The 72,089-nt window shown below is 45.8% G+C and overlaps 1 protein-coding gene across 1 annotated transcript; it reads right to left on the reverse strand.

Moving 5' to 3' along the window:
- Positions 1–27,668: 27,668 nt before the first annotated feature.
- Positions 27,669–30,157, reverse strand: INAFM2 (InaF motif containing 2). The gene has a single exon (XM_086936607.1). It carries the CDS (start codon positions 29,806–29,808, stop codon positions 28,144–28,146), a length of 1,665 nt encoding a protein of 554 aa, XP_086792733.1. The 5' UTR covers positions 29,809–30,157; the 3' UTR covers positions 27,669–28,143.
- Between the last annotated feature and the right edge of the window lie 41,932 nt (positions 30,158–72,089).

Genomic DNA, 72,089 nt, shown 5'->3' on the forward strand with positions numbered 1-72,089 from the left:
ATTTGCATATGGCCATGTCTGAACTGGGGTGGCGTGGAGTGCAAAAAAACGATGGAGTTAGGCCCAGAACTCTGTACTGGGGTTAATGTATGGCATTGTTCTGCATTCTGTCCATCACCTGTGGTTTTTGCATTTGTCGACCCGAGTGGGATGGGTATGCTCAGACGTGAGTCCCATGCACTCCACACCACTGGATTCAAGCAAGCCAGGCTGAAGACGGCTGGAATGCCAGAAACTGGTCCTCGGAAGCTTGTTTCCGGTCCAGGGAAGGCATGGCTTGGCAGTTCGGGCTGGACTGTTCCCATGAGGCACAGGGTCAGACTGATTTGCATATGGCCATGTCTGAACTGGGGTGGTGTGGAGTGCAAAAGAACGATGGATTTAGGCCCAGATCTCTGTACTGGGGTGAATTTATGGCATTGTTCTGCATTCTGTCCATCACCTGTGGTTTTTGCAAACATCCTTTAAGCCATGGGTATTAATCAGATTGAGCAATGCTCGGTAGACTTTGGGTTTCTGGCCTTGATAGACCCAAGACCCTTCCGGTCCCCAAGTACTAGGCAGGTTTAAGTTCAGGTCCCCACATAAGATTACTGGGAGTGGCCAGTGGGCAAGTTCTTCGCTTAGATAATTTATTACCCCTGGATCATCTAAATTGCTGGCATAGACAGAACAGATAGTGAATACAAATTGGGGGAATAAAGAACAGCTTGTCAAAACCCATATCCCCAGCGTGTCAGTTTTAACTTGATTCACTGTTAACACCAGTATTCCGACTCCCTTTACCTTAGCCACATGAGAGGTTGCCCCATGGCCTTGAATCCAAGGGAATTCAACAGGGATTTCTGGCTGCCTTCAATGTTAGTCTCTTGGAGGCAGATAATATCTGCCTCCATCAAACTTAGAACCTGTGCACTTTTCTGTCTCTTAGCAGAGTCATTAAGACCACATATATTTAGTGAAAAGAACCTAAGTTTATTTGGTGGATTCAATGACTGGTTCTAGCAATGGCCAGTATATGATTACAGCAACATGAATCTGTCCCCCCGGTCCCGCCCCCAGTCCCCATACCCCCAGTCCCCACCACTCCATCCCTCTCACATTTTGTAGATAGAGAGTTAAAGTTTAAGTAAAATCCAGTTCAACCTATTAGCCTTTAGACCTACATAATTTAAAACAGACCCGAGAACCCCATCACCCACCCACCCCAAAGTAAGACAGTCAGGAAAACCCTGAATGATGGTGAGCTTATGTGAGGTCTCGACCCCCACCCCACCTTGTGTTTCATTATTTTCTTTACGAGACGACCTAGAAAATAAATAAAAATGGGAGAAGAGAAACGGACAAGTTCACGTGTGTTTAGAAAAGAAAAGCAGAGAAGAAAAAGCTAAAAGATGTCATTCAAATATCCTCTGCTATGACACAACAGCTTGGACTTAGGGTTAGAAAAGTCAGGAGAAGCTTTGTCTAGAATTTAACGTTCATGGATTTAAGTTTTCTTTCTCGTTGTTAGTTCTTTCAAGTATTCTCCTGCTTTGATCTCGGATAGGAAAACTCTGGTTGATCCACCATATATTACTTTTAGTCTGGCCAGGTTCTTCAAATATACTTGGGCACCTTGTTGTTGAAAGGGAGTTATCAGATGGCGGAGCCGCCACCTCCGCTCAACTCCTGCATGACTGAAGTCTGGTTTGGCAAAGAACTTTATACCATCAGCTTCCATCTGGGAGTTGGGCCTGGCCTGGTCATAAACTATTTGCCTCAGGATGAAATTCCCAAAGAAGACTTGACATGCTCTAGGCTTCTCATTTCTAAGGCTACTACCGTCCCGCCTTGACTTCAAGTTGAAAGGAAAGTGATGGGCTCTTTGGATCTCCGGATCCCAATTCCAGTTAGACTGTGAGGGAAAGACTGCCCGGAGTAATTTCATTATGAACCCTCTAGGGTCTTCCCCCTCAGCGCCCTCCGGGATCCCTAGCAGTCTGAAGTTGTTCCTCCGCATCCGGTTCTCCTGCTCCTCCATCTTGATCATCAAGTTGGTAAGGCAAGCCTCATGTGTGACACGTTGCTCTTTTATTTGCACAACTTCTGTTTCCAGAGTCTCTGTTCTTGCTTACACCATAGAAACCTTGTCACCAATATTGGTACAGATTTTGTTAAGGTTTCAGATGCCACCCTGAAGTTTTTTAGAGGCCCCCTTCGCAGCCAGACTATCAGTTTGAGCTTCCTCCTGGAATTGTTTGATAGACTCGAGAATTGACAACAAAGAGGGCTCGTGGGTGCTTGCGTTAGTTAACTGTGGGGTTGCCCCATGTTGTTGACTAGAACCCCCAAAGATAAAGTCCCCTGTAGATCTGGATGAGCTCCCTTTAGTTGGCTGCGCCTTTTGCTGCAAGTTTATCTCCTAATAGTGCCAGCTGCTGTATCGCTCTGAATCCCTTCAGACTTGCTGCTTTCTGATAGGCTTGAAGCCCATTTGCCTTGCCTGATTGAGAGCAATCTGAGACTGAAAGTAAGTTTTTGTTTGCTGGGTCTGCTAAGTCTGAGATCTGTGGGTTTTTTTAGCTATATAACACATTCTGCATGTCGTTCACTGCCAGCTTTTTAACCTTGCTGGAGATGTCTTTTATCATTTCAAGGACATTAGGAGTAGAGGTGGTAGAGGAAGCAGGGGGAGCGATATCATTGGCATCATTGACAACAGTGGAATCTGAGGTAGCTTGTTCACCAACAGTAGAGGTAGAGGCAGAGTGTAGCACATCGCTATTCCTGATAGTCTCTCCGTTATGGTCGCTCGTAGGTGGTAGTGCTTGTTGTGACGAGGGATGCATGAGCTCTTGAGCAGGCGCTATGTCAGGCGGGTTATTACTATCAGTTAAAGCGGAAATAGGAATAGAAGTAAGGGTCAAAATAGGTGTATGGGGGGTTTTAAGCACAGGAAAGTGTCTAGCGATAGAGGGCGAGTGTCCTACAGCACCTGCAGATAGATTTTATTTTGAATGATTTGCCCCTCCGGGCTTGCCTGTTTTTTTAGACCCCCTCCTTCCCTATTACCTTTAGTTGGGAGTTCTTGTTTTTCAGAATCTTTCGCCAGCTTGTCGCTTTCACCCGGCTCTTCGTGGGTCGTGTAGTTTCTTTTTGCTTTAATGTTTTTCTGGCCCCGCGTGGTCATTCCACCGCCCCTACAGCTTTCGCCGTCTTGCTTATCCCAGGGCTTACCACTACTGTTGCCAGTAGCTCTTAACAACCGCAGACCCTTTTGGAACGCAAGAGTAAAGGCAGAAGTAGTCCTCTTCCCAACTACAGAAGAGCCAGCACAATCAACATAGCAACGTACACGCACAGATATTAAAACCCAGACCCGGGACCTATTTGCTCCAAGTCCGCTCCGAGCATAGACCAGAGCTCGGGGCGCCCGGGGTTCCAAATAGGCGGGGAGCGGAGAGGGCAGTGCAATCATCCGCTAAGCAAAGCCAGCACGGGCAGCAAGCAGTTTGTTGAATCTGGCTAGGTAAATTAATCTGTTAATCCGGGCTGTTAATCATGGCAGTTGTTGGCATCCAAGCTCAGTAATTGGCATCCTAGCTCAGTAATTGAATAGCTCCGGGGCATCAAACAATGCAGCAAGCAGTCTATTGGGGCCCGGCTACAATCAATTCAGGTCCGCTCCGGGACATTAATCAGGCAGTTTTTTCCGAAGTCCTGCTCAATAGGTGGATGACCCCTGGACCATTAATCCTGGCCGCTGCCGCCGGTCAACAAGCAGTCCGTCGGTGTCCACTGGAGACCAGCCACAGAGGAGCCAGCACAACCAGCACAATCAGCCCAAATCCACTTGGGCGTAGGCCAAAAGCCTGGAATGCCCGGGGCTCCAAATGAATGGCGAACAGAAAAGGCAGCACGATCACCCTCAAGGGAAGAACCAGTCCGTGAAGCAAGCAGTCTGCTTGAGCCCGGATTGATGAGGGGATAGTTCCGGGCCGTTAATCCAGGCCGTTCTCCGGGCAGCAAGCAGTGTTCAGTTTTTAGGAGTTCGGCACGATAGATGGATGACTCCGGGCCGTTAATCAGCAAGCCGTTTGTCGCACACCTGCGGGGTAGGTCAGCCTTGCATCTTCCTCGCATTGCAAGTGGTGTGGCGGTCGAGAGAGGGAAAAACTCACACCAGCGCCATCTGCTGTCTTGACCACCCTAGGCTCCCGCCTCATCATGGAGTTAAAAATGGCTCCTCCATTCCTGGCAGAAGGGGAGGGTGGAATGGTCTGTTTCAACACTAGCTGCTCATAGGTTTTTGTCAAAATAGGGAAATCAGCAACAGGTTTTCTTGGCCAAGGCAAGACAAGTGTAGATTTACAAAATTCAGTGTAGGAGTCTGAGAGGATGGCGTGCCTAACTAATAAATAGTGACCGTTCCAGACGAGGAATGATATTACATTCGAGAATAGTGGTGCAAAAATGTGCATCTTGATGCAGGACATACATTGAGGAAGGAGGCTGTGATGGGAGAAGGGCTGTGGGAGGAAATATGGTCTAGCGGAGGACCTACCCCTAGTGCCCCTCTTGTCCAGCCATGATGACTTTGAGATGGTAAAAAGCACAATTTGATATAAGAGCTGGACAGTAAGGAGTAGGGAGCAGAATGCTGGGACTAGCACCAGATGGGGTAGCTGGTGCCAGCCTTCCACTGCAAGCAGCCAGGTTTGATCAGTGCTCAGTTTCAGCCGGTTGGGGGCACCTAGTCTCTTTTTTGGGGAACTACACCTTTTTTCCTCATTAGACATTTCCTGAGAGCAAGAGAGGAAAAACAAACGGGAAAGGAGGAGGAAGAGAAAGACAGAAAAACCGTCCCCAAGGGTGAAAGAAGGAACTTCCAAGAGTGTAATAAAAGGGCAGGCAGTGTCGGATAGAGGATTAAAAAGGCCTGAGATGGATTCAAGACTACGCCGCCTTGGTATTCGGTGGACAGATATTCAATAGTGTCAGACTGGCTTCTGAGTAGAGCTTAGGGCACCAGAACTCATTATTTTACAAATTAAGCACTGGTGATGCATAAGTACACTTCTCTGTCAGGCAACCATATCATTCAGGTGGATGACCATAGGTGTTTGGTCAGAGCCTCTCTGACAAATCAGTTGATGTCTCTGTGTTCCAATAACTAGCAATTCAAGTACAGACTCTTATGCTCTCATTAGGACAGGCTGGTTGTATGTCGCAACAACTTCCTCTACCCTGCCTACCTTTACAACGCAGTCTCTACAACCACTGCGTTTTAACCACGAATTGCTTTACCACATATTCCTTTACCACAAATTTTCATGGTAAAGGCATGCATGGTAAAAACCTATGCGTGGCTAAGGTTGCCATACCCCTACCTCTCCCCCTGAGCCCTAAATTCACCCCAACCTCCTAAAAGCTAACCAAACCCCCCTACCCCCTAAAAACGACCCCAATCCTGCACCCCCTAAAAACTACCACGAACCTCTCCCACCCACTTAAAACTACCCCGATCCCCCCACTCCCTAAAAACTACTCTGAATCCCCAGCCCCCTAAAAACTACTCTGAACATCCCACCCCCTAAAAACTACCCGACCCCACCACCCCCTAAAAACTACCCTGAACCCCTACCCTCTAAAAACTACACCGAGCCCCCATCCCTAAAATCTAACTTGAACACCTCCAAGCCCTAAAAACTACCCAGAATCCCCACCCCCTAAAAACTACTCAAAACCCCTCTTACCTGTCCTGTTTGCTTTCCAACGCTCCTCTCTCTCTGTCCATCCCGAACACTAGACCAAGCTTGCCTTAACTATGCACATGCGTGGTTAAGGCAAAGTCGTTGTTCGGGCAAGTCAATATTCGGCTTGCGGGCTTTCCGAACTCGTGGCTCTGGCCTCGTTGTTCCGGATATTTCCCAGATATGCTACAGGAGGAATGGAAAATAGAATTATCCTAATAATTACTCATTTCTCTGGGGATTCCCAGGATTCTACCAATAATCTCTGGTAATTGCGTACTCTTGAAATTAACATTACCCACAGTATCATTACCTCAAAGTGAGTGGAATTCAGCAACCCTGCTGCAGGGCCCTCATGATGACACATTAAGGTGGTGCAGATAATTCTGCTTCCTGTGCATCACCAGATTGCGCTGGGATTGGAATTATAATTTATAGGAAGATTACCGAGCCTGGAATTTACCCTGTAGATAACGTATAGAAATATCACACAGTACTCGCTTGGCACTGGAATGAGCCTGTTTTCATCTGGTACTAGGATTCTACACAATCCTATGTTGTGCGATTTTGGTAACTCTGGCTTTGCTGGAGTTGTTGATGCTGTTCCTACATATTTTAGCCTCTTTGCAGAGCTTACAAGGGGCTCGAGCTTCCTGCAAAAAGGCCAGATTGGTGCTGAACTCACAACATTTCTCAGTGCAAAACAGCTTTTGCATGTGAAAACTGGTTATTGTTGCCATTTGTGGCACAAACTTTTCCTGGGTCCATCTCTCTGGAATGCGATGCCATATGCATTGCGTACGGAGATGAGCCACGTGAAATTTAGAAAGGCCTTAAAAACCTGGCTATTTAACATCTAATATTGCTTGGCACTAGAACGCACTTCTGAATTATCAAGCGCCGGAAAACCCTTTGGTGGGTAGCTGATTTGCGCTATATAAATTAAATAAATAAAATAATAATAAATAAGTACTGCAAATGTTGCAAGGGCCAACGTGGAGGATCCAGTATGAAACTAACATTTTTACTTACAGGTGGATTTTTCTGGATCCCCTGCGCAGCACAGATTCACCTAGACCCAGCTTCCCAAAGGGGTTTGGGATCCTTAGTAATTATGGGAAGTAGGGGAAGCCTCACCCAGTAGGCTGCACACCCACCGCACATATCCCTCATTACCTGCTGAGTCCGAAATATTCCTGCCTGGGAATTACAACCCAGTATAGAACCCAGAGCAGATATGAGAGAATTGGGGCAGTAGTAAAAATAATCAACTCTTCCCCTTTTCACACTTGGGGCCTCATTTACGAGAAGAGGCGCATTGCGGCGTGAAAGCGGCGATGTGCCACTTCTCAGTGCGCCCTCCTTGCGACACCAATGATGTATCATATTTACAATATGACGCCTCATGTAGCAAGGAGGACAGATACGTCAGTGTTAAAGGGCCTGCGTCACCCTTAAGTTTTTGACGCATTGACGTCCTAGAAGTAGCGCAGCGAGATCTCATAAATTTTGCTGCGCCACTCCTACGACCCTTTCCTGTTGGGGAATTCACACCTTGCATAAATTACACCTGATGCAGGTATAATGTAGCGCAGGGGTTTAAAAAGTGACGCACCTACCTAGATGCGTCACTTCGTAAATATGGAGCAACATGGCGCATATTTTACGACACTGGTGCCCCACAAAAAGTGTCACACCAGTGGAGCAAAAGTGGTGCAAAAGTGACGCAGGGGCTCATAAATAAGCCCCTTGGTCTCTTGCTGAAAATGGTGCGGGAGCTAAAGATTGATCCCTTTTGCAGAGCTGAAGTGACAAGTAACCATGTGCACCGTCCTTGGCCTTTCTCAAGTGGAGGGTAAGTGAATCGTAGATATACCCGGCATCCAGTTTACTGGGGAATTACTGTGCCGGGAGGTGCAGGTTGCACTAGCACCCCATTTGATGGTGCCCACTTTACTTCTTTTCCCCAGAGCTCTAGCAGCTGTTTCCGCTGAAACACTGTTGCCCCAATCAGATCCCGGGGCAGGAATCTGGCAGAAGTGTACCATCTCATCCAGGCAGAGATATCCTGGCCATGCTGCTTCTGTTCCTGGTTCTGAACTGTCAGGTGGGCGCTTCCTACTGGGACATTGCATTCCCCACGAGTAAGAGACTGGACTGACTGAGTCCTCCAGCGTCCATGTTTCAAGTTGTGACCATAAATCCTGGCCAGGGATGCCTCACTCATCCGGCAGATCCCAACAACCAAGGTCGCTTGTCCAATAGAACACTGCTCCTTCCCAGAAGGACACACCATGAAATCATGCAACAATAGACCCGATTCACAAACACGGGGGTAGGAGGAAGTGTGGCCTACTCAATCAGTACTTCTGGCTTTCTTGGGAATTTGAGGAGTAAGCCGGGAATACTCCTGACTTACTCCAGAATACTCCTGACTTACTCCAGGATTACTCCTGGAATTTCAGGAATATTGCAAGAATAAGTCACAGCAAAATCTTTGTAAATCAGGCCCAACGTTTGGAAGTGTGACATGCCAGTCAAAGCAGGCAGGCAGGCGGGTGCATGATGTCATCAACAACAGGCAGAAGTGTTGTGGGGACTTTGTGGGACCACTTCCTCGCTTAATACAGAGGGCTTTCTTGCAGCGCATTTCCAGCGAACAATGCTGGTGGTAATGGAGATGGCCCGTCGGCCGCATGTAAGCGGATTATCAGAGATTAACAATTTTTCCTGATGCTCCCTCAAAATCTCTCTTATTGGATTGATCAAATCCTGGACAAAAAGGGCACGGAGGCTGAGCGATCCGTTTGCAACATTGCAAAAGCTATTAAATGTAGAGAATCATAAAAATAACTCACTTTGGGGCTGATTTACGATAACTGTCGCATCTCTGCATATCAGCAGGGATGCTCCAGTTATTTGTGTCACCACAGAAACCCCTGAGGCGCACCACGGCACAAGAATAGACAGATGTGTGACGCATCTGATGCCCTAAAGGTGACGCAGTGCTGGAGTTGTCTCGCAAGCGCAATGCAACTCCAGCAGTGCTTGGGGGCGCCCTATACTTGCTGTGCTGCGTCACTTCTTACGCTACAAGCAGGCGTAAGGTTTTAACACAGCAGGGACATAAAAGTGACTCCGTGAAATTTGTCACATTGTAAATATGTCGCATTGTGGCGCATTGTTTACGCCGCCGCTGCGTCTCAAAAGTGATGCGGCATAAAAGTGCTGCAAGGGGCTTGTAAATCTGCCCCCAAGTTCTTCTGTTAGTCCCTAATGATTTAGTAAAGGACATTTAAAGGCCATAAACAAAATATATTTTTTAATGGACCATCACTATAAAACAAAAAATAGTATCATGCATATTTTCATGTCAATGCATCCTTTATGTACTTAAACAGACATCTGACTTTCACGTAAACATATGCATGTGTTGCAGTTTTACATTCATGTATGACCTATTTGACCATTCATCCATCTGAGGTATATAAAGTTAAAACCAACTGAAATTGGCTGGTGAAATTGTACAAAAACGGACAGTTATGAAATATATCCGTATGCACAGAGGAGTTAAAGGACGTAAAGTGGCGACGAGGCCAATTTGTTTGAATGGACCGAGGCACCCCAATTGATGCTGTCTAATCTACCAATAACCACTATGACTGTGAATGAATGAATGGGGTTTTATTCAAGGGTTTAGTCTTTAATACCATTACACTAAAATTCATACATAAAAGGACATTAGTCACTTATGTTACACAATATTAAAATATGTGAACATGAGAACATAGACAAAAAAGTGCATTATTTTCTAAAGTGCATAGTGTCCCAGGTTCCTCTTACTCCTTTCTGATTCGTGGATCACGTTTACTTAAATAATGACATCATAGGACAAGCCGTTGGTAAACCTGATATAAAAGTTTAAAACTATGGGTCATTTTAGTCATTTGTTAGAGACAGAAACAGTTCTATTGTCCATAAAGTGCAACTGTGTTGATAGGTTTGTCTGTATTCGAATAAAGATCGCCCGTCTCTATAAGCCACTAAAATTGTTGACTAGTACACTTATGTGGATTATATATATTAGATTTCTTTAAGGCTTCTGGACAGAAAGGACATTTTATTCAACACGTCTAATGTTGTTCCCAGAGTTTGTCCTTGTGAAAGTGCTTGTGCTTTATACAACCTATACTCTTAAAAATGTGCAGTATTACAGTTTGTTGAGCTTTTCTGTGGTGCAAATGGTCTGTTAATGTTCGTAAATGTGCTAGTCTCCCTGATGGTCCTTTTAAATTATTGATCCTTTGTTTTATAGATCCTTTGTTTGTTCTATTTCTTTTAACCCTTTAATTGCTGCCGTCAGCCATTGGCCGACGGCAGCACTACCTCCCCAGTGCTGCCGTCGGCCAATGGCCGACGCGGCCCCGCCCGCGCACGGAAACGCCCGCACAGCGGCGGAATTACCGCCGCGGTTAACGGGTTAAACTCAGTTTTAAAAATGTTACCCCCCCCTGCAGATAAGGGTGATTGAAGGTGGTTACCGCTTGGCTGCAGGTACGCTATCTGTTAATATTGCTGTCTTTTAATATCCAACCGGGAGAAGAACTGCCGACGTTCCCGGCTTTCAGTAGACTTCGAGATGCCCCCTCTATGCCACTGCTCTTACAACTAGCCCACAAGGTAAACTACTCATGGACAAGCTGTTCTGTGAAGACCTCCTGCTTGAGACTGATTTCTTACAGAGAATCATGGAGCATATTTACAATAGAAGTGCCTTCCGCCACTTCTGGAAAGCAGTGCTGCACCATATTTACAACAATATGATGCATCCCTGTGTTTCTCATGCACTGGCGCTAAATTTAGCAGCCTAGCACCATCGCAGGCACCCTTGCACCATAGTGCAGGAGGAGATTGTTTATGTGCAGGAAGGTGTCCATTCCCACAAATAAACAATCTTTAAATGGTGTTTTGTAACTTCTACATGTGCTGCTTAATGCAACAGACATAGAAGTTGCAAAACGTCATTTTTTATATGATTGTTTATGTGTAGGAAGGGACACCTTCCTGCACATAAACAATCAAGGACCTTTTGCTATTTCCATGTGTGCTGCACAATGCAGCACAGATGGATACAGCTAAAACGAGGAGAAATTAAAAAAAAAATTCTCGTTTTGCCAGGGTAAGACCAGGTTTTTCCTGGTCTTAATTTTGATGCTGCCCCATACTTAGTGCCCCATATTTAAGCCAACCTTGTAAATATGGGACAGCATCAAAATCAATGGGTGTTGCAGCGGAACGCCCACCACAAAAACCATTGCCCTCCCCTTTTATGCTAAGTATAGAGTGAAAGGGCACCTTATTTTAAAGGGAGCATAGAGTGGCTTAACACTGCCTGTTACATAAGGTGAAGCCCCTATTAATACTACAACATCGTGAAAAGTGATGTTGTGGTGGCAAAAGGGGCTTGCAAATATGCCCCTATGTTTTTTGCTTTCTAAATCTCCTCTTCCCCCACTCCCTCCATTGGTAGCAAGAGTGCATCCAACAACTTATGCGCTATTTATTGTGGTGAAATTGTGCTTGCACAAACTTGACTCACTCAAGTAGAATGTATATTAAAAAATGAGAAAATAATGAAGAAATTTACATACCAAAGTGGTAGCTTTTGAGCTGTAATCAAGCCTCAATTCAGGTGAACGTGCACATTTGGTACAAGATCTATCAATCTTTATCACAGCGCAGCAAGACAATTTGCTGCACTGCGTGAAAGGGCAGGTATGCTCCATATTTACCAACATATGGTGCATTTGTCTTCTCTGCCTTCACTGGTGCACAATCTGTTGCCTAGCACTAACACAGGTACCCCTGCGCCATGCTGCAAGGGTGCCTGTGTTGCAGGCAGGATTGTATTTGAAACAAGGGGACGCCCAACAGAGGAAAGTAAATTAAGTGACGCTATCTCAGAGTGAATATCTTTCCTGTGTTGAAAAATACCCATCAGTTGTCAATCCTGAACGCCCTGTTCATCATTTGGGTTCCTTCACACCGGGAAGGTAAGTTTTTTAGAAATGTCCACTGTAGACAACAAGAGTTCACACCTATGTCTAAACAGTGGAACCCAAAGGGTGTTAACAGATACTAGGGTGTGAGGAGGCAACTGTAGAGCAGTGCAAGTGAAAAAGTGAAAAAAATGTGAAAAGTGATATGTACACTAAAATTGGGTAGTAGAAAGGATAACAGACTTTATTAAACACCGTAAAACTCCCAAATCAATAAAATGCGTGCGACAGTAGTGGCTTGAACCTATAACCACTAATCTTTAAATACGGTCAACATGTTTCTGCAGACTTGAAGTGGAGCCTAACAGGTATCCTGCTGCATTCTTCAGGACCATGGTCGCGACTGCTCATTAAAAAGGTGAAAAAGAAGAATATCACCTGGGTATTTAGTGGATCTTCATTCTCCTCGCTAAATGAGAGGAGAGAAACGCTCCACCCCACCTGGCCACAGCTCAGGTAAATGGAGCCCCGCACTTCCAGTCGGTACTCCGGACGTCCTTCTCAGCCCAGGTTGGGTTAAACCAGTGGTAGAAGTGGGCGGGGACGGAAGGGCACGGCGTGCCCCTACTTTTAAACATTATTTCAGTCTGTTCCCCTACTTCTTCCTTTCAACTGCAAAAATATTCCAACTTAATAAGATAACTTTTTCATTCAACTTCCATTGAATGTTGAATGTGAGCTCACACAGAGGAGGGCCGAATGACAATGCACCCGCCCGCTGCCTTTGAAAGAGAGTGAGGCGCTCGGGAGCAGTCAAGGGCTAAAGGGCCTCTAGTGCTAGTAGATGCAGAGAATCTTTTGGAAATCTTTTGTTTTAGTAATCACTGAAAAAGTAACTCTTTGAAAGAACTTACATCCTAATCAGGGTCAATGTAACCATTCGGCCTTCTTTCAGGGTCCAGCCTCTTCAGCGGACTTAGTCATCTCATTGTCACACCCACTGATTCCTAGAATAACTTGCTCTCTCTTTCCGTTGTCTTCACTCCATCAGCCCGCTTCTGGAATGACGTGCATCAGCCTCCCCTTCACTGAGAGCTGTGAAGTGGCCTTTGGTGACACGAGTTATCTAAACACTGAATGTTCATGGATGCTCCTTAGTGGCACAGCTTTACAGCAAAGTACCGCCATGTGTCTCTTAAGAGCAGTGGTCGAAGTGGGTGGGATCGGCAGCGCACGGCGTGCCCCTACTTCTTCAATTTTATCAAGTCCGTTCTCCTACTTTCTTATTTCAAATAATCACCAAGGCCGATAGTTTTGGCTCTTGGGGACGCGCAGAAAAGGAAAAGGACTGTGTTTTCCTTCGTTGTGCCTAGAAAAGACAAGGACAGTGTCCAGTTCTATTGCCGCTGGCAGCTGCCCCACCTCCCTCCCTCTCTTTGTCCCCTCTCTTCCCTCTCTTTTTGTCTCACTCCTCCTCATTTAGTGAAAACCGAGACTTCAAGAAAGGGCATTACCCTCTCTTTCCTCCTTTCGTTTATTTGCTCCCCTGTGAAATGGATGCAAAAAAAAGAAACCTCGTCTTTTTCTAAAAGGTTTCAATTTCTAAGAGAAACCTAGGGGTGGATAGAAATAAAAAACTCAAAAATATGAAAAATAACGAACTAAAGCAAGACTGCGTGGTTGCAAGGTGGCCAGATTGACTAATTTATTCACACCTAAACACATTAGCGCCACTTTACAGGGTTTGCCAGTGAAGCGCTACTTTTGTTTTCTAGTCTGTCTTAGAATAACATTGTTTTCCCACTCTAGTGCACTATACCTGGAGGTACTGACATATCTGCTTGATGGGTGAATTGGAAAAAAAAATGTGTGCAGTGGCTGTGTGTTCACAAATGTGGTATTTTTAAACCATACTGCTTATGTTTTGTAAGGATATTGGATTTATTGTATTGTATTGTAAGGATATTTATTTTTTATTTTATTTTATCAACTTATATGGCGCAACAGCTACCCAAAAAGGGTTTCCCGGCGCCTAACACACAGCCTGGTATAGAGTGTAGACAGCATAGGTGATCGGATTACTGGTTAAACAACCAGGTTTTTATCTCCTTTAGAAACCTGAGAGGGTTTTGCTCTTTGCGTATTTGAATTGGGAGAGTATTCCAAATGACGGGACCCAGGTAGGCAAAAGATTTGCCTCCCATCCTGGCCAGCTTAAATCTGGGGACACAGAATGCATCAGCTGCTTTGGATCGTAAATTCCTATTAGGGATGTAGGGGGAAGCTAGTGCCTGCAAATATTTAGGAGCGGTACCTGCTTTAATTTTAAACATGTAGTTTAGTGCTTTAAACCTAATGCGGTTCTCCACCCTCAACCAGTGCAGTTCACGCAGGTAAGGGGACACGCTGCTGTTTTTAGGTATGTCACAAAGAAGACGAGCGGCCGCATTTTGTACAAGCTGCAGTCTTTTTGTGACTGCTTTATTTGCACCTAGATACAGGATGTTCCCGTAGTCAAGCCGAGATGTAATTAAGGCATTGACCACCGTTTTCTGCATAGGGCTGGGCAGCATCCACAGGATCTTTCTGAGCCATCTCAAGATGGTAAAACAGGTGCTCACTACTTTGTTGACTTGCTGTATCATGGACAGGGAATTGTCCAGGATTATCCCCAGATTTCTAGCCTGCGGCACTGCTGTCGGGAGATTTCCCATCTGGCCAGGCCAATGCAATGAGTTCCAAAGTTCTGGTTTCCTGCCCAGAAGGAGAATCTCCGTCTTATCTCCATTTAATTTCAACTGGTTAGTTGACATCCAGTTGAAAATGGATAGCAGGCCAGCCTTAAGGAGAGATGGAGAAGAAGTTTGGGGTTCAGATAGTGAGAACACAATCTGAGAATCGTCGGCATACGACATGAAGGTTAGACCCGCTTTTTCCACTAGGTCCGCTAGGGGTCTAAGATATAAATTGAAAAAAAGCGGGCTAAGGATGGAGCCCTGTGGTACTCCATGAGGGGAATTGAAAGTTTCCGAGCATGCCGCTGACGATGATATTTGAAAGGTCCGGTGACTCAGGAATGATCTAATCCATTGGAGTGCGTTTCCGCCTATTCCATTTTTTCCTAGTAGAGCGATTAGCCTTTTATGCGATACGGTGTCAAAGGCTGCGCTTAAGTCAAGTAAAATAAGCGCAACCGTTTGACCGTCATCGAGGAGTTTCCTCATGGTTTCAGAAACACCCAGTAGGGCAGTTTCTGTAGAGAAGCCCGCTCGGAAACCTGACTGGGTGGAGTGAAGTAAGGCATTTTCCTCTGAAAAAAGCGTCAGTGCTGAATGCACATGTCTTTCCAAGCATTTGGAAAAAGCGGGAAGGAGTGAAATAGGCCTATAATTGGCTAATTTACCCGGATCGGCTGTAGGTTTTTTCAACAAGGGTGTCACTATAGCATGTTTCCATATCTTTGGTACTGTGGAAAGCTCCAAAGATGAATTTAGGGTGTCCGCAATGATTTTGAGGGCAGGCGTGTCAAGTAATTTTATTACCTTGATAGGAATGGGATCCTGAGGAGAACCAGATTTTATCGTCTTCATAATTGAGATGAGAGCATCCGTTGTGATAGGGGGCCAATTATGAAGGGTCTGATTTATGATCGGAGTGTACTCCCAATCTTCCATAGGGGCGGTTGTCGAAGTGTTTTTACCTATCTCGACAATCAAATTGTCAATTTTGTCAGAGAAAAATTGAGCTAAGTCCTGGCATTGCTTCATGTTTAGGGGTCGCGTTGGAGCAGTAGTTTGAGCCCCTGCGAGATCTTTAACTGTATTAAACAGCGTTTTTGATTTATTCGCAGTTTCCATTATGAACGTGGCTACATATGTAGTGCGAGCTTTTCTACAAGCAGTATGGTAGAGATTTCTAGCTATATGATACCTGTTTTTTTTATCAGGATCGAAATCTCTGCGCCAATCTCTCTCAAGTGCTTTGCATTTAGTTTTTTCTTCCTTAAGAGAGTCAGTAAACCAGGGGGCCGGGGGACGATGTAGGTTCCCCTTGGTCTTAGTCTGGGTTAAACAGGCATCTGCCGCATTGGTAAGCCATAGTTGAGTGGCCATGGCAATGCTTTCCATATTGTCATTTTTATTTGGGGGATTTGAGTTTAGGTTCGCGTTAAGATTAGAGATGTCTAGAGCTTTCCAGTTTTTCCTCAGAGACGGCAGTGACCTGTTTTGGTCTGTTGAGGTACTGGGTATAGTAAGATAGGCTTTAACTAGAAAATGGTCTGAGCCATGGGCATTGAAAAGGGTCCCTTCTGGGCCCTGTAGTCATGGCCTTACCTTTTCAGGCAAAAGCACTCACTAATTTCTGAATAATGAGTGTAAAAGTAAAAAGGTAACCCTGTTGTTCCTGCTTACATTTCACATGTTTCACCTAATCTTGCATTCCCTATGAGTGTTTGCTTTTTCGAGGATGTTGTTAATTTTTTTAGGCAGCATATTGCTCGTCTAGTGTGTAATTTGAATTGAGACACATCCAGGTGTTTATAGCGGGACAGTGCAGTGCAAGTTTCTCTCAGTGGGACAGTATGATGTTCATTGGAGAGGATGTGGCACTATGGTAAGAGCTGCTGAATTTGGAACTGGGGAACCAGGTTCAGCCGTCACGACCAGTCCATCAGACTACTCCCCCATGGGGGAGCACATTCCAATGCTAGTACTTAGAAGGCCCCACAAGATCTTAAAAGCTCTGGTGTCAGCACCACCTGGTGGACCCTAGCAGTGCCAAGTGTGGGGTAACCTTGAAGGCCTGTTCACCACAAATCATTCTGAAGTTCACCTCCAGTCTTGCAGGCAGGCCTATGAAGCAGCACACCATAGAGTGACAGTGACTCTGTCAATGAGGTCACAGGTCCCTTGAGCAGGGAGGCTCCAGCGTAGTGCGACCGCACCAGGTGCTGACTTCAGGTAGGGGCGTTGTGTTTGGAAGTATAATATGGCTGGCCTCCAACAATTTTCAGCAACAATAACAATTTCACGATAACTCCAGTGTTTTATGTACTTAGTAGAGTGAGATGGAGTTATGTCTAGTGGAAGTTTTAACTCATGGAAAGGAAGCATAGGCTGTTAATGTGCCTGCTGCTAAGAGCATGTACCATGCAGATCACAAAGTGTACATAATGTAAATAGGTCAGTAGGTTACAGCTTTTGTAAGAGAGACCCTATTGTTACTTGCAGTTAAGAAGTTCAAATCCTAACATAGAACATGGAGGTATTAAGTGCCAAGTAAGAGCTGCGTGCAAACTACAAGGTATAAATGAGAGCGTTATGTTTTTTTTTCACCAATCCGATTATCTTAATGTTGCAAAATAGGGTTCATTTGGGTAGAAATCAATTCTGATTATTGAAGAGAACCCCCAACCATGGTATTACGTTTTACATTTTGAGTTTGTATTTCTCCAGACCAATCACTATTGAACTATGCTGCCTACTAGTATGGTTGTCATGTGACTCCTACACCTTGTAGTCCTTTGTCTTATGTAACATTTCCTATACAGTTATTTACACACATATGATTGATCGTCTCTGTGTAATATGTGTGATGTAAAGTGCTCTGACACCCTACACGGGTATAAGTGGTGCTGTAAATGTTATGATACTTGATTATTTTGACATTTTTACACATGCTAACAGTCTCTGCAGATATGTTTCCTTGTTAGTACCAGTGAAACATACAACTGCAACAGTGAGAAAGATGACCAGTCAACCTCTGCAAAGGGCCCTCCACTTCACAGCAGCACAAGTCACATTTTTTTTAGTAACTTTTGATCCATTTGAGCTCTAAACAATGTATTAGTTAAAAGCGTCCGATTATGCAGCAGATGATGTATTATGTGGTAAATATGGCAGAGACGTAATTATGTGGAGAACATTTGCAAACTAGGATATTTTGCCATTCATGTTTGAACTGCTCTTGTGGAAAAAGGGAGAAGCTGATGACAGAAACTCTATGGCTGGGAGACAAATGGCTTGCGATTCCACTTTTAAGGATATTTGGTACATTCTGTGATTGGAAATATATCCAATTTTGTAAATGTATTTTAATGTCAATAACTAATATTAAACCTTAATTAAAATTGGTTAAATTAAATAACGTAATAAGCTGTAACCGGTTAGTGAAATGGGAAACAAGTAAATTGGGATATTTAGCTCTTTCTGCCACACCTCTGACTCCGCCCACTGACCCAATCCATGGGTTATTCCCACCCTCTGATTGTCCGCCAACAGTTCCCCTACTTTTCCCCCCCCCACTTCGACCACTGGGTTAAACTGATGTGCCTATGGCAGTTTCCAGCCTGTAATGGAGCAGAGAAGCTAAAAACTAATAGAATGTGGCATAGAGGCAGGGGTTGCTTTAAGCATTCTATCCATCATTTGTTGTGGTGTCTAGACTTAAATAGATGTCAGTAGCTCAATCTTACCTAATTAATACTAGTTTAAGTTAACTTTGTAGCAGAACGTAACAGTGAAGTAGGTACAATCATGGTGATGAGCCCTTCTTCAGGCTGGAGCAAGGGGAAGAGAGTGAGATACAATAATGCCAGTTAACTGGAAAGCCACCTTCATCGCACACCAGGATAGGTCATATATAGCGTCCGGCTAGTTTTATACCAACATTTTGTATTCTTTCTGAAAGAGTTAATCCCTAAACTAGAGAAAGGATGGATAACTCCCCATAGAAAAAGCCCATAATGGAACCATTGCCACTTGACAGCTAGGAATCGATTACCAATTTCATTATTGTGTCCAAGGTCAAGAAGAACACTAGCTAGACAATTGCAAAGGTCCTAGGATTACTATAATGGTTCTGGGACCATTCCAAGCAGATTTCAGACAGAGATATATCACAATAACATGGATGCTGGCTGTATGGAATAAAGTACTAGAGGCTGTCAGCCAAGCTGTGTTGATGGGCTGGGCCTGCTTGTCCTCTCCACTACATTATGCATTCTAGATCCCCCACCCTGCTCTGCTCTGTTGCTTGAAAAGGGGAGGCCGAACTCCAGAGCGCGCACTGGTATGTGCAATGCCCTGGCGATCACTCTGTTCCCAATAACACTCAATTGTTGCATGATTTTTCAATGTCGGACCATAGCCAGGTCTGACCTAGCCGGTCACTGATAGATGACAAGCTGATCTACGCATGTGTTTCATGTGATGAGATGTGTGTCTATATTCCATGCATGGCTAAGCAGTTTCGAAGATTTGAAGAGCAGATAATAACAAGTAATTGTTTTGTGTTGCAGTTTTATATAGCGCAAACTCGACCCAAGGGGATTGGAGACCTTTACACGAGCACCCCTGAGTGAGATGGTTTTTTTAGGCTTGAGGAGACTGTGATTTGCCCAGAATCACAGGATGTTAATCCGACTCCAAGCTCCAAAGTCAGCAGCTCGGCCCATAACGCCACATCCTCTCATTGTTGTCATGTTGGAGATACATTGACTTGGTGTACAGAGTTTAAAGCATACAATGTACCTTCTAGGAAAACCATAATCCCTTAAACAAATAGAGGGGGTTTGGGTCACTCCTTTCCACCCTTTGGTTTATTTGAACCACCCCTTTAAACCTTTATTTAAGTATGTTCTTTTTCACATATTGGATTAACCCAGAGGAGACTTTAGTTTGTTGGCTATTGGCTGTTAGGGGTGGTAGTCCGCGTGCCTTAGGAGTGCTTACCATTGCAGTAGATGAGCAGTGAAAGAAACCATTCAGACACTGCAAAGTAGGTAAATTATGCTCCTAAAAATGCTTCCACACTCCTATTGATGATACACCCAGGGTAGGTTTGCACCTTCATCATCATGTTGCACCATGGGTGATTACGCACCTCAATATGTTGTACACCTAATGTAATGTCATAGTAATGTCACCCTTTTATGCCAAATGTGACTTCTTAGAACCTAATTTGCCTCAGTATTAAACGATTGTGCATGTATCCGTGACACCACACCACTGCTGGCTTTGCAATAAGAGGGAATTTTACACCTAATTGAGTTTATTCACCTAAATGGAAGTTTTGCTCCTAAACTTGTTTTTGCAACCAAAAGTGTCTCATCACTCCTGCAGACATGTAGTTAGTTTCGGCATCTAAATGTGTTGTTGTGATCACATTTATTTACACCCTTTTTGTGTTGTTGCTCCAAGAGAGAATTGTACTAAACTTTAACTCTGAACACATCTGGGATTCTCCACCTAAATATGTTTAGTATTGATGTATCATTTTTGCTAAAAGTGTTTCTGCGTGTTTGACGATAGGGTGAGTTTGCACCTAATTATGATTGTGCACCTATCTGTGATTTTTCTCTTACATGTGAAACCACAATCGTCGTACTTTAATCCAAGAGTGATTTTAAAACTTAAAGAGATTTTGTGTATGCACTTAAATGTTATTTGTGCTCCAAATGATTTTCTACGCTCATGCTGATGTTGCAGCAAAGATGATTTCTCGTCTCAATGTGCTGTCAACTATCAGCATGTGATCTGTTACAACCGCATTTTCTCTCTGTGCAGAGTGATAGCCCATGACTGCAGATTTTGCTTGTTCTGCACTGAATTTGATTCTCAAGATCAATACATTGCATGCTTTTGCCTTCTCTTTTTATAGCCGCCGAACCTAAAAAAAGAGCTCCATATCAGAGCACACTCCAAGATGCATAATAATACCTCCGAGACCGCATTACCCTTTGTCTAAGGGAACTGTCCTCATATACTACAAACCCCTCACTCTGACGTCCAACTCAAAAGTATTAATCAGTAACAAATACCGTAAGCTGTGCAGAATTAAAACTGACAAACACTTTATTTGACTAAAATATGCCCTACTCGACAAAGTCACCATGCCTTTTTTTCTTGGTTCCAAAGAACACAAACATCCCTTATTGGAAAAGAAACCTTAATATCTTAGATTACCATAATCAGAAATTAGAGCTACATATCTGTAGGAAAAAAGGAAGGTGGTGAGCCAATCCTTCAATAGTAACGTGACTATATTGTTTTACCCTAAGACCCTAAAAGCGTTTACGGTGGCTATGGATGTTAACATTGATTCCACTCCTAAAAAGTCTATTGCCAACAGCACTCCAAGATTCACCCTTCTTCACTTCGTCCGTGTCCCCATTATTACCCACACAGACCTTGGGGAGTTAAACCAGATCACATAACGCCAGGGTGGAAACAAGGTAGTCTGGACCAAAACCTGGAAAAAAGCTGATCTTACAGCTGATCTTACAATAACAGACAACAATAGAGCCAAGGACCACAGATTCAGCCCTACTGATATCCACCACTGTCCTTCAATACAGATTTTTTTCTCAACAAACTGGCCCGCCACAGACAAAATGCACCACATATTGACATTATTTACAAGTGGTACAATTACCAGCCTCGTACTTCATGACAGCCACTTACCACTGAACAGAACACACATCACTTATCCACAGTCTAAAACGAACTGCTTGACATCAAGCTGAAGCAGTCCCATCTGGATGAGATGAGGCAAACTCTGCAAAGCACACACTGTAGTTGCTCCCATATTCACTCTTATGGCTAGGGATCGCTCCTGTAATCTCCCGCTCCATTCCACCTCCCTTGACAAACCAACTCCTGAATAGCTCAATGCACACACCAGCACTGCTGCTGTGGAGGATACCTCCATGCATATTACTTCTAACACACCCCACACATCTGAACAGTTCCTGATCACACATCCTATTACCACTATCTCCAGAGACATACATCCTGAAGACAGAGGTCTTTGGCCAGAAGCAAACACAGAAGAATCACCGTGTTTGTCTCAGCCCAGTGACTCAAGTCATACGCATCAAGTCCTTCACATCACATCAAAGTTGCTCTCTAACACAATTTACATAACCGCAATCATCCAAAATGGTGCCCTTGATGCTATTGCACTTACTGAAATGTGGTTCAGCTAATCCTCCGGGGCGCTGTCTTATCGCTGGCATACAGCCTCAACAGAAAGAGAAAAAACTGGTGGTGGATAGCCTTTATCCACAAGGAGTCCCTTACATATAAATAGATCCATTAAACAAACTCTTCCTCATTCTAATACCTCACTGTGGCGTTTTTTATGAACAAGGTATAAACCACTTAGGCTGAACTCCTTACAAGGCCCACCTGCCAGCAAAACGTGTTTTGTGGACGCTTTCTTTGATAATAGCACTGATCAACTCACCTGCTCTTGCGCTCAGATTTTCCCGAGAGATTTTAACCTCTGCACAGAAAACAATACTATGATGAACAACATCCTTCTTGAAATAGTTCTTATCGGACAACAACTTAGCACATCAATGCACCTCCCTTCCAGCAATAGGACCTACTCTGCACCTGATTTTAAAGATGAACACCACTTACAAATAATAAACCCTCTCAAATGGATTTGTCAGAATACATGTGCACTCCTATCAAACTCCTGACCTTAAGTCGCCCTCCACATATTAAATCGGAGACAGAAATTGGCACAGCTAGAGAAAACACATTGACACCAAGCATTGGCACAGCTTACATGCCTTGATTTAATGTGCTAATGTCTGCAAACATAAGCATGCACATAGACTATTTGAACTTGTCCCTTCTGTACCTCCCACATCTGTGTCTTATTTTTTATACCCCAAGCTACTGGTGCTACTGCTTTATTGCCTAAGTGTGCATTTCCAGTGTCATACAGCAGCACACGTATAGAGAATATAAAATAAGGCACTAATAGAGGAAGAACAGAAGGAGGCAGGTTTGAGTGAAACACAGCATAAATAGTCTGGGCACATGTGTAAATGTTTGTGTTTGAATACACTTACACTTTACTGCCAACCCTACTGACTTTGCCAGTGCCTGGTTACCTTTTGCAAACAGACGAAAACTTGAACACCCAAGTTCCCAATGAAGTCAAGATCTCTTATTGGCAATTACAGCTCCTGAAGAGTGTGCCCCCCCCCATACCTGTCCTGGAGGGGCCGCTCCACAGTGGTGGCTGCCCTATCAAATGCATGGTTGCGTTATGATAGTTCCTCTTATATGGGAATACTAACCAGTCTATGGCTTGAGAAAGGGTCATTCTGTCTATGTAGCTTGAATGGTCTATATTAGCTCCTGAGTAAGGAGAAAGTGTGGTTGAAGATTGCATAGTTGAGGTGCTTGTATCAAGTAAGCCCCAGCTACTGAGGAAGTATTACCTCTCTCTCTATGCTGCTAACAAGTTTGTGTTTTTAGTATAGATTTAGATCTAACAATGAGATCTACAATAAAATAAGCAACATTACATCCATTAATACTACTGCAAAGAAGGACTGAAAATGCTGTTAATGACAACTGTTCTTTCAACCCTTCTCTCCTGTCAGTGACCAACTCTAGGCTGGCAATGAACGGCCAGTGCCATTATCTGGGCAGGACTCATTTTTGCATAATATTCTGCATCAATGGCAAGTGGTGTCCTTGTTCCACAGGTAGATACTGGCACAGCTGTTCCAGGCAGGTGGCCTCCCTGGCAACACAGGTGCACAGTGCCAAGGGAATAGTTACAGTTAACAAGACATTATCAGTATGAAGACAGCAGTTAACTAGAACCCAGCGATAATCTATTGCCTTGATACTAACAGGCAACCATAAACAGGCACACTTTCAACAGGTAACTAGGTATCACTAGTTAACCACTGTAGTTAGCTAGATGTGGTCAGTTTACAGAAAACTTGCTGTGACCAATTACCAGTTAGCTAGTTATACCACCAACTCAAAAATACAGTTCAATAGATGCTACAGATTAATAGATGTCCTCTTAAGCAATTAGCTGGAGAACAATAGTTGACAGGTAATTGTCAATTACATATTCATTTGTGTTATCAGCCATCACAAGCAATATAACGTCAGAGAATGTAAATTCAATCGTTGTTCATTACTAATCCTTACTACCAGCACTGACTGAAAGTGGCTGCTGCCCTAGGCTAGCTGCCAGCAAATGGCGGTTCAAAGTGACCATTCAATCAGCGCAACCACGGTTTGCTTCTTTTATAACCTTTTGTTTTTTTTCCTTGAGGCACGCTGCTTTACTTGGCACTCTAGTGTCCACTAATTTTGCTTACAGAGACTGAAAAGTATCTAGTTAGTGAACAGATCCTAGTGGCCAGTTCCCTAATTTCACTTTTTGACAATCTTTCAATAAATGGTGAGCCTATATATTAAAGGAGGCGTGTGGTTTAAACAAAGTTGCCCCTGCAAATTGTGTATAATACTCTAGACATTTGTGTTTCGTGGATTAGGAGGGGTTCTGTTTACCCTCATCATCACAGCAAAAGAGTACCAAGACATTTATAAGCCTTTTGTCTAATTTTCCTATTTTTGCCAAAAATTCTTCAATAACTGTCTAGATACTGGGATACAAACACCTGATTGTTTTTTAAGGTAAGGGAACTAAAGTGCATGCAGGCGAAGTGTGTTGTCCAGGGTCACACAATTTGGTTATGCTTGGTAACTGAACTGAGACCCCAGGTCTCCTGGCACCAAAAAACTAGCAATTTTGCCTAAGCAGACCACATTTCTATCAAGTATGCACATTAAATGTGTTGTCTTGGTCAATAAGAAAGTTTAGATGGACAAAAAGCAGACCTAGTATAAGTGGCTGCGTGTGTCGGAGTAAAAATAAGTCAAAGTGGTCTCTTAAAATTTGTCAAAAATATTCAACAGAGCTTCCTATGAGGCTATTCACAACTGTTTGCAACTAATATGTTTGTAATCTACTCTCACCAGTGAGGATCTTTGAAAAAGTGCACAAATGTTCAGGTGCGGTCAGAAATTAGCTGCTAGCTTGGATATGAACATAAAATGAAGCAAACGGTCAAGTGAACAAAAGGGACGTGTTTTGGAAGCTTAATAACATATAACCTTGTTCATGTAAACAATTCATTCAACGGTATTTGAATTACTCAATGGTATTTCACAGAAAACGTACACAGATCTGTGTTTGCGATATTTAAATTTATATGCAACGAAGTTGTTGCCGATATTTACATTTCTTGGTGCGAATTTGATCTTGATGAAAACTTGGTGAGCGCCTGATGTGACATGCATGGCGCAGCATATGATGTAATTTACATTTTTGCCAGTTATATAATTTCAAGTGCAGCTGACATATTTTGCCAGCAAGAAATTCAAAGAACACTGACTCAAATCATTATATGATCCGGTAAGTACCACTGACAGATTCAAAGGCCAGCGACATAAACAGTTTCCCTGATCTGTCCCTGGTGTCTTTAATATGGATTAGTAAACAGCTTAGCTTGAGGATTATCTCCGCCTGGGGTAGTTTGTTCAAACATGATGGAAGCATCATTTGATCCTGTCTTATACATGCCCTTACATAATGCGTCCATTATTTTCAGCCATTGCACACTTTATTTCGACTACAGCTATTCTCTGACTGTGCACACACAGGCAGCGTTCTCTTTAGCCTGACTAATATTGCGAAATCGTTCTAACAATGACTAAAAAAATACCCGTTGCTTTGCTGCATATGGAGAATTTTCCAGGACATGGATTGTTCTGAGATCAACCCCAATCGTGTGTTGATGTTGAGCCCTAAAGCAAGAAGGTGCCTGGTGTTTCTGGAATAAGCGATGGGACGCCGCATAGCTGGGGCAGCCATGCGCTCTACAAATCTGATAACATAAGTCGAAAAATTTACGAAGAAACTATATTGCTCAAAAACTGGCAACAACAAGGCGCTGGCTTAAAGCAGTGGCACCCTTGCAACACCACGTTTTCTGCTTTCAAGCAAGAGAACAAAGGTATTGCAACATCAGACCAGCTCATACCACCTTGAGTTCAGAAAAAACTGAAGACCCATCTTGTCAAGGGGGTCCATCGCTTCAAACATCCCTTTCTGCCCAGCCAGCGGCCTGCTGTGTGTAGACCAAACCACTGTAATTGCAGTGCAAACCACTGCAAGTGTAGCTCTAGTCTCACACCAGCTATTCAGGGATCCGTTACTTCCCACCTAGGTTTGCGCCTTGCAAATACCACTACATACATACAATCAATCAATCAATTAGGGTCTTGTATAGCGCAACTGCTCACCCAGAGGGTCTCAAGGTGCATGTCAATGCTCCTGTTGATTGTATAAGTTTATGATGGAAACTTCAGAAGTGCCCATGCCAAGGTAAAACAGAAGCAGTACAAACCCACTGAGCAGCTTTCAGGTTGAAGACATGGGCCGGGGGTCTTTTGAACGCATGGGTTTATAACAGAGTTTAGCCTAATTTGCCCAAAAATGTTACTGAGTGACATTGGGGGAAACTGACATGCTTGAGATCACTGAAACTCAGGTCAATATAGGGTGCGTCGGAAATGGACTCCAGATCCTTAGATTCACAACCTCCAGTTTAGCCCTAGATATAATTTCCTCTGAGGCACGTTCGCGAGCTCTCAGTGCACCTTACTTTGCTCAAGATTGCATCATTTTGGGAAAGCAGTCGGGACACTGTGCTCGGAACGCAGATACCCAGCTGCCTAGTGTCCAGTTTAGTCACTTCGTGCATAAAGCACTTTGTCGAGGGATGTGTCGTATTCCACTTTGCTCAAGATAACACAATTCTGGTCAAGTAGTGGGAAAACTAAGATTAGAACCAGGATCCTTAGTCAATATCAAGGGTTTAACGATCCTCCGTCAATGTCAGGGATTTAAGCAGGCCCTGGAGCCTCAGCGGTGCATGGGGGCCAACCCCTCAGAAGGCACCCAGCCCTTCAGGGGGCCCCATTCACTACAAGGCCACTGAATATATGTGAGATATGGTAGACTCAGGGGACCCTCATCGCATTCTGCAGGGGACGGCATCATTTTGCGCGACACCACTGTTCAATATATGTGCAATTCTAGCACTAGACACAATCTCTCTTATGCACACGTGTGAGTTCTGTGATTTATTCACTAGTGATTTGGTATCAGGCTAGAGCCAACCAGTGACTCACCCCTGCTGCTCTTCTTTCCTACCTCCTGCCTTTCATACATTACACTTTATAACTTCTGGGAGGGGCTCAGGGCCCTAATGTGAACCCAAAGTAGCCCTGGCAATTTTGTAGAACCAGCTCCTAGGTGGAAGGGGTGATGATGGTGGGTTTGCATGTGTGAAGCACTGCTGCTTTTGGTACCAGTCGCCAATATTGCAGGTCCGCTGCAAAACCGACCCCTAGTAACAAAAAAAACGCCCCCCACTGCTGCAAAATCGGTCCCCACCCTTCTAGCCTCCCGGGAAGACGCGGGTTGCCCGCTACGGCCAGTCCGGCCTTGGAGACAATTATTTAAGAAATCTTTTGATGACAGTTCCCCAGCACATAATTACATCTTTTCGGTGTATGTCATAGTGATGGCGAGTGATGTAAATGTAAAATGTAAATTGATACTTGTATAGCGCAGTACTCACCCGCAAGGGTCTCAAGGCGCTTGTACGAATACAGCTGTGGAACCCATCCTGGCTTTCCCTGTGAGGCATCCACTCCTGGGCACCCCCATGGTGGAGGCCAGGCATCCTTAGCGTTGTGGGGGCCGTTGTGGAGATTAAGCAAGCTATTGCCCAGAGTTGCAGAGTGGGACCCATGATTGGAATAGGCACCGAGGCGAGAATTATCAGGTCCGTGGAATTTTGAGCTCAAGACCCGCCGAGGCGGGGAATTGAACCCTGGTCCCGGGCCAGACCTCTGCATCAGGGTCTGCTTTTATGTTTACGAAGGTTAAGAACACATAATCGAACCCATCCAGCTGACGGCGTTTAACAACAAAAGCGAAGAAGAATGAAGGCATGGAACACTCGTGAAACTGATATTTGTATAAAGTCGTTATATTTTATACATCAGAACTATAATAACATACCTGAGCGAGCTCCACTCCGTGTGGCATAGATAACCTCATATATTTTAATTATTAAAACAGTAGCTAGTACCAACGACAGTGCCCGGATACCCACCAGGAAAGCTATTCGAACCTCCGTCGACATTTTAAAAAAAACCTCTGCTATGAGAAAAAAGTTAACAGTTTTTCAAAGCCCCAATTCAAAAGTCTGCTGTTGATTTTAAGTCGCGCAGTAGCATAAAAAAACAACCAAAACAAATAATGATTACGAGGCCTTCTTCCTTAGCATCAGATTCCTAAAGTAATTGTCCTTGACTGGTTAGCCTTAAGTCAAAAAATATGTAAACTTTTCAAGCAGAAATAAAAATGTACAATATGAAAAGCTCTAGAGGTGCATTTCTGTCATATAAAACTAGAATCCATGTACAATTTCTTTGTGTAGGATCAAGCCAAAGGGCAGGCGGATACTGTCACATCAGAAGGTTCCAGAACTCCCTGGTAGGGCCCTATAGGCTCCCCTCGGCTGTGGGTGTGTACTGTGAGGGGCCCCTGTCACTGTCTACAGGGGGGCCCGTTCTAGACCTCTCGTCTAGTCGTGGAGTCTGCCCCCCTAACGAGAAAGTACTTCCCCTCGCATCAAACTCCCCTTCCGAGGTCTCTGAAGAAAAGGGGGTGTTTGTTGTTGCTGTTGCTGCAGACGGATACCTGACCCCCGGGTCACCCCCGGGGGTCTCTGTGCTTCTCTGAAGGGCCTTCGATGCTGAGACCCCTGTAGGAAGCCTAGACGCAGGGCTGACCGACACAGCTCCAGTCTGGGCCCCGCTGTCAGGGGTGTCTGTGGGTCTCCTGTGCGTGGTACCCTCTTCCATAGGGGTGTACGTGGGTCTCCTGTGCGTGATACCCTCTTCTATAGGGGTGTCTGTGGGTCTCCTGTGCGTGATACCCTCTTCTATAGGGGTGTCTGTGGGTCTCCGGTGCGTGGTACCCTCTTCCATAGGGGTGTCTGTGGGTCTCCTGTGCGTGGTACCCTCTTCCATAGGGGTGTCTGTGGGTCTCCTGTGCATGGTACCCTCTTCTATAGGGGTGTCTGTGGGTCTCCGGTGCGTGGTACCCTCTTCCATAGGGATGTCTGTGGGTCTCCTGTGCGTGATACCCTCTTCTATAGGGGTGTCTGTGGGTCTCCTGTGCGTGGTACCCTCTTCCATAGGGGTGTCTGTGGGTCTCCGGTGCGTGGTACCCTCTTCCATAGAGTTCTCTGTTGGTACAGACCCCCTCTCTGGAGTGTCTGCCGGCCTCCAGCGCGTGGTAGACTCTTGAACGTTGACACTGCCCCCTGATTGTGCAGACCCCCTGCCAGAAGAGTCTGCGGGCCCCCAGTGTGTGGGACCCTCATTGACACTGCCCCCTGGTTGGACAGACCCCGCGTCCGTAGGTCTCCAGGGGGTGCTCGCCCCTTGTTCTTTTCCATAGCCCCTTGTTTGGGCAGGCTCCGTGCCAGTGGTGTGTGCAGCCCTCCAGCTCGTGGTAGGATCCTTCACATAGTCCCCTGCTCGAAGAGAACCCCTAGGTAATACTACCGTGTCCGGGTTATAGTATGACGTCGCCACAGTGGCCTCTTGAACCCTGCTGATGAGGTCATCAGCCATTAAAGGTGATGTCGCCTGAAGCTCTCGCTGCAGACCTGCATCCACGTGTTTAGCCCCTGTAAAAGTCGATGTCTGTGGAGCCTCGGCCGCACTGGGGTCCAGCCCCCCTTGGCTCGAGAGCATCTCTTCACCCTGCACAGCTGCACCACCTCTGGGCAGCAGGGATCTTTTCTGGGACTCCGGATTAGAAGCCCCCAAGGCCACCCCTGCAGCCCGGCCGGCCGGGGTGCTGTTGGTGGGACTGAAGTCAGGAAGGCCGTCCGTGGCGGTGGTGTTGTCCATCTCGGTGGTCACTTCTTGGCCGGGGCTGACCGGGTCGCCGCTGGAGCGCACGGGCTTCCAGATGAGGCTGTAGTAGATGGCCAGGATGATGGCCGCCAGGGACACGGACAGGACGTAGGCGAACACGGTGGCCAGTCTCACCCACTTCTTGTTGGTCTTGGCAGCCATCTTCGCCTTCTTGTCACCCGTGTAGGTGGCGGGCTTGCCTCGCTCCATGTTGGGCATGAAGTCTTTGTCCTTCATGTTGCCCCGGTGTTTCCCTCTGTGCTCCACCGCCCCGTCCGTCTTGAAAGGATGAGGTTGCAGCCAATTCCAAGGAAGAAAAGCGGGGGGTTTTCAGAGAGCGGGCGAGACGCCCATCAGATCGCACCCAGGGCTCCGCTGCTCGGGTCTGCCTCGGAATCAATCACTGCATGGCACCTTAGCAGCTCCCAGGGCCTGCACAGCATCGTGGTCATCCAGGTGGTGCAGGCCGCTGCAGCTGATGCTTGCTTCCCAGACCCAGAGGCGCAGTCAATGGCTGGGGCTGCCGCGCGCAGAGCACCTCACAGGCTCGCCAGCTAATGTTGCATCCAAGATCAGTAAGTAAACGCTGCCGTCCCCATCCTCAGGCGAATAAAGCAGCTGCCTCGGCAATAAACAGCAGGCAAGGATGGGGAGGCTGAGGGGAGGAGGGCCCGGGCTGCTCTTAAAGGGGCCATGCCAGGCTAGGAGGATGCTGAGGAGAGAGCTCATCGACGCCGTTGTCCCGGCAACCGTGACAGCTGCCTCGTTAGGGACGCAGTCATGACAGCTGGAAAGCTCATGACACATCAAATATCAAAGGTGCACTGTGGCCGTGCGTAGTCAGGGTCGCACTCGCAGAATTACTATCAGTGTTCCCCGGGTCGTAATTCACCATTCTACCTGTAGAATGTAAACAATGTTGGACATTTATTGCATTTTACAAATAGTATAGCGTTGTCTCTAAATGCACAGGTAAGGAAAATAGGGAACTGGGAAACATAGTCACATGGATATTTCCCCCCAAATGGGTAATTCATGAACAGTTGAACCCAGGAATACAGTGGCAAAGTCCGCATGTTTTTTTTTCTGTGTTTCTCTGTGACCCATTATTGCTATCGAAGTTCCGGTGACATCATAAACCACAAGCGTTACGGCCGAGTGGTAAAATGTGACACCAGTAAGTATCCCGTGAAGCCAATATAGGACCATATTATACAATTCCGCTTCTGCAGTATTTACCCCATAACTATGGGCAAACCATATATCCTATGTAATTTCCCACATAATTTGGATATTTTGCAGATTTAACAAAAATGTTGTTTCTAGTTCAAATGACTGAAAGTAATAATGCCAGAGCGTGTCATATCATTTGCATATTTTACTGCATAGTTTAGCTAACTTTATGCATAATTTAGATACAGTTGATGCATAATCCAAGTGACCCTGTGATGCAAAGTGAGGAGGACACAGTAGTAAAAGTAGAAGTAATGTGTATTGGAAAGGTACAGAGAGCCGTCCCGTCTGGCAATGCCAAGGCACAAGCAGTAACTTCCACTGAGAGAATACTCAGGGCAGGATGCTCATCAACACTCTGGATGACATCATAGTATTCTCATAAATCTCTACCAGCAGCACATCACCACACCCTGACAAAGGTAAAGCTCTGCAGAGGGGTTAGGTGTCTGTCAATATAATGGTGAAATCAATACTTCATACGGAACAGTGAAATATTTTCCATATTTTACAACTCCCTGTGAAATATGAGTTTTATACCACTGCATTTTTGGGCTTTTGTTGTATAAAAAAGATATAAAAGGTCAATGCTCTATTTTGTCAACTTTCATATAACAAGTTACAATGATTCTAACTTCCAACAGCAAGTCCCAACTGCAGAACTTTTTTCGTTATACATTATCTAGCAAAGACACTCTGGACCACAAGGAACTTTTACTTCATGCGTTTAAGATGGCCGTTGATCTAGCTCCAATACCAATAATCGATCAGGGATCGATACTTCACAAATCACTACAAGGGCCCATACACATTCACCCAGTATCCCTGATGCGCTGGGGTCAATTTGTTTTGTTCATTTCATATCTCTCGTAAACATCTCCTAAAACAATTTGTTTAAATAACTAATATTGATATAAAATTTTCCTCTATTTGGTCGATGGACCAATTAGTTGAGTAGTTGATGGTAATGATAAGAGACTAACTCACCAAACATTTGTCAAATTAATCACAGCAGTGCTTAATTTGAAAAATATGAAGTGCAGGTGCTCAAATGTTTGTCGGATGCCACACCTACTTTTCTATGGCTCCACCCACTTCCCCCCCACTGGCTCCACCCACTTACTCTATTAGCTCCACCCACATCCTCAACTGGCACTGCTAATAGTAACTGTAAGCATGATGTGAGCATAGAAATGTCTCACATAAGCACCCAGGCCAGAAAGAATGGAAATTTAACACAAAGGCACCCAGGCCAGAAGGCATGAAAATGTTACACAAAGGCACCCAGGCAAGAAGGCTTGACAATCTCACACTGTACTCAGACCAGGAAGCATGGAAACATCACACAAAGAGACACAGGCCAGAAAGCATGGAAACGTCACACAAAGGGTTTGCAGCCATTATCCCGCAATTTTTATCCCGCAGACTTTCAGGCCGCATACCATTTACCCGCAAGGACATTGACCTCGCATACCATCATGCCGCATTTTTTCAAAACGCATGTGCATTTGTAACGCATGCCTTTACAACGAATTACGTTGTAAAGGCATGTATGGTAAATGCATTTGCGTTTTGAAAACCACGATGACGAGAGAGGTAAGGGGATTTTGGTAATTTTTTAGGGTTGGCGGTTGTGCTGGGTAAATATTGTGTAGTGTAGTGTTGTGTTAGTGTAGTGTAGAGTTGTGGTGGTTGTTTAGTGTAGGGTTCGTGTTGGGGGAAGTGTTATAGGGGTTAGGGTAGTGTTGTAGTGTTTGTGTAGTGTAGGGTCATGCTGGGGGTAGTGTTTTAGGGTTTAGGGTAGTTTTGTAGTGTTTGTGTAGTGTAGGGTCATGCTGGGGGTATTGTATTAGGGTTTAGGGTAGTGTTGTAGTGTTTTTGTAGTGTAGGGTTATGCTGGGGTAGTGTTTTAGGGTTTAGGGTACGATTGTAGTGTTTGTGTAGTGTAGGGTCATGCTGGGGGTAGTGTTTTAGGGTTTAGGGTAGTGTTGTAGTGTTTGTGTTGTGTAGTGTAGGGTCATGCAGGGGTAGTGTTTTAGGGTTTAGGGTAGTGTTGTAGTTTTTGTGTAGTGTAGGGTCATGCTGGGGGTAGTGTTTTAGGGTTTAGGGAAGTGTTGTAGTGTTTGTGTAGTGTAGGGTCATGTTTGGGGTTAGTGTTTTAGGATTTAGGGTAGTGTTGGAGTGTTTGTGTAGTGTAGGGTTATGCTGGGGGTAGTGTTTTAGGGTTTTGGGTAGTGTTGTGTAGGGTCATGCTAGGGGTAGTGTTATAGGGTTTAGGGTAGTGTTGTAGTGTAGGGTCATGCAGGGGTAGTGTTTTAGGGTTTAGGGTAGTGTTGTAGTGTAGGGTCGTGCAGGGGTAGTGTTTTAGGGTTTAGGGTAGTGTTGTAGTTTTGTGTGTAGTGTAGGGTCATGTATGGGTAGTGTTTTAGAGTTTAGGGTAGTGTTGTAGTGTTTGTGTAGTGTAGGGTCATGCTGGAGTGTAGTGTTTTAGGGTTTAGGGTAGTGTTGTAGTGTTTGTGCAGTGTAGGGTCATGCTGGGGTGTAGTGGTTTAGGGTAGTATTGTAGTGTTTGTGTAGGGTCATGCTGGGGGTAGTGTATTAAGGTAGTGTTGTAGTGTATGTGTAGGGAAGTAAAGGGCTTTATGGTAGTGTTGGGGGTCGTGCTGGGTTGTGTAAATGTAGGAAAAGGACTGTGTGTCAAGGGTGGGTGGTGCAGGGGTACTACATTACAGTGTAGTGTAGGGTTGGGTAGGGTACTCTTACTTACCTTAACTACTTTAACAACGAGTATACCTTTAATATGAATGCTTTTTCATTGTAAAGGCATGCGTGTTAAAGGCATTTTCGTTTTAAAAGTATTCGTTCTCTTTATTTGCGGCCTAATTGTACTTGCAGGATCAAATTTGCGGTATGATGGTATGCAGGATGTTTGACTGCGGTCTGACATCATATATTCCACACAAAGGCACCAAAGCCAGTAGCACTGGAGCAATTTTCAGAGTGTTGGTGTTGCCCTCAATATTACATCACTGAAAAAGTTACAGGATTGTGAAAAATCCAAACATCACACTAAGGACAAAAATAGTAAACACGTGATCAGCAATATAAACACGGTGTGTGAAACAGTCATGTATAATACATGTGTGCTTTTTTTAAAACGGTATTCTGTTCCTATTTAATTTATTAATTTGAAACAGAAAGTAATTCAGAAAACTTAACTGGAATATTACAGCAATACTTCATGGTTTAGGTTAGCTGGAGTTAGGATAACTTGTCGGTAATGTAAACGTCTCGACCGTTCCTTAATATACTTTGAGAGCCACAGAAATGTGCTCTTCACTGAGCAAACACTGCTTGACTGAAAAGATAATCTTTGGGATTCATCAGGGATCCCAGACAGCATTCCCTAACCCTTCCCTATGACAGCTAATCCTAACTCACCGCATGACAAAACTACTTGGGAGGTACACTGCACAGCACCTTTTGTGCCTCATCTCATAGCTTGCAATGCAATGCGATTCACATACTTTAGGTCATGGTGCAGCCCCATGCACAGCAGAGGCTGTAGAGCCAGAGGTCTCCATCGCGCCCCTGTAACATAGATCCCACTGTATTAAAGAAGACACTGTAGCACAATAAAACAGAAGCCCTCGTCAGCACAACAAATGTGCGACACATTACACACACTACATCCGGAATCTTGTTTCCATAAGAAGAAGGTACAAGATGTGTGCATGCACCAAACGCAGCCTCAGTTATCATGCAGTATCACACATTTATAACAGTTCATCCCAACCCTGCCCTAGAGCACAGCGAGTGCTGCCAGTCCTGGGGAATTGAAAAGACTGCTAGTGCACCTAGGTTCTGTTCTGTTCTAGAGCAGCAATGCCTCTGCCATTTCTTTAGTGGGACCCACATGATACCATGCAGTTACTTTCCAATACAAGCCTGTCCCCGTACTTCAACACCCACACATCTCTACACTTGCACCCCAGGCCTGGCCTGCAAGGGCTTAGAACTCCACACAGACAGGCTAACATTTTCTTTTTCATCCACACCGCCTTTTATTATTTGACAATTGTAAACCCAGACATGGCTCTGCCAATGTACCAGAGTCGCAACCTGTAACAGTGCTGTTCTGCCCCTATGAGGTTCCGTGATTCTGAACCCGTTCAATAAAAGTCATCGTATCAAGACGATTTTGGTATCAGCAGACCACAAATGGTGAGTGCGGAATGTACAAGTGTTTTCGTCGTAATCGGTTGATGGATACACTGTATATTCAGGGATTTCGTTCGAACCTTCGGGTTCCATTTTGTGCATGGCAGCCATTTTGTGGTTGCCCTCACATAGGCCGATGACTACGGCTGAACGAGTCTTTGGGACACGTACACCTTTAGTTGACTTCTGTGTGACCTGAGCGAACTGACTCCATTGCCCGAAGCTGACCTTGTTGAGCCAGTTCTTTGTTCGGCAGCTGGTCAGATAGAGATCAAAGAGCTGGACATTGCTGAGTTTATGGTACACGCACACACCCTTCTATCTTGCTTCTCATCTGTTTCTGTTCCTTCTTTTATGGCCTATTTATGGTTGGGGTTGAGGTCCTTTTATTATGGGTTTGTCCGGCCTGTCCGAGCAAGAATGTTGGATTTTGCCTTGTCATTTATGGTGGGCTGGACAATTGAAAGTGGGCTTGTCATTATGCGATACCTTTTGAAATGTCACTGTGTGATTGGACAGTTCGTAAGTAATTGATGCTAGTCAGGAATGTGATTTTTGACATAAAAGACGAAGTCTCGCTCTGCTAAATTGTGCAGTCTCTGACGAACCACCCGTGTCGTGCTTCGTAGACTTCTGTTCCTGGTTGCAGCCAATAAATTTGATCCTTGACGTCACTGAGAAGTATCCTGTGTCTCTGTATTCTAAGACAGGTGAACCCGAAGACATTGGGTGTGCCCCTGGCGCCGCTGGGTTCTAAAACCGGGTTCTTCACCTAGTCAGGCCACGCTGCCCCAACTGGCTATTCAAACTACAGCACATCTTCCGCATCACCTTCATGATTGAGTCAATGAGAAATATGTGTCCGCCCTGCTCCACAACCATCTAAATAAGGCCCTTTCAAGCAGATTCTGTGCTTAACTGTCAAGGAGACTCTTGGCCAGGGCCGATTTTAGCGCCAGTTAGCAGAAAATCCCCGAATATTTCTCAGATATGGGAGATATATGGGCTGCTGACCTTATCCCATTCCGTGAGGGGTAGAGGGGGGGCAATATTTGAGTTATGCACTGGCATAGGATACTTGTGCGCACCCTCATGATCAGTAGGAATGAGACTGCCAAAGGTAAAGATTCACAATCCTCCTCTTGGCCGCGGCCCTGGATGTATGTCATGAATGGGCCCATCTCCCTAGCCTTCCAGCGCTTTGTGGAGTGAATGGGTGGAACATGAGCCTTACGACTCCACCAAGGAGAAGAGGTGCAGTAGGTGAGTAATCCGGAAGCCCAAGGCAAGCAAGCATGTGGTAATAGTGCAGGACAAGGCATGATCCCCAGGCAGGCTAGGGCATCCAGGCTATCACAGTATCACCCCTTTAATGGGAACACTCTACAATACAACAAGAAGTTGCATGGTGTGCAGGCTGGCGGTCTTGCCGAAGCTGCGCAAAGTTCCCTCAGCAAAAGAAGGTTAAGAGTCCCTCCTGAATAGTTGGTTTGAGTGACATCAAGGGTCAGCGACCCCGCCGTACTTTCTGCCATGGGGGAGCACGAGCAGTCACAGCTCTTCCCTTAAGACACCAACTTTAAAAAGATAGAGTAGAGTGTATTAAGGAGGCAAGAGAACAGAACCCCTCAGCCTTGCAGGCCCTTCAGCCGCCCCACCAGCTCACCAAGGCAGCCCCACAGCCGTCAATGTTTATGCATCGAGGGTCCTGTCTGTAGCTCCAAGCCCCTCAACAGGGAAGTATAATAAATCAGTCAGGCTCAGTAGTTTAGAAGTCATCAAGCATGCTTATCGCTTCCATCATCAGCGACGGAGTCTCCCTGGGCCCAATACGACCAGTGTAGCAATGAGCAGTCGCTAGGCCCTGCATCAGCTTTTATGACCCCAGCGAGTAGGTACAGATTCAGGCGGCCACCCCCGCAGTCCAGACATCCCACAGGGCAGTAAAACATGTAATGGAACCGCGCACTCCCCATACTTCCACAAAGTTCAGAGTCCCTGGAGCCCAACGTGCACAGAATTGGCAGACGTTGCTGCTCAAGTCTGACCACAGTGCAAAGCGCAGGTTCAGGCAGCCAGGCTCGCGAGCACGCAGCTTCCCTTCAAGTCCCAGTTCGCCGAGATCAGCCCTGCTGATTCACTTGTGCAAGGATTAAAAACAAGCATTTACAATGCAACGGTTTTGCCTTCGGAAAAGTTAGAGCTATTGGCATTGTAAATGACAAACTTTTTATTTATGTGTTGGTTTTGAAAACAGATAAATAAATGGCATTGTCATTTACAATGCCAATAGCTTACTCTGTCGCAAATGCGAGACGTATTGCATTTGCACACACACACACACCACACAAGAGCCCCCCACACACACCACACAAGAGCCCCCCACACACACCACACACGAGCCCCCCCACACACACCACACAAGAGCCCCCCACACACGCACGCAAGAGCCCCACACACACTTGCAACTGCTATTATAATCACATTAAATGCACGATCGTGTGTAACTTTTATGTGTTCATCGTGCAAAACCTTGCTGGCAAGCATTGTGTTGTGCATTAGAGAATGTCATGCAACGGGTCAGATGCGCCAAAGGTACTCGAAACATTTGGAGAAACAACAAAACGAGTATGGTTTTCCGACAGACAGCAAGATATCTTCAATTAGCTCGAAGTGTATTTGTAACGAAACATCGTGTCAGAGTACAGAAAAACACATTTTATTGCATGTTATTATTCACATTCTATTGCATGTTGTTATTCACAGCAGATCCAATGCAACAGTCAGCCAATAGTGTATTTGAAAAAAAATAAACTTGCACAACATCACAATGTAAAAAAAAGCTACACATCCTAAAGGACGGATTCGTTATGCCGTGGATAACAAAAAATCTTCTATTAGTAGAGGTCTTGGCGTCTCGTCATTCTGATTTTCTGAAAAGGATATTTGAATTGAGGTATTTAAAGTGCTTTCTTGAGTCTACTGTTAAAAACGGACACCATAAGAAATTCAGACTAGGCCTGTAGTAAAGCTCCGACTCAAAAATTGCCCGCAAATGGAAAGAAAGAATGTTAATCAAGGTTACCACCGGATCATTTACTGAGTTGACATTCACTCCAGTGGTGCATATGGGGGATGTATGTCGTTACAACGCATACTTTTACTCCGCATACCATTACAACGCGGTATTTACAACGCATACCGCTACAACGCATAGCGCTTTGGGGTGCTGGATAGTGGTAAGTATAATTTACTATTCTAACTCCAGTCCCCGTGGACCCTAGGGAAGGTGTTGGATAGTAAATTAAACTTACCTCTTATCCTAGAGCGCCCCCCAGCGCCATGCGTTGTAACGGTATGCGTTGTAATGCCTGCGTTGTAGTGGTAGTGCGGAGTAAAAAATGCGTTGTAACAGGTGCATACCGCATATGGGTGGCCAAGAATATGACCAGGAAAAGAAACAAGTGGTAGTCAAGAGCAAGAGAGATCCACAGATTTACTGTGATGTTCGACTGTCTGTGGGAGGTGAAGGGTTACTTATCTCATGAAGCATTTCCGGCAAAGTCTGCTGACATTATTGTGACTGGAACTAAATAAGAGCGACGGAGAGAGGTCTGACCATTATTAAGTATTTTTTTACAGCTTCTTTTTTAAATTTCTTTTTTAATATTATAGTGGGGTCGGTTTACCTGATTTCTGCAGTGTTAAGACGTACAGTACAGCCTAGTATCTGTGGACACCAGCCGGTGGTAGGGGAGCCAGGTATTCTGCCTACAGTGGTATTCTGCCTACAGTTAGCGTCAGCAACTACCACTGTAGTAGTCAGATAACCTGAGTCAGAGGAGTGAGACCAATCTTCACCCTCAGAGGAGCCAAGTGTGTGTTCAGGAGTGGATGGGGTGGAGCTGGATAACGTGTATAACATTTCTTAAGAGTTGCTATTCTGATCCACTAAAATTATGGCACAGATACATTCAGTCCTAAATTGTATATCAAGCATCATGAGCTAAGTGCTATGGAAAAGTGAAGACAATACTAAGTCCTACCAGACGCCACAAGGCAGGTACTGAGGAAATGGTTGAATGGCAACACTAGGGGCTATCAGTTCGGGCATTGAACAGACCAAGGGAGAGACAATAGACACCAAAGACAGACTATTATGGACTGGAGGCAAGCAGAGCAGCTTGGACTATATCAGGAATCTAGCAATGCACAATTCCTGGTCCATGGTACTCTGCGGTAGGTAGGCCTGTGGAAAGGCAGGACACTGCTGGGCCCAGGGACACAGCAGAAAAACGGGAGTCTCACGAGTGCACTGAACACATTAACGCAAGAAGAGCTTTACCCGGTTTGGCCATGTGCCTGCCGAACTAATGGCTGGTGATGAAGTCACCCCGAGCCACGGTCCTCGTGAGCGAGGAGGTACGTGACCACAGTCACAGAGCCCGCGCGTGGACCTCCGGCGCAGCTAATGCAATAACAAGATGGAGATGGGAAACTCACTCGATTAGCCTGGAATGATAGATGGATGAGCCGTGACTCTGCTAAGATTCACGAAACCCCCCTGGGCCAATCACAATGCCGCAGTTCAGAGCCTGTCTGCCACCACAGTGGCCCCTGCCTGGGACCCTGCGAAGTGCCCAGCAAAAGCATATGTAAACACTGACCCATTTGAATGTTCTTGTTAGAGACATCTGGGAATTAGCAAGGCGTAGGGCAGCCATCTTGAGAGCATTACCGCCCAGGAGTAGCTGCTCTCCCAGCTCATTAGCGAGCTATTCAACATTCCGCCTGTGTGAGACACTGTCGACTCCGAATGAGACCGTCACTGGTCAGAGGAAACCAGGTTATTTTTTTTACATCGATTTCTTATACTTTCCCATCTCAAGTTCAACAAGCAGCAGAAACGTGGCGGGCAGGCACACGGACAGCGGGAGGGGGCGGGAAAGGAACGGACAGCGGGAGGGGGGCGGGAAAGACACGGAAGCGGGAGGGGGGCGGGAAAGACACGGACAGCGGGAGGGGCGGGGAACGAACGCACTCACCTGGACTTCTTCCGGCGGCCGTGGTCGGCATGAAATGAGGAAAACAAACACCCCAAAAAAAAACGAAACTCCGCCCACCGCCTAATGATGATGCAAAAAGGGTGGAGAGGGAAAAAAATGCAGGAACGCCCACGAATCTGGTCCGGCCATGACGGACAGATCTCTGTTCCAATGGCTAGCCTCCATTTAGGGAGCTAGCCAATGGAACAGAGGGCGGATTCAAGTCCCCCATACTGCAAAACTAAAGATTTCTCCTGGGGGCGAAGCTAGGAGCTCTGTGCCCCAGGCGAAACCTAAAAATGGAATAGTCCCCATGACAGCTAACCTAAATGTGTGTGACAAAACTAAATGAAAGGCAAACTGCCCAGCACCTTTTCTGTCCATCTAATAATTTGCAATGCAGACACTGTAGCACAATAACACAGAAGGCATTATCAGCACAACAAATGTGTGACACATTACACACAATACATCCAGAATCTTCTTTCCATAAGAAGGTGGTATAAGATGTGCGTACACACCAAATGCAGCCTGCAGTACATGAACTAGCGCCAGCAATTAATGTTTGTGCACCGGGCCGCAGTCAAGAAAATCTTTATTTAAAAAGAGACACTGGTGCAGTGCCACACAAAAGGGCCAACATTTCAACGGCTGAGATCCTGGTTTATCTGGATGAAGACTGTCAAGTTCTCATTACAGGTGAGGGACACGACGATTAGAAGCCAGTTCAAATGATCATGACTTAGAACCAAACCTTATCTAATTCACCAAATACTGCAGCAGTCTTCTAACATTTGATGCATCCAGATTCTTATGTATTTCTTATACTTTTTCAGCGTTAACCTAATTGGAGCATGAGACAGAGCAAGATGTGTTGTTGCAGAGCAATATCTAAACAAGAACACATGAAACATAAGATTAATTTTCATGGACTGGGTATCTTTAAATGGACTGTAATGGGATTCACATTATGTTCAATGGTGAGTGTGCCAATAAACTTAGGTTATCACTGAGAAACTTTCTTCAAATGCAGTCACTTAGTTAGTGACAAGACTTTTATATTCACTGTGCAGTTAGATGCTGGAGTACTTTTTCCTTTGGTATACAGTTTGTAGCTTGCCTTGGCTATCTGCAACAATTCTTGCACCGATTTCTGAATTTTCTGAAGTTTATTTAAGGGCACTAAGGGCACTGATTTAGAAGAGGGTAAGTCCAATAGTAACATTTTACGCCGGTGACCCCACACACTAAAGATATGTAACATCCCCGTGGCATAATGCTAAGTGTTGTTATATGTTAATTCTGCTAACTGCCACATAATATTGCAACCTTCTTCTTGCAACAAAACAGTTAAACATAATTCAACCTATTGATTCAAACGTTCTTTTTCCCTATTTGTCTGGGGATGATAACTAGTTGGCAGGAAAACTTTCATATCTAGTTTTTGCACAACACATCCCAGAAATTTGAAGTAAATTGAGAACCTTTGTCAGTTATCAAAATATGTGGAATTCTATGCAAACATATAACACGACTTGAAAACATTTGCTAATTCCTTAGAAGAAAAGTAAACAAAAACGTGATAGGTGGGATGCTTAAATTAATGTCAGCCACTGGTAGTTCTTTGGGATCGAATCCCAATCCATTTTTTATGTCCATTATGCTCCTCAGATTAGACCCAGCTAAACGCAAATCAGCCATAACGCTGCTCCAGTAGGAATAGCAAACGGAACCTCCGAGACAGGTTTTCTCTAAACCAGTACACAAGCAAAACAAGGCCTGTTTCACCCTGATTTTGGCTCACTATATGGGAATTGTGAAATATTAATGTTATCTTCTGGCAAATCCCTTTTTAGGTCTTGCTGAGCCAGCGCATGCGCTGGTCTGCGAGAAATTTTGTAAACGGGCTTTTAAAAGTGCTACCAGAGGCTTTTCCTGGCCTGAAGCTTGCGTGCAGGTGTGCGTGCACGTGTGCGTGCACGCGCACAGCCACCATCTGGGTTTCTGTCAAGGCTCATTAAGCCTTGCTGTGCCTCTCTCCACACTTCAATTTCCTACCCCATCAAAGATCGCGTCACCCCCCCCACCATATATTGGGCGCGAGGTGCACACGCGGCCAATGCGCGTCTTTTTTTTTTTTCTTCTCACGTGCTTGTATGAATCTAGATTTGCCAATAAGGTTATTCTATACTTGTGTTAAATTAATCGTCACAACCTCATCTTAAGAAATACAACATTGCATATTTTTTCTAAGGACAGACGTAAAACATATTGTTAAAATGCTGTATTTGTGACTGCATTTAGCAGAAGTTAACCACCCTATTTGGGGAGGGTTTGCTTATACTCCCGGAAATGTAATGCATACTTGAAGTTCTGGGAAAGGGTAATTTGCAGTGGATAGCATCTCAGGTAAACAACAATCCCTCAGCAACGACCTGCTTTGCTTGCACAAATGTCTTTCCCTGACAATGTTCTTAAGAAATGGTTTTGTGAAAACACCATCCACGCCTTACCAAAAGACGAAACAAAGTCGGCGTTGCAGGTAAAGCATTTCTGCTTTTCAATTGGGTACCATTAAAGCAAGCAGGGAATAGCAAAAAGAACCCTCAGTAAATGTAATCCAGAGCTCGCTATGGAAGTAAAGCTCAGCCGAGACATGAGCAATGCACCCCCAACTAGTAAAAGGCAAACATGCTTTGCATAAAATATGCAAAACTTAAAACGGCACAAGAAAGTAACCGGAAACGCCAGTTTTAATTATTGTTCCTTTCTCTTTGTATCAAAGTGGGCTTTAAAATGATATGGATTAAAACAGCGTGGACCACTGACGCTCTTCCAAGGAAACCCCTAATAGGGTCCTAAATAATAAAGATGTTATCAGCGCTATTGTTCTGAACGCCCAGCAAATGACAAACATCAATGCTGGAGTTTGCAATGTCAGTGTATTTGAGCAACAGACAATGCATCTTTACCCACAATTTCAATATTTCTGGCTAACGAATGTCTGATTAATTTGGAAGAGAGGCATTCAGGAGCCGTTCTCGAATTTGACGGATTGCTGTTTCCCAGGGCTCAAATAAACCCCCAAAGCCATGAATACCCACATTTCCTTCCTAGCTACGACCTGCTGAGTGAAATAGAAAATATTTGAGATAATATTTGAGTGTCCGAGTTTTTTGAATAGACATGAAAAGTAATTACCTTCAAAGACAATGCCTCATAATGATGTATTTCATGATTTTGTATTTTCTTTGCTAGAAAAAAAAAAGCCTGACCAACAGATGCAGTCATGAAATTGTCAGGGACACACATTTAAAGAACTTGGCTTACACAGGTCAAACGTTAGCTGAGCCAGTTGGATACAACATGGGCTTTTCAGAAGCAGCCGTTGTGTCGGTTTCATAGACCTTAGAACGATGTTCTAAGGTAAAGCTGTTGTTAATGCTTCGGAGTGTGTGTGATGCAGGTACATGATTGACTTCGACAGACTTGCCTTGTATCAGAACGTCCTTCGCTTCAATTCCATTCTCTGGTTCAAATTCCTTTATTTGATGCTTAGATCACCCAGTGACAAGTGCCTCACGTGAATCTCTAGTTTTAGGCTTGAGTTCAGCCGACCAGAAAACTCCAGCTAAAGCTTGGAGGAGTGGTGCAGAGCATGAGGGGTTCTGACATGCTGAAGAATGAGGAAACAACTGACAAATGCTGTTGCAGAAAGAGAGCTTGAGGGAGCAACTAGAATCATTGAGCCAGGGGAGTTGCACTTACTTAACATCAGAGCAGTTGTAGTTCATCTGCTCTGGATGAAGGCAGGTTGAAGTCATATGTTGCAAAAATTGCCTTAAAGACAGCCCTGTTTATTTCGCTTACGCATAATGGAGAAAAGGCAGAAACTGAAACTATGACAAGGTTGCTCTCTTGACAATTAGAAGGACGTTGGGAGGAGATAGAGGGGAAGGATGAGGTAAATACCACCAAAACAGAGTTGGCATTAAAGACTGAACAACAACTTGGTGCCACATTGTGCACTTTTTGCAGAGGACACAGGAGATCCTTGGCAGAAAATCAGTCGACCACGCGGTTTTAATGGACATTATTCGATAGTCCTCTGATTTTCTGTCTGCCATGAGGGAGGTGAGAAAAATTCTCAGCACCTGTAAAGAGTTCCTGGCCAAGACTAAAATCTAAGCTGTGCACAGAGGTCAGATACAGGAGAGAAGTCCAAAAAATACAGAAACAAAGATGAAAAGGCGATGGAAGGGTTACCACTCAAGATTTTCTCGAATTGAGCGATAGTCAGTTGGTGCTCTTCCAAAAATATCAGCAACATTACCTGGACTAACAGCCTTATTCCTACCCAGTGGGAAATCTGGATTCATGTACCCAAGTGACAGACATAGATATTAAAAAGCACAAGACAACCAAGAAGGAGGGGTGGGTCTGGGTCCTTTAGAACTCCTCAAGTCAAATGATGGAAGGGGGAGACGTAGTGCAGAAGAGAAACATTCTCAGCGAAGTATGAGGCTTTGTGTGCTGAGTGGAGCCGTACAAGCCCATGTAGGAGAACCTGAAAATAAAGCTGCTACAACTGACTGTGTAAGGAAAGTCTGCGCCCGTCCGCGCCTGGACCGCGCCCAGTGCCCAGCGCTCGAAACCCTGGCCCCCGAGCACCCCAGCCCACCCGCCGGACGTACACCGCCGCCACCCTCAACGCGCTCAACACCGGCCGAGTCCCGGGATGCTACCGAGCCACCCCGAGACGCACCCACGGACCCTTCAGCTGCCACGCCTGCAAGTTCACCTGCATCGGGACCTGCCTCGCACCAGCACCCGCCAAGCCGAACACCAGCAGCAACCACCTCAAGTGCATCCTGCTCAACACCCGCTCCGTTCACAGACACGCCATCGAACTCTGGAACCTACTCGACACCACAGCTCCTGACGTTGCCTTCCTCACGGAAACCTGGATGAACGACTCCTCAGCGCCCGACATCGCCATCGCCATCCCAGAGGGATACAAGGTCACCCGGAGAGATCAAAATCCAGACTGGAGGAGGCATCGCCATCATCCACAGGGACACCATCCACATCACGACCAACACCGACGACACCCTGACTACCGCCGAACACCTACACTTCCAGATCCGCACCGACCCGAAGACCACCCTCAGAGGCACCCTGATCTACCGACCCCCGGGACCACGCACACAATTCAGCGAGGACATCGCCGACTTCGTCAGCCCGCAGGCCCTCCCCTCCGCTGACTACATCCTCCTGGGGGACATCAACTTCCACCTGGAGAACAACAACGACCGCAACACCATCACCCTGCTCGACAACCTCGCCAACCTCGGACTCAAGCAGCTGGTGTCCACCCCCACCCACCTCGCCGGACACACACTCGACGCTGTCTTCTCATCCAGCAAAGACATCGCCTTCAGCCACGCCACTGGACTCCACTGGACGGACCACAGCTGCGTCCACTTCACCTTCAGAAGAACGACGATCCACCAGCAACAGGTTGCTCGAAGAAGCTGGAACAAGATCACAGCCGACCAGCTCGCCGCTTCCCTGAGCCAGCACCCTCCCGCCAGCTCAGCGAACCCCAGCCAGGCCGCCGGCAACCTCACGAAGTGGATCAGCAACTGCGCGGACGAACTCGCCCCACTGAGGACCCCGCCCAGCAGACCCGGCAGCAAGAAGGCCCCATGGTTCACCGACGAACTCAAGAGCTCCAAGCCGAGCCCTCGAGAAAGCCTGGAGAAGGGAACCAACACCGGACAACATGACCATCCTCAAGCTTGCCACCCGGAAGCACCACCAACTGATCCACGCCACCAAGAAAACTGTATTCAAGGACCGGCTGGACAACAACGCACACAACTGCAAGGAACTCTTCAACATCGTGAAAGAGCTCTCCAACCCCAACGCCGGAAACAACGACATCACCCCATCGCAAGACCTCTGCAACTCCTTTGCCTCCTACTTCCACAACAAGATCGCGGACATACACAACAGCTTCAGCACTCAACCGACGCACGCCACGACCGAACCGCCGCCCCCCACCACCACCCTCCGCGCCTGGACTCCGATCAGCACCGAAGACACCGTCCGCATGATGAACTCCATCCACTCCGGATCTCTGACCGACCCCTGCCCTCACCATGTCTTCAACAAGGCCGACGCTGTCATCGCACCCCACCTGCGGGACATCATCAACACCTCCTTCGACACCGCCACCTACCCGGAGAGCTGGAAGCACGCCGAACTCAGCGCCCTACTAAAGAAACCTACAGCGGACCCCACCGAACTCAAGAATTACCGCCCCATCTCGCTCCTTCCGTTTCCAGCCAAAGTCATCGAGAAGACCACCAACAAACAGCTGGCCGCCTTCCTCGAGACAAAAGGATCCCTCGACCCCTCACAGTCTGGCTTCCGAGCCAACCACAGCACCGAGACCGCCCTCATCGCTGCCACCGATGACATCCGAGCCCTGATGGACAACGGAGAAACAGCGGCCCTCATCCTCCTAGACCTCTCCGCGGCATTTGACCTTGTCTGCCTCCGCACCCTAGTGCAGCGCCTCAGCAACGTCGGAATCCAGGAGAAGGCACTGGAATGGATCATCTCCTTCCTCGACGGAAGAACACAGAGAGTCCGTCTTCCACTGTACAAGTCAGAGGCCACCGAAGTCATCTGCGGCGTCCCTCAAGGATCCTCGCTGAGCCCCACCTTCTTCAACGTCTACATGAGCCCCCTCGCAGCCATCGCACGCCAGCACAACCTCAACATCATCTCCTACGCTGACGACACCCAGCTGATCCTCTCCCTGACCAACGACCCCACCGCCGCCAGAGCCAACCTTCACGAAGGGATGAAAGACGTAGCCGAGTGGATGACGACCAGCCGCCTGAAACTGAACTCAGACAAGACGGAAGTCCTCATCCTGGGCGCCTCGCCCTCCGCCTGGGACGACTCCTGGTGGCCCCCCGCCCTGGGCACCGCACCCAAACCGACAGACCACGCACGCAACCTGGGCTTCATCCTGGACTCCTCCCTCTCTATGACCAGACAAGTCAACGCCGTCTCCTCGTCCTGCTTCAACATCCTGTGCATGCTACGGAAGATCTTCCGGTGGATCCCCACCGAGACCAGGAAGACGGTCACCCAGGCCCTCGTCACCAGCCGACTGGACTACAGCAACGCCCTCTACGCCAGAACCACCGCCAAGCTCCAGAAGAGACTCCAGCGGATCCAGAACACCTCAGCCAGACTCATCCTCGACATCCCACGACACAGCCACATCTCCGGACATCTGAGAGACCTGCATTGGCTCCCCGTCAACAAAAGAATCACCTTCCGTCTCCTCACCCACGCACACAAAGCCCTTCACGATCAAGGCCCGAGCTACTTCAACAACCGCATCAACTTCTACGCTCCCAAACGCCATCTCCGATTTGTATTTGTATTTGTATTTGTATTGGGTATTTGTAAAGCGCAACTATCGCTCCGGAAGGAGCATCCTGGCGCTGGCTGGAAAGTGTGCAATCAGATGTGGTTAGTGAGGCAGAATTAGATGGCGGCCATGACGTATTCACCTGGGAGACTGAAGATCCATGTTTCTAGTTGTTTTCTAAACTGAGTTTCTTTGGTTTGTGACCTCAGATGGTGAGGCATGGAGTTCCATGCTCTGGAGGATAGATGGGTCAGGGTTTTACCCCCTTTAGTTTTTAAGTTGAATTTGGCGAGTTTTAGCAGGTTGTTGTTGGAGGATCTCAGAGTCCTCTGGGGGTTGTAGTGTGGGTAGCGTTTAATTAGGTATTTGGGGCCAGTGTGGTGAAATGCCCTCGCCGCCGTCCCCCGCATCCGAAGAACGACAACAGGAGGAAGGTCCTTCTCCTACCTGGCCGCCAAGAACTGGAACTCCCTCCCTCCCGACCTGCGCCTGACCCAAGACCACCTCTCCTTCAGGAAAAAGCTCAAGACCTGGCTGTTTGAGCAGTAGCAGCACCCCCCCCCCCCAAGCGCCTTGAGACCCTCCGGGTAAGTAGTGCGCTCTATAAATGACTTTGATTGATTGATTGATTGACCACAGACCGATCTATTAGGATGAAGGCAGCAACACTGCTATGATGCCACAAGACCAAACTCCCTATCCCATAAGGGGCAGACACTGGCTAGGGTTACCACTAAGCATGGGCGAATTTTGCGGATCTCGCGTTCGCGAATTTTGCGGATTTGCGGATTCGCAATCCGCAAAATCCGCGAATTCCCGCGAATTTGCGGATTTTTTTTTTTGTGTTCGCCCGTGTTTCTGCCAGTTCGCGAGGGTTTTTACAATTTCGCAATTTGCGAACTTACCTGTCGGGTCGCAAGTTTTGCGAACTTGTTGTTTCTACGTGTCCAGCCTGTTTGGGACACTCTTCTTCATCACTGCCACTCTCTGTCACCACTGCCACTCTCTGACTACTCATGCCACCCTCTGGACCACCCATGCCACCCTCTGTTTCATCACCACACCCTCTGGTTGTCCAGTGTACATTATTTTCGGCAAAGCAAAGCACACCTTCCCTGCCTCAAGTGACCTGAATTAATTTGGGGCTGATTAATGTGTCACAGAATATTTTTTTAGCTGGCACCTGCTTCCTTAGTGCGCCCTGATTAGTGATCTTTTGCACTTGCTAAGTGCTTTCATTGTTGCAAAATTAGTTACAACACCTGCCCTGCCCCAACTGACAATAATGAATTAGGGGCTGATTAATGGATTTTAACTTCCAGCCTGGCTCCTGCTTGTCTCCCTTAGCTGTAATTCAGGACCTTTGTGGCATATGTGTAACTATTCTGAGGTTCAGAGCAGGGTCACATAATAGTTTCAACTGGCAACTGAACTCTGGAGGGGCCCCTCAGGAAGCACTACAGGAAATGGCTACTAATGATGAGCCTGAACTTTTGAACCTGGTAAGTAGTTACTTTCAGTTTTGCTAAGAGCGTATTTCTGCAATTTTGCACTTATTCGCGGGGCGCAAACTCACGCGAACAGTGCGAGCAGTGCGAGCAAAATCCGCTGCTCGCGGATTTGCGGATTTTGCGGGAGATTCGCGAATCTCGCGGATTGCGAATTTCCCGAAAATCCGCAAAATCCGCGAGCGGAACGGATTTTCCGCCCATGCTTAGTTACCACCTTCCTCCAGGTCATTTTGAAAACTGTTTCAAGTAATGTGTAATAGCCTAATGCATTCTGGGTGCAGCAGCCTTGTTGAACGATAACTACACTAATTAGACTAATAAACCTTAAAGCAATGATCTGTAAATGAACAGGTCAGGATCAGAGACAGTGTCTGTCTGCAATAACCTACAATGGGGTGGTCAACCTAACAGTGGCCAGCAGAGTTTTTAAAGCATATAACGGGCACCGTCCACGAAAACTTGCACAAAAGGCTTAACTCATGTGTGTACATAAGTTGTGAAAGGAACATTGTCCGCACCAATAGGTCTTGTCTTGGTCATCTACTGGGCTTGACATGTTTGAATTTCTATTTTCTTTTTAAATCAATGCTTAGCCACATTGGAAAAATAAAAAAATGAGGCGATGACTTGGCCAGTGCTGGCGGTCACGTGTTGATATATGCACATGCATGCAAGCCCAGGCACCATAAGCCAGCACAATGAAGTGGTGACATTTGCTTTTTATTATTTTTATTTACTGGACCAGAATGGCAGACGCCACTTGGATAAATATTATAATATGAGAGGTACACAAGGGGCTCTCGAATGCAAGAACTTGTTTATTAGTAGACAGGGTTAGCCCCTTCGCAGCTGGGCAAATTCCCATGCTGTGCTGGGGGGCGGGGGGCGCTCACAGCGCCCCTGTGCTCATGACGAGGTCAGCTCGTCATGAACCACGGTGGTCGTGTGCTCATGACGAGCTGAGCTCATCATGACCACACCCGTTTCTTTAGAACGTTCGCACAGCAGGGGAATTAGCCCAGCGTGCGAGCGTTCTAAAGGTCACGACGAGCTCAGCTCTTCATGAGCACACGATCACTGTGGCTCATGACGAGCTGAGTCACTTCTAGGTTCAAGGTAAGCAGGTCCAGTCTTCCTTCTTCAGACAGCAGGGCAGTCGTTCTTCTGAATCTTCCACCGGTCCAGGAGTGCTCTACTGAAACATTGGGAGGGTACCACTGTTATACCCAGTGCGAGCCTGTTTGTTTAGCTACCTCTAAATTGGATCTGGTCAGTGCTTCCCTTTCCCATGTGTCTGCCTCTAAACTGTCTAGGGTAACAAATGGGTGGCAGGTCCAGGTGTAGGAGTTTTTCAGTGCCAGGACATGCAATCTTTAAACACATGTCTTATTTTTTAAACACCATGCACCCTGCTCTATGAGCTTTTACTTGTAATTATGAACAAGCATTGGCATAGCCAATAGGTCTTGCTTTTGGGGCCTTATAAGTATTTAGTTATGCAGCACAATATCATTGGTGCAACAACATCAACTGTTGCATAGTGAAACACTTATAAGGTACAAGGTTTAGCCATGCAACAGCTGATGTTGCACCAAGGATATCGTGCTGCAAAACTAAATACTTACAAGGTCCCAAAAGCGAGATCTATTGGCTATGCCAATGCTTGTTTTGACTCCTATGAGAATTTTGTGGTACAAGGGCAATGCTTGAACAGATATGCATATGAATGATCCTGTTAACACCTTAGATCATCACGAACTCTGAGGGCATCTCCTGATCATAAACTGAGCCCCAGAAAATACGGTGTCCGTCTGAGTTGTCTGGGTCTTAACTGCCATAATAAATTTTCCTCTGTGCAGACATCCATTGTGTGTTTCTCCAATAAATAATGCCCCAACTTCTCAAAAACTCTCTTAATTGCTAACATTTCGTTTCTCTGTGATGGTATAATTCTTAGGGAAGTAGGCCATTGGGTGCACCTGTGCAGTTACAGGATCTTTGTGGGACAACACTCCTCCGTTAGCATGACAGGATGCTTCAGTTTCTACAATAAACAGACGTTCCACATCTGGGTGCAATAAATAGGAGAACTGGCAAAACATTTATTCAAGGAACAAATATATTGATTGGGTTCTGTAGACCACACAAATAAAACTGCATTGCAGAGTAGTTAAGTAATAGGTGCCACAAACAGAAGCTAAATGAGGAAAAGCAAGCAACTGATCTACTGTGCAGGATTCCCTTGGACAGGGAACAGGGGGATCCTAGAACTAAATAATAGTGACGGAAGGACATACTCACGTGTGAAGAATGCTTAAATTCTGAGATTTTGGCGGTTTCCTGCCCAGTATTACACTAAATATTGCAAGCTAAGTGAAACTGTTGACTGTGCAATTGAAACGTTTATGCACAACATGCCTACACCATGTATGTTTATTTATGGGAAGAAGGAGTGCCAAGATGATTGCACTGTAAATTGATGTTACATCTTTAAAACAATTCTCAAGATTTAATGTTTTACATTGGCGTGGAAATGGCCACCCATTGCTGGCAATCTGGCTAAAAACAGGTATTCAGACAAAGGTTGTACAGCAGAAGTGGCCATACACTTGCTTATTCCTGATCTAGGACCGAGCACTCCCGGGGGCATATTATACATTGTCCCCAGGGGGTGCAACGGGCATATGTGCCCGCTTTGTGTGCCCCAAGGCACTTTGGTATTGCAGAAGGGGCCGCTGATGCGTGTGCATTCCCTTCTGTAATATTGATAGTGCTGGTGCAGATGTTGCAAAACTATTATGAGAGTGTGTTCCCTAATTTGCATGAAGGCATGGCCTCATGAAAATGAGGGAATCATTTTGCCTCTGTGTCCGTGCTGATTTCCAGCGTCGATGCAGCGATGCAGAGTCAAACATGCCTTTAGGAGATGCACTGAAAGTATACCTTTCAGTGCCCCTCTTAAAACCAGTCCTCGGGTGGGGGGGGACGAAGGTGGTCCCATAGAACCCCCAGAGCACTCCCTGCAAGTGGGTGCAATCACTCACTACAACTGCCTGGAAGGGTATCTCTCTTCCCTCTTCAAAGTTTAGGCAGCATGCCGCCTGAACTGTGCAATATGGAGCAGCTCTGAAGCATCCCCAGTAGGTAATCACTGCAAAGAACTGTCGGCCCTATAGAACAAGTTACTTCAGGAAAAGGAGCACACCCTTGGCCGCAGTCTGTCTCAGACATAGGATCCATCCTAGGGCCATTTGCTGAGACACTTTACTGCCCATTAAAAGCTTGGGAAAGATCATACCACAGGCATAAGGCCAAAGGAGATACATGTTAACACCTAACCCAGGCATAGTTCTAATCCAAATCAGTGAGAAAAAGCACTGTTTCCAGATGATATATGTAATTTATCCTCTCAGAGGGTGTCATCCAGTCACTAGGTGTTAGACCTGACATCCTTTGCATGGTATTCCCCCAAAACCTTTGCCTTCACCCCTCCTGCTTTGTTGAATTCGTTTTTGATGGCTATAGAGGCCTGTGCTCTTTACCACGGCTAACAAGTAGTAAAGTGCTTATGCACTCTCCTTAATGGGAAACATCCTTTACAACGCAACTTTTACAACGCACTACCATTACGACAAAACTTTTACAACGCAAGTCATTACAACGTATTGCGCTGGAGGGCGCTCCAGGATAGGGAATAGTTTAATTACCATCCAACACCTTCCCTACTATCCACGGGGACTGAAGTTGGAATAGTAAATTAAACTATTCACTATCCAGCGCCCCCCAACGCAAGTCGTTGTAACGACTTGCGTTGTAAAAGTTGTGTCGTAATGGCATGCGTTGTAAAAGCATGCGTTGAAACGTCATACAACCTCCTTAATACATGGTAAGATTGACCTACAGCCATTTGGCACATTTATTTACTTGTAAGGCCTAGGTAAATGCTACTATATGTACACAGGCCCTGTAAATTAAATGCTACTAGTGGGCCTGCAGCACTCATTGTGCCACCCACTAAAGTAACACTTTAAAACATGTCTCAGACCTTCCACTACAGCTTGTAGTACAGTTGTAAACTGACTGTTCAACCTGGCAAAACAAACCTTTTGCCAGGCTTAAACCCTCCTTGTTAGGTCTCAGCTAGACAGCTGTCTGGAAGAGACTGTTGTATTCAATATGTGGGCTTCAGCCTGCCCATAGGCTTCCAATTTGCTGGTCCCATCGCCGCTTTCATATTCTTCCTCCCTATTTGTACAGGGCATGAAATCGTCATGCCTTTTTATGTGTTTAGCCCTCCCTGAGAGAATGGACCAGTGTTTAAGAGCACTTCACATAAGTACTCATGTTTTCACTCGCTTTGAGCTCTCTTTCTGTAAACAGGCCTTTAAATCTTCTTCTCATCTCGTCACATTAACGATGCATTCAAAGACCGAGGTCAAATGTTAGATGCTGTTTTTGAGAGCGCCTCTTTACTTTTCTTTCTCTGATTTCAAAGTGAGAGGATTTCACAGTGTTTCTTGCCCATCCTTCAACCACAACCCGCTTTGCTACTTGAGCCGTCCCTCCACCCCTCCCTTATTATTGCTTGTTTCCTCCTTGCTTGCCTCCTCTGTCCATCATTGCTCACCACAGCCCCTCTGCTAAGAATGTTTGCCTGGATAACCCTGTCCCTAGCAGGCTTGACTCACTGGAAGAAGCTCTCCTCCCATGGACTTGATTTTCGTTACTCGTTTTATACCGACGATGAGAAGAAGGTAGAAACGATAGACTACAAAGACTTGTGCAAAGGTTGTAATTGACTGCGTCCTCATGCCCAGAGCCTGTTCATGTGGCAGCACCAAAAACTGACTCACCTGCCTCATGCACATGCAGATCTGAAAGTAGTTTAGATTTCTGTGATTGTGCAGAAGTGGACATTTGTGTGCGTGCCTGGTAGCGTTCAATAAGGAAATGCACTTTTCAATTCTGGAAGATATTTATTCACATATACAGTAAAGTACATGTGGGAAGTTGGCCTGGCATGTGCTGTCCACTATTCTAGTGAGCACCTTGCACCAGTCCAAATGACCCTTATTGATGGTAGGTTAAAGACAATCTTTATAGAAAGCTATCCTAGTGGTAGCTGTGGAGAGCAGCCTTCAGGCTAAGTCTTGGAGGAATGTAGAGCAGCTTGTTTTACCAGTCTATAATCACGTGAATGACCAAATGAAAGGAGAACCACACCAGGTATATATATATGAAAATATATGTATTTTTTCTAAATACATCCCTCTAGTCCCGTTATGAGGCTAGAGGCAAAAGTACATTCAGTAAACTTAATATCACACAGTAAATTAGCACATTATACGTTGAGCCCTAGGGGCGTACCAAACCATATATTAAGAAAGTGGTATAAGAACCACGAGTTGCATAGACACAAGGCCTAGAGCCTTTAGAACCACTGGGTCCACCAGGAACCACCCAAGGTAGTGACACAGTGTACCCACGGGAGACATGTGCAGTGTGTGAACACACCCGCGAATCACCATTAACTTCTACGGGGAAAGTCACGGTTGGAAATTTAAAGATAAAGGACACTTAGGAGAGGACTTTGAGAAAACCACTTTAGACTTAAGGGGTTCTAGGGCCAAAAACCACGGGAGCACCAGAGTACTCGAGTTACCTCACCCAGGGAAGCCGGGTGCATAGGTGTCTTTTGGTGTAGGGTTTTGTTGTAATTTTCAATGGCGATCTGCTGCAAAGTGCTGCTGCCGTCGTAGAGGAAAGTGTCCGGTATGATCCAAGCCTGAATTGAAGATGAGAGGACCTGAAAGCAGAGGGGACAGAGTCTGGGTCACTTGTCAGTGACCAGGTGCACGATAGTCGAATGCCCACCGATGTCGGGTGATTTCAGGTGAAGAAGGTGAAGCTTGACTCTTCAGTCACAATGACCAGGAGGCGTTGACGACAACCAGGTTCTGGATTCCAGTTGTACCACAAAGGATGTTGAGTGCTGAAGTATCAGCTTCTGGATTAGATCCAACAAGCCTTGGCAACAGCAACCCATGCAGGAATCAAAAAAATACTTTGGTGTGGACCAGCAAGGTCCGAGGGACTTACCACGTGGTGGGAAGTCGGGGCACATACGGAGCAACCAGGAAAATCCAAGGAAAATCAGAATGACCTTTGTGGGGACCCATCAGTTGATGGACCAGGGATCGCAAAGGAGCCTCAAGCGGAAATGCAAGAAGCAGACTCACGGAACACTCGTGGATGTAGACCCACAATCTTTAGTGCAGATAGTGCTTGGTAATTGGGCTGTAAGTAGCCCAGAGCACAATTTTAGAAAAGCTCGGGAAGTTAATGTACTAGCAAATGTGCATGGTGTCTATGGGTTCTGGTTCCACATCACTCGTGAGGGCTGCAGGTCTCAGCTTTGTTGGGGACTCAAATCGGCCTTCGAGAAGTCTAGAAATCTTCTTCCTGGGCTGCAAATACTTTGGAGTCCAGCGGGAGCTTCAAAGATGCTGAACGGCAAATGCTTTGTTGGTGCCTGCTTGAGCAGGGGAGTCACTCCTTGACCCCAAGGGAGATTCTTCCCTCCTTTAGTCTTTAGTAGAGCATCGAAGTTCCAGGATTCAGTTCCAGAGTTTCGTCCAGGTGTAATCTAAAGTCCTGTTGCCAGGGATTCCTTACTTATACTAAAGAAAGGGGTTGGACATACTCTGGGGACCCACCTATGGGATGGTTTGGAAAGAGGGTTGTCTACACCCATTTCCTTTGTCCAGTTTTGTGCCAGAGCAGGGGCTGATAGCCCCTGCAACCGGTCTGAACTGGGCTATGCACAGAGACACCAAATGTGTCCCCAATGTAGACTTTCTGGCACTCTCAGAGTGCACCCACCCAGCCCCAGTACACTAAAGCCTGTCTGGGAGGTGGTTACACCTCCCTGTGACAGTAACCCTATTGACCAGGCCTCCCCTGCCGTAGTTTCATGCAGCAGCAGGAGGCCAGACTCATGTCTGTGGCTGCTGCATCCATTTTGTGATGCCAGGGCTCTTTTAAACTATTACCGGGCAGACCAGTGTGTACATGTCTCTCCCTCTAGAAGGGTGGCATTCTACCCCTGCCGCCTGGACTGGCGGGGGGTAGGATTCCAAATTGTTTGACACCAAACACGATATGTTTCCATGCAGCCATTCCAAAGTTAGCATTTTCTGCATCACAGAACAGCCTCAGAGAATAGGCTCCGAAACCTGCAGAAGGGTCCTGCTCATGCATGGACACACTATCACACAAAACCAAGCACTCTACCTTCAGGATTGATTAGCCCTGCCATAGGAGTTACTGATAGCTTTATATGTGTCAGTGATTAAAGGTAAATATAGGTAACCTATATCTTAGTAAGTGGTGCATGCACCACCTTACCCAGGCTGCAGTAGCAGTCCTGTGGTGTCATTTTGGAAGGCTTCCCAGGGATGGCATAATAAATGCTGCAGCCCCTGGTCGGCCTCTGGGGTACCTATGCCCTTGGTACCTAAGGTACCACATACTAGGGACTCACAAGTGTACCCCAGTAACCAAACTAGAGTGTACCTAAAGTACATGCAATCATTTTAGATATGAAGCAGCTAGGCTGGGGTCCTGGATAGCAGGGCCCCAGCCAGACTAAAGTCGAAAACCATTGAAACATTAGCAAAAAATGGAGGTAACCATAGTAAGCAGATCCTACTCTCCTACAGTGCAAAACATATTTTTCTGTTTCTTTGCATCAACTTATGTGTCTTCTGTCTAATCCGCTTGAATCTCTAGCTGTCTTGAATTCTTCTATCTCCAGGCTCTCTATTCTATTGATTCTCTCTTGTTGTCCATTTCTTTCTCTATCTCTGACTGTCTTTCGCTCTCCAAATCTCTCTCGCTTCATCAAACCCCCCACACATATACACTATCTCCCGTCTTTCTTGTTATCCCCGTATCTCTATCTGTATGCCTCTGTACCTACCTATCTCCTTTCCTGTGGCCCTATGGCTTGCTTTATGATTCTTTATCTGTCTCTCCTTGTCTTTGTTTCTGTCTCATCTCTGGCTTTCCCTCCGCCTTGCTCAGTGTGGATTTATTTTTTTGTAACTCGTAGGGGCATATTCTCAAGGATGTGTGATAATTACAGCAAAATTATCTTAACGCAATTCTTCACATTGCAGTCTATGCAGGAAAATAACGCTGTGTTAATGTGGGATTCTCAACATGACAGTACCATGCGATAGTCTCACAATAACGCGTCAAATGACCGCATTAAAATTAATGCGACACCGAAAAAATGTGAAACACAAACGTGAAAATAGTAGCGATGAGGCTAATCGCGATACAAAAATCAGCAAAAACCAGCAACAGGCCTATAATTCCCACGTGTCATGCGGGAAAATGCACCATAAAAGCAGAGTGAAAAAAGGGTGAGATGACAATGTAAGTGCACAACCCCACATCTGTGACGTAGAACAAATGACCATTGTCCCGCATCAAATAGGTATCTCCTCACAAACAGTCACAATGTACATTGACATGCAGTCTGCATGTAAACTGCGCCAATCCGGAAACAAACATGTAACACACTGTGAAACTGCATCTCCCCTTCACATTGAAGAGGGATAATCAACCCCTCCTGCACACAGACATGTCCTGTCCATGATCAATCAGTTATGAAAGCATGGACAAATGTAGGGGCAGTGACTCCCACTTACGTACATGTTGCCTATGCTGTGGGACTTGAGTCACAGGGTGCATCCCTGCAGCATGGTGGTACATATCTGACCCCGAAAGGAGCCCTGTTGTCACTTGTAGGTCACAAATGACAGCCAAAATTGGATGATTTGGAACACATGTGAAATGCAGAAGAGTGGGATTCCGTACTAACTGTGACACACAGAAATGGCAGTTCAAATACGTGACACCCTAAACAGCCTCTGCACAGAGGTGACCCACCCACCATCCATTAACAAATTACAAAATTGTTAGCACTACATGTCACACTCACACTTTTCTTTTTTTTTTTTTTTCAAAATTAACTTTATTCGGGTTTCAATATGAAAGCCACAAAAGTACAAATTTATACTGTAAAAAACACTGATTAAAAAAGACGTTTTAAAAAATACATAATATATATTAAAAATTTAGATCACTGTATACTGTATGATGCATTTACAAGAGACTATGTTAAGACGGGTTATCAGAATGCTCATAAGTTCGTACGGTGTTTAAGGCACACTCTAAGGTAGTGTGCCACGGATCTTGAGACTAGTGGATTGTCCAAGAACTGTAATGCCAAGAATGCTGAGCGACATCTTCTGACCTTCATTGCTTTTAGGATTGGTAATATCCATTTTTTCCGGAATGGAGTGTAAAAGGTACAGAAGAAGAGAACATGGATTGTGGACTGGGAAGAATTAGAGTCACAGGGGCATGCTGTTGTAATATATGTCCAGTTGTTTTGGGTGGGGAATGAAACCATAATGTGGAAAAGATTGAACCTGAAACGGGTTAACAGTAGCTTTTCAAAATGCGTCAGGTCTTCCTGTAAATATGGTTGTAAGGATGGAACAGTTTGTATCAAGAGGCTGTGTTGTACTGACGATTTACCTATTTCTGTCATCAGTCTTAGTTGGTTTAGGTGGGACAGACATATCTTTTTTAGTTCCTTTTTTGCTATGTCTGTGACTGATTGTGGGTCAGTAAAAAACCTCAGTAGGCCAATATCTGTAAGGAAGGTTTTTACATAATGAAGCCACCTAATCTTTTCCATGTGTTCTAGGTTCATACAGTCCTCGATGATTGCTCTTGTGAGTGTACATTCTTCCGTTGCCCATATTCTGCGCCATAGCATTATGGGTTGGATCTTGATAAGATCTGAGATGTATTCTAGTCCAAGTTCTAAATGGCATCCAAAGATGGTCGTACTCTTGGGGACTGCTAGTAAAAATTTGAGGAAGGTGTTTTCGATCTTTTGAATTTGTTCAGTATTTGCCGTTCCCCAAACTCCTGCTCCAAAGATGGCCGTAGTGATGCATTTTGCATTATAAATCTTTAACATCTCTGCCAGGGGTTTTTTCCCTAGGCGGAGAGAAAAGGCTTTTAGAGCGCCGACTGTTCGTATGAGCGATAACTTGCGGGAGTTAATTGCGTCTTTCCATTTGAACTCCTCGTCGATGGTGATACCGAGATATGGGTAGGTTTTTGTTGTTTCGAGTGGTGTATTATCTATTAAGATTGTTTTCGTCCTTTTCCCTCTACTGCCGATATGCATCACAAAAGTTTTCTTTATATTAACTTTCAGGTTGAGATTTGTCATGAAGGTACAGTAATTGTTTACAGCTCTCTGTAGCTGAATTGGAGTTCGGGCAAGAATCACCGCATCGTCGGCGTATAGCAATGCCGGTATTGGACGCCGTCCTGCTGTTGGAAAGTCTTTTGTACCCTGCAGCATTGCTGCCTCTAGACCATTTGTATACAGCGTAAATAAGAAGGGGGCCAGTACACACCCCTGCCTGACTCCCTTCCGTATTGGGAAGCTGTCTGTGAGTTGTCCATCCAGCCCGTATCTTACCTTGCCTGTGGCATCAGAGTATAGCTCACGTAAAAAGTCTACAATCGGGGGGTCGATCCCCATGTCCAGCATAATTAGCCATAGTTTTGTATGTGCCACACAGTCAAACGCTGCCGTAAGGTCAACGTAGACCAGGTGAAGACTAGTTTTTTTGACAGTTGTGTATTTTGCAGCCAGTAGGGTTAGGTTCAGAACTTGGTCCACGGTGCTCAGACCAGCCCTGAACCCATACTGAAGATCTGAAAGGACCCCGTGTTCCTTCGACCACTCCTGTAGACGATCGAGAAGGATCCTTCCTGCCATCTTACCCACAGAGTCCAAAAGTGAGATGGGTCGGTAGCAAGAAGGACTGTCTCTATTTCCTTTCTTGAAGATGGGAATCAAGATTGACGTTGACCAAGATTTGGGGAGTTCGCTTTCCTTGGCTGCGTTCAGTACTTTCGTTAAGAGTGGGGACCAGAGATCGGGGAGAAATTTATAGAGGTCCATTGGAACAGAGTCTGGGCCTGGCGCTTTACCATTTTTTGCCGAGTTAATGGCTTTCTGAATCTCATTGATGGTAAAGTGTATGTCTATCGGGTACTTCACCGCTGTGAGCGCAGGTCCAGGGGATGGAGCTCCGGTTTTTACCTCTCCAAAGACTCCAGAAAAATACATCACCCAGTCTTCCGCATTAATTGCGACGTCTAAGCATGGGCCCTCCTTATTCCAGACTAGAAAAGGATTTTTGACTATTCTCCAGAATGCTATGTTATCTTTTTGCAAACTACTGTCTAAAAGCTGGGTCCAGAGATTTAGTTGTATCTCTTTTTTCCGTTCTTTAAGTGCTTGCGCGTAGCTTTTCCGTAGTTTGGCTATCTCTTCCCTGTTACGTTCTTTCTTTGCTAGGGCTTTCTTTAGGGTAGAGTAGGCTTTTGTACACTTAGTGTTAAACCATCCTTTTCTTTGTGTGTTGTTTTGTTTTCTAGGCTTGGTTAATTCATTTCCTATGGTTTTCACTATTCTGTCATAGTCGTTCAGGATTTCATCGGCACCTGCTGAAGGGTTTAGACAGTTTTCGATAAGTGGCCTGCATTTGTCCACTATTCTTTTAGTGATTAGTTCTTGATCTAGGGTACCCCATTTTAAGGTAAAGCCGTTCGACCTGTTTAGCGTGAGATTGTCTTGCTGTAATAGGGTATGATTGGCTTTTACTCGATTCTTGTGATGATCAAGTTCGAGGTATGTTAACTTGAGGGGATAGTGGTCACTGAGTACGTTGTTAAACACTTCAAACTGCTTTATACAATCTGTGTTGGTGGTTGAAACCAGGATATAATCAATTAATGTTTGGGCCCCTCTTCCATGAAAGGTTGACGCGAATGGAGTTGTTGGTGTCATTATCATATTTGCAAATCCTAAATCTAGCTCGAACATAGTGGCTTGTGTAATGGTACCTTCTTCCGTATGTACGAAATGAGTTAGAGGATTATCATGTTCATCAGTTATCCACAGATGGGAGCGTTACTATGACCGCAGATGTGTAAATTAAAGTCGCCTCCCCAAATTATTGAGTGTGTGCTTTTTGCGAATTTGATTTTTTGCATGTTTATTGCTTCAGTTATTTCGCTTAGTGTTTTGGTTAGGTCCTCTGAACTCATGTTGTTATAGAAATTTATTATTGTATAGGAGGTATAAGTAGTTACTTTGATGTTGATTATTTGGTAGTTCTGGTGAAGAACTATAGGTGTTATATCTTGACAGGGCCAAAGATTCGAGAAGTATGTTATTAGGCCTCCTTTACTTCTCCCTGATTGTGATTTTGTAGCTTTCGAGAAATATGTTCTGTATCCCAATAGGTGGACTGGGTCATTCAGCCATGTCTCCTGTAGGCATATTAAATCTTGTGTATGGGCCAGTTCCAAAAAGGCTTTTTCTTGGTGCTTTGATGCAAGGCCCGCCACGTTCCAGAACAACAGGTTCCGCTCAACTTTGTTTATATTATCTGTGAGATGTTTCTTAGGAGTGACGGATTTTTCTTGTGCCATTGAGTTTGGATGATCAGCTATCTGATTTGTTTTGGGCAGACGCTTTGTTAACGGCAATAATGACAGTTTCTGTGAGCCCGGGGCCAGATTACCATGTTGTTGTCTGATTTCAGTCTGACACGCTCCGTTTAGTTTTCCCTGTGTTAAGGTATCGTCTTCTGTTCTTGGCGTTGTTAAACACTGAGATTTTCCTTTGGTGTTTATTTTGGAAGCAGTAAGTGACAGGAGTTGTAGCGTGTTGGTTTTATGCGGGAAGCTTGGAGAATGGGGCTGAGATGGTGGTCAGTCGACCATGCCTAGGCAGCTGAAATGGTTAAATGTTGGAATTCCCGACCATGGGTCGTTATACATTTGATGATGTGGTCTTCTGCCGGAATTCCAGTCACCACGGTCGCTGGATTCGTATCCCCAGTCCCCCTGCGGATAGAACCTCTGGCTATATCCTTGTCCCCTATTTCCCTGGTGCCAGTTTCTTGGTCCTTGCTCGGGTTGGCTCCAGGACCAATTTGATGGCCAAGTGGGGTCCTCGGAGCGATGGGGTTGTCGGGGGTAGAAAAAGGATAGGCGTTTGACACTTATTCCTTCGTTGTGTTCTGGAGTATCCCAGGAGCAAGTGTAGTCGACTGCCCGTGGATTTTCGAAGTTTACGATGATGCAGTCTCCTGGGATTGTTTTGGGCTGGTGGCCAATCCACGAAACCCTTCTTACCGTGGTTATTCTGGAAATGTTGTTAGGGTGGTTGGGTCTGTTGACATTTAACCAGTATCGTACTTTGTTTAGTAGGGACCAGGTTGGTTCGTCTGAGTCTCTGCCTAATTCAGGGACGCCTGTTAGTATGGCTACAAAAGGAGTTGCCTCTGGAGGGAGATTTACTACCTTTCTCCATCTCTTGTTAGGTTGTCCTGTTTTGCTGTTGTGGGTCCGTGTTTGTTCGGGTCTTGGAGTAGTAACAGTTGATGGATTAGAAGGTTTATTTATCTGCGCAGCTTTTGCTGAATTGGGGTCTGCGATTGGTTGGTTTTGAGCACCTGAATTAGGTATTGGTTTATTTTGATCAATCTTTGTTTTTACTGAGTTAGTTTGATTGGTAGATTTGTTTTCTGGTTCTTTCGCTGGTTTCATTATGGTTTTTGTGGTGGTGATGTTGACTGGTTTGTTAGCTGTTTGTTTTGCAGGGTTAGTTGCATTTCTTTTTCCTGAGTCAATGGCAGCGCCTAGAGGAACAGGAAGATCGTTTTTCCTTGAGTTAGTGGTTGTTTTTGCGGAGGCTATTAATATGGCCACTTGTTTTTCTATTACCTCAAGGCTTTTTTGTAAAGGTTGTAGTTGGTGTTTTATTATTTCCGAGATTTTATTTAACAGAGATATGTCTACTTTGGAGTGGTTTGTGCCTTTTTCTGCACGAGGAATTGGTTTATCTGGACGGTTCTTGATGGGGCTTGAACTGTTTGCGTGGTCTTCGACTATAAGGACATCGGATAAGATATTCTTAGAGGAATCTGTAATAACGATGTTCTCCTGAATTTGTTGATTAGCATGTCGGACAGTATGTGAGTTAGTGGCATTTATATGATCTAGACTATTAGATCGTAGTTGTAAGGTGTTCTGTTTTGGGATTGCTCCTTCCCTTATGCCTCTTAGTTCTGATTGCGTTGGGTCGTTGATTGTTGGTTGTGGGCTTGCAAAGATATCGGGGGTCAGTTCAAGATCCTGTAAAGATTGTGAATTTAACAGTTGTGACAATTGTGTGGTTACCGATAGGTCAACAGTATTAGGTAAGGCATGTATTTCAGCATTTGTATCTGTGGTTGATTTATTTAGGGGTATCGCATTTGGAGTTTGGGCCTGTGCCAAAATACCCATTGATGAGCGCCGTGCTTGGTCTAACTCATAAGATACGCGGCGGTCAATCAACAGTACTGTTTGATCTATGGTTTCGTTTACCTTGTGTAGGAATTGTTCAATTGGACCGACAGTGGTTGTTATATTTTTTTTCATGGTTTTGCTTCTGGAGCCTCTCGTGGTCATTGTATGTTTGTTGACCAAGTGTGGAGCAGAGGAAGTTACCTTGGTTGGTATTGATTTGGAAGGAGGAGTGCTTATACTTTTATTTTATTTGCGTGTTGAGGAGTCTTTCCTCGGTGTTTTACCTTTGCCTAGTTGTTAGGGGGGTGCGCCCGGCCCGGTCTCCTCCGGTCTGTGACGGGCTTGGACGGGCCCACCCTTGGCCCAGGCTTTGCCCAGCGTCCCGCGAGAGGGGACGGTGACGCCCTTTATGCGCCTCCTAGCGCGTCGTGAAGGGGGTGTGGCTGGAGACCTCGAGGGCTTGTCTGAGTGTTGTGCTTGTAGAGATGAGTGACATGCACACAGGGAATGTGTTCTCCTGAGAGAAATCTTCCTAAACTGCCCTACTCCTCCTCTCACACTTCTGAACGACTCACTCAGCAATGGAGTGGTCCCCACTGCTCACAAATTTGCGGCTGTCATCCCCATCTTAAAAAAGCCCGGTGCCGACCCTTCATCCCCTTCTAATTACCGTCCCATCTCCCTTCTGCCTTACCTGGGCAAGGTTCTAGAAACCCATGTAACCAGCACCCTGAGCACCTATGTGGAATCTAATCACTGCCTCTCCCCCCGGCAGGCGGGCTTTCGCCCCCTCCATTCCACGGAGAAGGGGGTGACCTCAGTGATGGACAGCCTACGCGAGGGCATTGACACCAACCTCCCGCAGGCCCTCATTCTTTTAGACCTGTCCGCCGCTTTTGACACGGTGGACCATTCCATCCTCCTCACCCGTGTCAGGGCGGCGGGCATAGAGGGCCTGGCCTTCGCCTGGCTTGAGTCCTTCCTGAGTGATAGGGCTCAGGCGGTCCACCTAGCTGGTTTCACTGCTGCCTCCCGTAAGGTTGTATGTGGAGTCCCCCAAGGTTCCTCACTTCCCCTCTTTTGTTTAATTTATACATCTACCCTCTTATTTTTATGTTACAGCAGCTTGAGGTCACGGTGTTCAATTACGCCGATGACCTCCAGCTAATTTTTAACCTTTCCCACTCTTCCTCATCTTCCCAGAACGTCCAATCCGTCATGCTGTTCATCCAGGATTGGATGAACTGCAATCACCTCAAACTCAACCCGGACAAGACGGAGTTAGTCCTGACCGGAGGTGGTTGCAGTCCCTGGTCCCCTTCCCACTGGCCTCCCTCACTTGGTGTTCCCCCGCTTCTCGTCCCCAAGGTTAAAACCCTTGGTATCTTCCTCAATTCTTCACTTTCTGTTCACTCACAGGTCAATTCGGTTGTTTCCTCCTGCTTTTTTTCCCTCAGAACCATCAGGAAGATCTCTCGCTTTTTCTCTCTACCTGCCCTAAAGATCATAGTGATGGCTATGGTGCTCTCGCGCCTTGACTATGGTAACATCATTTACAATGGCGCCCCAGCCTACGCCATTCACCGTCTGCAGCTAGTGCAGAACCAGGCCGCCCGCCTGATTCACGGCCTGCCCAAATTCCACCGTGCTACTCCCTTACTACAGGCACTGCATTGGCTGCCGGTGAAAGAGCGAGCCTTGTTCAAACTTGGCTGCACCACCTTTCAGGCTAAAATGGGCACCGCCCCGGAGTTCATTTGCTCCGCCATCAAGCCCTACACTCCGGGCAGAAAGCTTCGATCCACCCACCAGGCATTGCTAACCACCCCCCGTTTCAGAAAGAAAAAGGCGGGCGGAACAAAGTTTGCAGTTCTCGCTCCTGCGTTCTGGAACTCCCTTCCAACGGAACTCCGCATGACATCTTCTTACATCGAGTTCCGGAAAGGTCTTAAAACTCTGCTCTTCTCCCGAGCCTACAATGCCTAGATTCCCTCCGCTCCTGTTGTCTCCTCGCAATCCAAAAGCGCCAAGAAACCGCGTGGTAGAAGCACGCTATACAAATATTTCTAAATTCAAATTCAAATTTATAATGCATTTATTTGCACATCCTGTGCCTGTGGTGATTTTGTACTGTCCCATGATTGCTAAGGACTGTCACAATGTGACGTGCTCATGTGCAGAAATTGTCAATGATGGTGTTCCTACAGGCTATTCCTGCTGCGGCTGCAGTGTGGTGTGGTCCACCAGCCTCCTTTATATCATCATCGTCCGGTGAATCTGGCACTTGTATCCATGGGGCATTAGTGCGTACACATATGTTGTGCAACACACAACATGCAATGATCATCTTGCAAACGATGTCTGGGCTGTACAGGAGCCTTCCACCTGTGATGTCCAGGCACCTGAAACGTGACTTCAACACGCCAAATGTGCATTCCACAATGCCCCTGATGCATTTGTGGGCCACATCGTACTGCCTCTGGGCCTGTGTGTTCGGGGCTCGGAGGGGTGTCATCATCCAAGCGCAGAGTGCATATCCTTGATCACCTGTGACAGTGCAGAGAGACATGAGTCAATAGTTGGTTCTGCATGATGTGTTGGCAGGCTCACTGGTTCATTGGTGTGTGATAAGTGTGACTTAGTGATTCCTGTATAACATGTACTGCTTGTTGCAAATGAGCAGCATCAATGTGTATTATGCAGCCTCACTGCTGCTCCTCCCTCCCCCTGAGCCTATTCACTAGTGTGCGCAGCACGGTTGCATCACTTGCACTCCTACGGCACACCATTGTCTGCCTGTCTGCGCATGTCCACAAGCCTGACAATGACACTATGATGTTGTGCTTTGAAGGTGGGCGGCCACATGTGTGGAGGCCTATGGTAAGGACAGGGCGGACACAGATGTAGAGTTCATGCCTTGCTGTACTCGCCATTCGGTTGAGGGTAGACCTTTGGCTTATGCTGCGGTAATAGCGACACACACAACAGTTGGCATGTATGATCCCGGACCCCGAGCGGGCTTGCACTCCTTTATTTACCCCTCGGCCAAGCCCGCACTCCGGGGGCATGTTACATATCAACACTGTGTATTGCGTGACGGGTGGCACCGACACTATAACAGAGACACACAAATTAGTTACTACCTTGACAAGGCCTAAACTGAACCACGCCCAGAGCCACGTGTTGAATTACCACACTCCTATGCTCTACTGCCATACGCCGGTCCACTCCGCTTACGCTCACAGGGGGTACGACACAGCTCCACTGCCTGAGGTGACAAGGTTGCGCCTGCTGTCGTAGCAGCACAAAGTAATGTGGTATGGCCCGGGGCACTCATGCATACATAATGACCACAAGGACACACTGAGATAATTTGTGGAAGTGGCTACGGGCACGTGCGCCTGGCACCTTTTATTGCCAGGGTCACATGTCTAGTGACGCCTGTGCTAAATGGGTGTTGGGTAGTGTAAGCCACCCCTCAGGGGTTGGTTGGTACTGGCAACAACTACAACAATGATCAAACAATCAGAAGTTCAAAGTTCAAACAGCAAGGGTCCATGACGGCACAGGCACCATGCCACAGGACGATGACTTGCGATGCACTGAGGTAGGGCCACGCGAGCTGAGCCGGTCCAAGGAGAATGTTGCAGAGTGTTATGGGGGACAGTGGAAGGTGTTCTTCCAGGGTATGATGCAGAGGGCAAATGCAAGCAGAAACAGGCAATATGTAGGAGTTGAATGCTACAGTCTCCTTTTCACCACCATGTCAGTATCAGCTACATGATGATGAATGGTGGGTGGACATGTTGTTTGGCATGTTTTATGTGAGTTTGTAACGTGCATTCCCACAGTTGTGAGTTGCATGACTGTGGAGTTGAGGTGTGTGGTGTGTTCATTTGGTACTTACCAGCGAGCAGTATATTCCCATAGATGCCATCCTGGAAGCGCTGGTTGATGATGGACTGTCGGAAGATGTAGGAATCATGCAGACTGCCTGGGTAGTTGGAGACGGCATTGGTGAAGAGTCCCCCGTGGTCCACTATTGCCTGCACATTGATGGAATGCTTGTGCTTTCTATTGCAGTAATTGTGTGCAGTGTCCGCAGAGGGCTAGAGTAGGACATGTGTGCAGTCAATTGCCCCTAACATGTGCAGGAAGCCAGCTATGGTGTAGAAGCCTTGCTTGGTCTTCAGCTGTTCCTGCGCAGTGTGGGGGAAGTATAGGTACTGGGGTACCAAGCTGATGATGGCATCCAGGACAGGTGTGAGGAACTTTGAAAGGGCTGGCTATGAGCCTCCGCCGACTCTGGTGGTTGTTGGTCGGAAGGTACCAGAGGCCAACAGGTGCAGCACAGCCAGCAGCTTTGTCTGAGGTGGGATGTTGGCTGTCTGCTGTGTTGATGCCATCAACCTGTGGACAATGATGTTCAGGATGTGGAGGATGGTTGTCCTTTTGAGCCTGTAGTGGGCAATGACATTCTCTGGTGTTAAGTCTGTGAGTCTGGTGCGTTTCCTGAAGGTCCGCTGTCTTTGTCTGCGTGCCTCTGTGGTGGTCCGGGGGGGTGCGGGGGGATCTGGGGGGTGGTGGTGGTGGGGTTGATGGAGGTGTGTGATGTGGCCCTGTTGAGGCTCCGAGCTGCATGATTAGTAGTTCAATAGCATCTGTTGATCTTCAGGTGTGACTGTGGGCTGGGCTCCCTTTTCTGGTGCAGGTTGTCGTCCGACTTTACGCCAGGTCAGAGCAGGGGTTAATATCCTGCTGCTAATGCGCCTTATCACCTGTTTTGTGGTCTTATCGCCGATCTGGCTGGTCATTGTGAAAGTTGCGGTGTGGTGTTGTCGTGGCTTTTGGCACGGGAACGTCTACTCTGCATCTCATTAGCGATAGTTGCTGGGGTCATCTGTGACAATGTTTTTTGCGGCTGCTATCGCAGGTAAACTGGTGATATCAGTTGTTAGCACCAGCTTGTGAATGGGGCGTTAGATTTATCGCCACTTTGGCTATGATAATGTGACGATAACTCTGCGATAAATCCTTGAGAATATGCCCCATAGTCTCTTTCTGTGCATCTTCTAAGTTTCTCAGTATTGCTTTCCACACCCTTCTCCCTTTCTCTCAGTCTTTCTCCTACATGAAGTTCAATCACTATGTAGAGCAAATGTTTTTAATAAACTCAAGTGTCCTTTATAAAAGTTAGGATAGTGGGTGTGGGGAGAAGATAAGCATATGCAAAGAAGCTTAAAGGCTTACAGCTTTGCATGCTGGGTGGCCTCCCATGCGCTACGCTAGAATAAACATGCAAACAACTGTATTATGTGTCGACGAGAAGCTTAATACACATATGTTCAAAGGCAAATGTAAAACCTTTTTAAAAGCTGTTCTGTTCCAAAGGGTTAAGCTGCATGTGGGCAGAGAGGGATTTCCGTCACTGTCAATATGATGTAACAGTCCTTTCCAATTATAGTGATACACATTCTGGGCTTTCTGTGCAGCCTCACAGCAGCCCTCGCAATCCGATAGATTTCTGTTTTTTAAACAAATGTTATTGATTTTCTTCAGTTATAGTACATGAAAAAGATGTTTACGGAATACCTTTTCTGTACTGCAGGATTACACACACATATACATGATGAAGGCACTGATGCAATATCCTCTTAACATAACAGAGTCTTATTTTGCAATAATAATCCCAACGCCTTGGGCGCTGTTCGAACAGTTGTCATTGTACTATGGTATCTTTTCCTATCTTGTTATTTTAATTGTTATACAATCCTCCTGGAACAAGATCCAGTCAGTAATATACATTTGAATTCACTCGTCGCCCCCCACCCTTGCTGACGGCCCGGCATAAAACACTGAAAGTTCCATGTAGTGCAGTTATATCATGAACCTAGCTAGCAAACCTTAATAGTGTGAAATGCGCCTAATTAAATCCAATCTTTATGTTCTGGGGATACATGGTATTAGATAAAGGAATCTCGATCCTGGCTATTGCCAAGAATCGGCTGCAAGAATAGTATCTCCTTTTATGGAGGGGGGTAGGGATCCAGAAATACAATATTGTGGCAGCTACTAGGATTTATGGGGTAAATAAATCAGTGGTTTAAAAAAATTTCAGCATTTGTGGCCCTTTTGTAGGCCTCTTTCTTCCTCTCTACGGATAGCTACACTCTCTGCCAACCCCCATTTTTCCACTTCCTCCTCCCAACTGAGTAATGTGGGGTTTACAGGGGATTTCCATCTCCTGGTAATGGCTCGTGTAGCTAGCAGTAGAGCCAGATCTGCAAATCGTCTCGCACCGTGGGCCAGATGTAGGTAATCTCGATTTACCTACTCTTAAATACCGAATCATACCGATTCGGTATTTAGGAGTAGGTAAATGGGATGTAGGTAATTTCTCTTTTGAAATTACCGAATCAGTAAGAATAGGTAATTACCGATTCGGTAATTGCCATTCATTCCTATGGGCCTGGAGGCCCAAAGGAATGAATGTCAATTACCGAATCGGTAAATACCGATTCGGTAATTGGGGGAAACATTGAAGGGTGGCAGGGTGTCACTTTGACACCCTGTTGCACCCCTCAATCGTGTATGGGTGCACATGTTGCAGACATACATGCCCAAAGGGCAAGTATGTCTGCAACATGGCTGCGTTTGAAAAGCAAAAAAAAATGCTTTTTCAAGGCTTTTCATTATTTACCACCAACTTCTAGTTGGTGGTAAATAACAAATTCTTAAAGCCCTGTAGCACTGATTACAGTGCTACCTACATCTAAAAATACAGATTCGGTAATTTTACCGATTCAGTAATTTTACCGATTCGGTAATTTTACAGAATCGCTAAAATTACTGATTCGGTAGAATTACCGAATCAGTATTTTAGGTGGCCCTACATCTCAGTATCCAAATACCGGTCGGTAACGGCAAAAATCGGTATTTTCGTCCGTTAACGACCGGTATTTGGATACCTACATCTGCCCCGTGTGTTCTTAATGTCTTTTTTATAACCATAATATACTTGTTTCCGCTTTGTGCCATCCCATATCTCCTACTTATTCCTTTAGGACCGCTGTGATTCTGCTTCAGTGTCGTCCCAGGCTGGGGCATGTCCAAAGCATATGCAAGAGATCGGCAACTTCTTCAGGACATCCAGGGCAATGAGACATTATGGTACGGAGGATAGCGTGTAGTTTATGTGGAGTTAAGTAGGCTCTCTGCATTATCCTATACCGAATACATTTGAAGCGAGTGTTTCAGGAGACTCGTTTCGGGCACTCAAATATCGTTACCACTCCTTGTTGGACAGTGGCCTATCAAGATCCTGACCCCATTTAGTACGTACTACAGTAAGCGGAGTGGGTCGGTGTGTAGGTATGCCCCAGTACATCCAGCATGTTAAATGGCTACCGTCCCCATGAGGTACACAAGGTGGACCAATTCATGAGTATTTGGTTCTGGACCATTGGGCGCCCAGTGTTTTTTAACGTATTGTGACAAACTTGCATGGGTCATGAATAATGTCTCCGTAACTCCTCGTTCCTGTACAAAATCTATATGAGTGAGTAACATTTTGTCCCCAAATAAGTCCCCTATTGACGTCACTACAGCCTGCAGCTAGGGTTCTAATTTATGGGTAGTAAGGGTCCCTGGATTAAGCGGGATTCCCAATAGTGGTATGTTTGGTGCACATGCACATGCACAGAAAGACTGCTTCAAAAAAGGGAATGCAGTTCTGAGGAGGGTTCCTGCAGTGTGCGGAATTGTTCAGTTTGGGGATAACATTTTGGGTAATATGACTTGAGCTAACATGTCTGCTATTTCCTGCAGGTTAGTGCCCGCCAGCTAGTAAGAGAGCCATTGTAGTTGTGATGCTAGGCAATACGCATAAAAGTCTGGTGCTCCCATGCCCCCGGCATCCGATGGAAGTTGTAGCTTTGCTAAGCTTAGGTGTCTACGGCTAGTGCTCCATATCAAAGTAATCAACAGTGAGTTCCGGGTCATAAAAACTGCCCTCGGGACTACCACTGGGAGATTTGTTAAGAAATAAAGTTAGCGCAGGAACATTTCCATTTTAGAAATAGCTAATCGTCCAGCTTCCGAGAGGGGCAGTGACGTCCAGAAAGCGACGTGGGCTCTCAGGAACTGAATCGTTTCATATAAGTTGCCCTCTATGAGATCAGTTTTAGTTCTATATATTTGGATCCCTAAGTATTTAAAGGTATCATGGGCTATTATAATCGCAATGTTAGAAATGGGGGTCTCTAGTTGGAAATGGTTTGCACCTTTGTCCAAATAGGGACCCTTGCTTCTAGTCAGGGAAAGGGGGATACACTCCTAAAATAACCCCTGTTCACCCCCTTGGTAGCTTGGCACGAGCAGACAGGCTTATCTCAGAGGCAGTGTGTAAAGCATTTGTGAACACATACAGTAACACAGTGAAAACACTACAAATGGACACCACACCAGTTTAGAAAAATAAGTATTCTTTATCTAAACAAGACCAAACGGCAAAAATCCACAATACTGTATCAAAAATAGGCTCTTCAATGGTAGAAATAGTTCAGTTCAATGCAAGTTGTAAAT

This window comes from Lissotriton vulgaris, chromosome 9 (assembly GCF_964263255.1).
Source record: "Lissotriton vulgaris chromosome 9, aLisVul1.2, whole genome shotgun sequence".
NCBI classification, from domain to species: Eukaryota; Metazoa; Chordata; class Amphibia; order Caudata; family Salamandridae; genus Lissotriton; species Lissotriton vulgaris.

What these genes read in the sequence shown, in the direction of transcription:
- INAFM2 (XM_086936607.1), bottom strand. Translation starts at nt 29,808, where the DNA reads ATGAAGGACAAAGACTTCATGCCCAACATGGAGCGAGGCAAGCCCGCC.